General features: G+C 48.6%; 4 protein-coding genes and 1 pseudogene across 19 annotated transcripts; 4 read left to right on the forward strand and 1 right to left on the reverse strand.

Annotated features, from left to right (window-relative positions):
• Nucleotides 1-7,789: 7,789 nt before the first annotated feature.
• On the forward strand, nt 7,790-12,070 carry LOC136505136 (uncharacterized). 7 transcript variants are annotated; one of them, XR_010771105.1, is made up of 6 exons: nt 7,790-8,085; nt 9,101-9,263; nt 10,761-10,896; nt 10,969-11,150; nt 11,241-11,445; nt 11,531-12,070. XR_010771105.1 is itself a non-coding variant. In XM_066500240.1 (6 exons), the coding sequence occupies exons 3-6, from the start codon at nt 10,773-10,775 to the stop codon at nt 11,954-11,956; spliced, it is 816 nt and encodes a 271-aa protein (XP_066356337.1). In that variant the 5' UTR covers nt 7,790-8,096; nt 9,101-9,263; nt 10,761-10,772; the 3' UTR covers nt 11,957-12,070. The 7 variants fall into 7 exon arrangements, 6 of the variants coding, with proteins under 6 accessions (XP_066356337.1, XP_066356336.1, XP_066356334.1 ...); XM_066500240.1 differs by having other exon boundaries at nt 7,790-8,096; nt 11,090-11,150; XM_066500239.1 differs by having other exon boundaries at nt 7,790-8,096; nt 9,107-9,263; nt 11,090-11,150.
• Nucleotides 12,071-13,137: 1,067 nt separating this feature from the next.
• LOC136505871 (uncharacterized) lies at nt 13,138-14,592 on the forward strand (annotated as a pseudogene).
• Nucleotides 14,593-19,192: 4,600 nt separating this feature from the next.
• On the forward strand, nt 19,193-45,087 carry LOC136505378 (uncharacterized). Of its 10 annotated transcripts, none has more exons than XM_066500521.1 (9): nt 19,193-20,015; nt 21,094-22,210; nt 22,486-22,551; nt 22,681-22,786; nt 23,270-23,308; nt 23,379-23,461; nt 39,262-39,446; nt 44,066-44,581; nt 44,664-45,087. In XM_066500521.1, exons 7-9 carry the CDS (start codon nt 39,342-39,344, stop codon nt 44,790-44,792), a joined length of 750 nt encoding a protein of 249 aa, XP_066356618.1. In that variant the 5' UTR covers nt 19,193-20,015; nt 21,094-22,210; nt 22,486-22,551; nt 22,681-22,786; nt 23,270-23,308; nt 23,379-23,461; nt 39,262-39,341; the 3' UTR covers nt 44,793-45,087. The 10 variants fall into 10 exon arrangements, with proteins under 10 accessions (XP_066356618.1, XP_066356620.1, XP_066356621.1 ...); XM_066500519.1 differs by having other exon boundaries at nt 19,194-19,910; nt 22,475-22,551; XM_066500518.1 differs by having other exon boundaries at nt 19,194-19,910.
• On the forward strand, nt 34,064-34,962 carry LOC136502912 (uncharacterized). The gene is made up of 2 exons (XM_066498163.1): nt 34,064-34,777; nt 34,924-34,962. The coding sequence occupies exons 1-2, from the start codon at nt 34,064-34,066 to the stop codon at nt 34,960-34,962; spliced, it is 753 nt and encodes a 250-aa protein (XP_066354260.1).
• Nucleotides 35,014-35,763, reverse strand: LOC136502913 (3'-5' exonuclease-like). Its single transcript, XM_066498164.1, has one exon. It carries the CDS (start codon nt 35,761-35,763, stop codon nt 35,014-35,016), a length of 750 nt encoding a protein of 249 aa, XP_066354261.1.
• Nucleotides 45,088-70,381: the final 25,294 nt, after the last annotated feature.

The raw sequence follows: 70,381 nt of genomic DNA on the forward strand, positions 1-70,381 counted from the left end.
ATGCAATGCCACATGTTTTGATACTCCTTAAAATTTCAACATAGGGAAATTGCAGAAACGGTGGTCTGTTCGATAGAGATTCCCTATAAGTGATACTCTCTGAGAATCAGATTTACACCACACACTCACGTAATTAGTTTACACCACAGATCAGAGTAAAAAAACAGATTTCAAAGCATCATGTTTTATAGTTACCAGATTACTTTTTGTGAAACTGATTTTAAGGCCAGACATCAGCTTCATATATACAAGTACAACAGGATCTTCAAATTTTTTGCTAATTCAACATTCATCCTGAAGGCACAATACAGTGTCATCAGCATACTGTAGGCACACAATACCCTTATCAAAGTAATTAGGTACCAACCATTTGGGCCAGATTTAGCTAGGTGTCTCTGCTGCTAGAATGAACAGAGTGGGGATAAAGGGTAACCTTGTCTGACTCCTTTTCCACTCTAGAAATAAGGTCCAACCACACTAAGGGTGACATGTTTCACAATCATTTTAATCCAGTTACACCACTTAGGATAAAATCCCCTACCCTCAAGGCAGTTAAAGAGAAAATCCCAACTTATTTTATCATATGCCTTCTCAAAATCCAATTTCAGGATGATACCTTCAGCCTTCCCAATTTTAGTATCATGTACAATCTCATGCAGACATATAATGCCATCAACTACAAATCTTCCTTTTCTAAAGGCATTGTGGCATCTGTTTATGATTTTCCTCATTACAGCCTAAACTCTAAGGATTAAAGCCATAGTGAATATTTTATATAACACATTTTGAAGACAAATTGGCCTAGCTATACTGTTGAATTTTATTTGCTTTTTTAATCTTAGGAAGCAAAATAATTATGCTATACTTAATCCTCTTAATATCCAGAGTGTCATCATAAAACTCCTCAAACTATTATCTATTAAAGCAAGAACACTGCAACAGTACAGCAGATTTATTATTTGCTAGATCCCAATTCTCCTTGGTATTGTTTGCTTTTTACCATGCCACCTAAAGATTACGATGACATGATTTAAAACTTCATATACCCCCAAGTGATTGCACTCAGCTATCTGTTATGTCTTGTGCTAGATGGAGGGAGCCAACTCACTAGCCCTCACTTGAACACCACTTCAAAACAGGCTAGCAGGGGCCGTGACCCTCCCACATATGATATATATACGTGTCGCATGTCAATCGCTCCTGGAACCACACAAGGATCCTCCCTTGCTAGATTTGTCATTTTTTTCTAAGATCTGGTTTGAGAGCTCTGTGGCCTGGGGGCGGTTCTGTGGCGGGTAGATGTGTGTTGATTTACACAACAGGGCCACTGGTGTTGAGGACATTGTGGTTGTAGTTTTTCCACTCGAATATTGGCTTTGCAGGGTCTAACTATTAAGATTTAGTGGTTGTTTAATAAACTTTTATACTGAAAATTCATATAAGATATTATACATGAATTAGTAGCATATCATATGTTAGTCAATATTTGTTGGCATGAGAAATATGACATTGGGAGCATATAATACGATGTATAAATATACCAAACAAGAACCAATAATCGGTAAACCCACATGACCTGAAATATAGACGGCTACATGTGCCCAATTTTGAGCTTTTTGTTTGTTATAGACGATGATAAAAGAATCCTAGATTGTGATTCAGGATGAACTCTGTATCAAGTCTACCATTTAAACAGCCTGTAAATGCTCAGCAAGTCCTGTTTATAGCTTTTCCATACTCAGCACTCCTGGTGCCTAGCAGCCTGGCAATACGGTAGGCGTATTAATTTACCGACTCCTGAAGGATCGATAGAAGCAAAACACCAGAAATCAGCTGTAGGGCCTTGGTGCCACACACCATGATTAATATCTGACACATCAATACCAGAGCCGCACCTTGGATTTTGAGTCTGAGTATACAAATTTTTGAAGTGTTAAAGTTTTTATAGCCTAAATCATAGCCTTTATCATGTGTACTTGATATAGAGCATCACCTAGTCGTAAGACAAATTGTATAATATGCAAAAAGATAAAACACAAAAGTGATCCCAAATGTTCAACATATAGAGGTACTAATTGTTCAACATATTAAAGTGGCAATGCCTGAAACGCAGAGGATGTAAAACAGCAAAATGATAAGAAAGCTTACAAACTATAGGACAACTTTCTGATCCTTCGTGTTTCGGAAATGAGTAATGATGTCTTAGTCATTAACCTGTTGCAAAAAAGAATTGCCTTACAACAATTGTAAGCAAGCAATCTTTTCAAGTATTTCTTTTTCTGTATCTTGCTTCTTTGCTTGTTTTTCTATATAGTCCACTGAAGTTTGTAGGTGCGCAATAGAATGGTTTTTGGGCTGCAAGAGGGATAGGTATGGTGTTACTTGTGTCATTTTTTTTTATTTTTTTTAAATTTATGTACATGCCATATACTATATATAAATTTATTTTTTTAAAAAAGAATAGGTATTCAACTTAATACCTGAATTCAAGTTGACCCTACTCCCCTGATAAATACATAGACGATCATGTTTAATTTGCCGTAAAAATGGCATGTGTAATCTAGCCTGCAAATCTCTTGCCGCTTGTAATTTATCTAGCCACGTGAAATCTCGTTTGGACAAATAATCAATGAGACGTGTTCATTTCCGGATACAATTAACTACCAGTTTGAACCAGAGACGCACCATTTCTTGCTGCTAGTACACATGATTGTGTCCCTGAACAAGTTAGCTATTTCTGCACGTATCGGATCGATCAATCGACGTGTCAGTCGGCTGCCACAGAAACAAACAGTACGCACACAAGAGAGACGCAGCCGATCGAGAGAAACCCTGAATACAAACAGCGGAAATGCACTGTCAAGAGGGGCACAAGAGCAAGCACGCCAGGAGGAGGCAGGCCGGCGTTCGGGCACCCTCTCCCCTCGGTCACCTGTGCGAGTTTCCCAAGTGACCGGGCGTGGAAGGGACCCGGACCACAGCCGGCTCCCGAAGGAGATATATCCTCTGCCGCTCGCAAGCATTCTTCTAGCACAGCACCAGATGCTGGATGAATCAGCAACAAAACAATTGCCCTAACAACATCAATTTCATACTTAGCGTCATACCACAAGCTAATTTTTGTTCTTCATATCACAATACCATAATAAGAAATACAGTCTCTGCAACAGTACGTTCAACATTCCGATACAATACATATTGTCCTATTCCTAACAAGAACCAATTACAGAAATTACAATTCAACATACCGATACAATACAAATTTTTCATGACATGACGTAACCTCCATCAACGTCCAGGCCAAACAGCAGCAGATACCAACTCCCTCAGTGCTGAGACGGGCGTAGTACTATTGATCAACACCCACTCCGATGGATCGTACGTCGCACCCTCTCCATACCTACGCAGCCACAAATAATTATCCATTGCAAAGCATGATATGATAATCCACGCTTGCTTTTCCCTCTTGAAGAATGGAACCCCTTCCAATACATGCCACCGCTCTTTGAGGACCCCAAACCTCCTTTCAATGATATTGCACAGCTTGGAGTGAATGTAGTTAAATTTCTCCTGACGATCTAATGTGCGAACATCTACGCCGTCAAATTGTGACTGATGATACCTTGTCGACCGGAAAGGAGTCATGTATCCTGGCTGATCCATGTATCCCGAATCCGCAAGGTAATACCGACCTACATCAATTGAACCATTTCAAGTGTTACTACCAAAACAAATGTTGCAATAAACTAGGTACAAAACTGCAACGTCATAGGCTTCAAAAAATTCACAAACCTAGGGGTGGATGCGGGAACCTTGGATCCGCCTGACAATCTTGTAGATCCGCCATGTCATGACATGCACCCGCCTTCCCGGCTCCCACGTACGTGAAGCGGCCATGCATGTCTACTATGGCGCAAACATTAATCGAAACATCTCCTTTCCTATTAATGAAGTCAACTTTGGCTTCTCGGTTCACCTCAACTGGTATGTGAGTGCCATCTATAGCACCTATGCATCCATCAAACCATGGCGCATATTCTGCAAGTTCTGAGCTCACTTGTGTATAGTGACTACTGGATGCAACTAGTACAGTCTGTGCCCACCTAAACATAATATCTGCCACCATAGTTGTCTTGCTACTTATTGTATCCAAAGACCGTTCGAATCTATCGCTGCCTTCTCTAACACAAGCTCCGTGCGCACATATCCATACAAATAACCCTAAAGCTTCAATGGAACCGCACTCTTTTGTAGTTTTCAACCCATACGGAACTAAGCAGGCATGCAAGTTCAAGAAAGCATCAGGTGATATACGTAAATTATCCTTGCACTTTTTAGGGTTTTGAAGATTCCTTTGCATCCATTGAGCCCCTGTCAGCTTGGGTATGGGATTTACCATAGGTGGCTCCGGCGCCATTACTGCTTTAATCCTTCGAAGCACGATAGCCGCCTCGGCCAAGTTCGTCAAGTCCAGACCGTCGCTGCAACTATCACTTGTCGACGAGTCCTCGTTGCTGTCCATATTCAACTGACATATGCAAAGACGAATTGGCAACAATGTCAAATTAACTCAATGGACTTATGTGGCATTGTTGTCTAGTATTTGCATGATTAAGCAAGGCACGAGGAATGAATAAAAACGTGCAGACGGTCCTATAGAAAAGGACTACACTACAGATCAATGCAGTACAATTCAAATTGCCATACATCGGGAATACAGAACAAAAGAAATAAACCCATCTGTGACATATAGTAAATGGTGGACATGAGGTATGTATCTTTAACTTGTAACATCGACACCACAGAGAAGATACATTTATATCAGCTATCCGACAGAACCAGCTTAAAACATTTAATGAGATTCGTTAAACTGTATATACTGGGCCTAACCAGTTATGTGGATATGCCACATAAACAAAATCGGCATATCTAAGTTTGATATCACAGACCAAATAACTTGATGGTGACTCAATATCAGACCATGTATCTGGATTGGAAAACATCACATCAGGCCAAACATTACCTAAGCAAGACCAACCACACCAATCCAGTGGGAAACAGTTCAAGGATCAACTAGTGGCAAAGATCGTATTCCGCTCCAAAGAAACAAATCCCTTGTGCTGCATGATAATTCTCTCACTTCATAGTGGTTTCGCACTAGATGTCCCATTCTTTTCTATCGCATGTTCTCTTGCACGCTTCCGTTTACGCCATTCTTCAAGACCTGGAGAAGTTCACAAAACATCATCAGGTGAGACGAGTTCACAAGAAGAGCAAATGCGGGGAAAATCTGCCGAGCTGCTCCAGCTCTACTTACAAGCAGTAACAATTATTCAACTTGTTAGCAACTGGCAGCACAACATGAGGAAAGGCTGTCCTGTCAGCAGCAATATGTAGTTCATGTTCAAAGTATTTCCGTACTGAAAATTCAAAAGATACAAGATATCACTGCTGAACAATGATCTTAATCAAACATACAAGTTTATCGCTGCCTGTTTGTAAGCATCCATATAGGCATTGCTATAGTACCGCTGCAGTGTCCTAAAGAACTCTTGAGATTGAATAGCAAACTTCAAGTGGCCCCACCTTATCAGTATAATTGAATGGCCAACTCACAATAAAAAATGAACTTTTAGGATGATTGATCATCTTAATGTAGGTTACAGTTATCTTTAACTTCTGATTTGTGTCATAGCTAGTCCACTATATCAGTAGTAATGCACCATTCTTCACAACCCACTTTCTTCAGTTAAGTTGCAAAGCCTGAAATACTCACACTTTGTAGTTCTCAGTTGGGTACACAAGACCAAAAAATGTCTCATTCAATGTAGGCGCGCTCCTTTTAGGGTTGGTTACTGCCAACAGAATGAATGTGGATACAAGTAAGAGAACAAGTACTATGCATTTCACTAACACAAAATTATATCAGATTATCATAACAGCACTAAAAACTTGCTGGAAAATTGACCTTGACCTCCTCAAGCGCAAGATCTCTTTGATCAGCAAGAATGGCAAGGTCTGCACCAGTTGTCCTTGATCAGCAAGAATGGCAAGGTCTCCACCAGTCTGCAAATGTAAAAAATTAAATGTTGTGAAAAAGTATGAAGAGTTTAAACATCCTCAAATAATGGTGGTACCATGTCAAATAATAATTGGTGACAGGAATTAGCAAATGTTCAGCTGGCAATTACAGGATGCAATAACAGGATGCAATTTGTCCATATTTGATACACACAAATTGAACTGCAAACAATGTTCTCAAACGGTCTTTATTACAAAACAAAGTACTCAACACGCGAATTTAGGAAAAACTAAAGGAACTAAAGACCCGCAGGAGTTGATTTCGTTTCGATCACTTGGACTTTGAAGTCATAATGTCCCAGGAGACGTTCACGTAGTTCATCCGCCCTTGTTTGGTTTCCAAATCCAGGAAAGCCCGACGACGTGTCCTGTTCGTTACAACATTCAAGGCTTGGGCAAAAAACATGTCACTCTCGCTGTACCCATCCTCTTTCAAAATCTGATTGACTTTTGCCATTTCCTCGGCTTCAGTGGTTTGACGGGACTTCATCTCCCTCAATTCCTTAATGATTTGGCTGAGGTCGTCAAGGCAGTCATCAAGGGAGGGAGTCTGGGTACTCTTCTTTTTCATTGGGCTAGAAACGGAATATTCCCTGCTGGTTCTTTTGGAGGGCTGACCACAAGTACGGGGTTGTACGGGCTCGTCTGACATTTCATGAGGAGTCTGAGGGCTACCACCACTGCAGGTTTGTTGAGTGCCATGTCCACCGGCAGAGACCAGGATACTTTCCTGCACGTGTGGCATGGTTGGACATGCTAGTACTCAGGCCGTGTTTAGTTCCAGGAAGTTGGAATTTGGGACTACTGTAGCACGTTCATTTTTATTTGGCAATTAGTGTTCAAACATGGACTAATTAGACTCAAAACGTTCGTCTTGCAATTTCCCACCAAACTATGCAATTAGTTTTTTTTCGTCTACATTTAATGCTCCATGCACGGGCCGCAAACATTCGATGTGACAAGTACTGTAGCATTTTTTGGTATATTGAGGTGGAACTAAACACGCGCTCAGTTAGTGGGAACCTACCATGTCTATAGGAATGAAGTAGAACGTCGAAGTTAGTACCCCATGGACAGCGGCAAGCCAATCGGGGTCAGCAGCCACCTCATCGGTATCCGGGTCACGGCCTAGGCCAGTGTGCTAGCAACCGTCGCGCCAATCGAAGAACGCCCTTTTCAGGTCATTGAGGCCTGGTTTAGTTCCACCCCAAAATCCAAAAAGTTGCTACAGTACCTGTCACATCGAATGTTTGCGGCCCGTGCATGGAGCATTAAATGTAGACGAAAAGAAAAACTAATTGCACAGTTTGGTGGGAAATTGCGAGACGAACGTTTTAAGCCTAATTAGTCAATATTTGGACACTATTTGCCAAATAAAAACGAAGGTGCTACAGTAATCCCAAAATCCAAATTTCGCGAACTAAACAAGGCCTGAACTTGTTCTGGAGCACCCAAATTAGTGCACTCGTTGAAGGAACGATGGATGCCGATAGGGGTCGGACATCTGTCCGCCCAGTGACAAAGTTCTTTCTGTTTGGCCACTAGGTCAAGCAACAAAGATCACGGGCCGTTCGGTTCGCTGGGCTGGAGCGGCTGGGGCTGGCTTGGGTGATAAGCCCAGCCGTTCGGCAGCCCAGCCCAGCCCAGCCGAACGGCTGAAGCCAGCCACGGCAGAAAGGCCGCGGCCGCTCTCCCTCCCTCCCGCCCGCCGGATGCCAGTCGCCCAGGCCGCCTCTCGCCTCCCTCCCCCACTCCGCTCGTTAGGGTTCGGGCGACTGCATCGCCGCCATCCGGTCCGCCACCAGGTCCCGCCCCTCCCCTCGGCGGCCCCTCCGGCCACCGCACGCGTCGCCGGCCCGAGCCACCGCCCCTCCCTCGCGGCAACTAGCCGCCGAGCCAGTTCGTCGACGGGCCGAGCCACCGGCGCACACCCGTCGCCGGCCCCGAGCTACCGCCTGACCGAGTCGCCGCTCCTCCCTCCGTCCGAAGCGTGGCGTCCAGCAGGTGACATCCAGGTTCCGTCCCATCCCCTCCGGTCACCGCCTCCCTCCCTCGCTCCTTCGCGCCGCGCTCAGGTTTAGATCTCGCCCGTTTCACCTAGCCCCGAGGTGCCGCAGGTGTGAGAGCAGAATATCTCCACTTCGATTCGGTCCCTTCCCGTGGTCAGGTCCGAGCGCGCTTTGAATTCATCTCCTGCCCTCCCACGTTGTTGAATCGTTCCTCCATGAGCAGTTAGTGCTTTGATCGGATCACAGTATCCTATATGGTGGAAGGCACAGGTCAGGCATGCAGCTGTACATGATCTCATGCATGATAGTCCTCTCTAGCTAAAGATGATATGGTTTTACTGAACTTACAATTCAGTGTTTGAGGTTGTAGTGTATAAGTGTAGTATCAGCTAACCACAGGTTGCTCGTTAGCTACTCTATTGTTTTTTTTAAAAACGAATTTAGCTAGTCTATTGATGCTACTTTCTTAGAGTCAATAGAAAACTTGGACTGCCAATGGTCAATTGGTAGTCCAAGCAGAACTTTTATCACTTACATCATAAGCCTGACAAATGCCACCAAATTGTGCCACTTGCTGGTGAGCCTGTGGAGCAAAATAGATAGCTGCTTATTTTTCTTTGAACTTTCATGAGTTGTGCGCTCTTTTTCCTAACAGTATTGGAATCCAAGGTCCAGTGATCTTCATTTAGCTGTTAGATCCTTGAACAACTTTTCCAAATTCCCTCTTTTGCCTGAGCGTTATAATAGCTTTGTCGAAACCCAGCACACCCAGTTCTGAAGAAGTTGGACACATCCAATGGCTTCAAAAAACTGCTTTCCTATTACCCATTTTTAAAACTCAGAAACAATATTTGAAGTAAATTATCTCTGTTTAAGAAAGACAATACACACAGTTAAATATAATCGTTTAAGAAAGACAGAATGGGCTGCATTGGTAAATTATCTCTGTTCTTCCGATCGTATATGCCTCTTATGCATTTCAGCATGTAATGTTGCTTCTTTCGATAAAGCTGTAGGTTGCGTTGGGATACATTGGTTTCTGTGGTGAATTGGAGGAGGAGTATTATCCAACGGTGCCCACGCTGGCAGCGTCGTCAACATCTTCGTGCTCTCCACCTCAAGCCAGGCACTCCAACCCAGTTTCAAAACGCCGGCGGCGTTCTGCAAAGGCAGGTTCCCATTTCCTTACACAAATCCATTTTTCTCGTACCGGTTGGTAGCTGTTACACCATCTGCTTACGTTCATTTGCATTGGATACATGATACAGATGCCCCGTGATCGTGCATGGAGCATTAAATGTAGACGAAACAAAAAACTAATTGCACAGTTTGGTTGGAAATCGCGAGACGAACGTTTTGAGCCTAATTAGTCCATGATTGAACACTAATTGTCAAATAAAAACGAAAGTGCTACAGTAGCCAAATTCTAACTTTCCCCCTCTAAGCGCGTGTTTTGTTTGGGGGAAAGTTAGAATTAGGCTACTGTAGCACTTTCGTTTTTATTTGGCAATTAGTGTTCAATCATGGACTAATTAGGCTTAAAACGTTCGTCTCGCGATTTCCAACCAAACTGTGCAATTAGTTTTTTTTCATCTACATTTAATGCTCCATGCACGTATCGTAAGATTCGATGTGATGGCTATTGTAGCATTTTTTGGGAACTTGGGGTGGGAACTAAATGCGCGCTAAACACGAGCTTCACGGAGGAAACAGGAAGAGCCTCCCTCCCCTGTAGGTTGACAGAGCCCGTCGGCCAGGCCTCGGGGAGCAGGCCGCTGAGCTGCAGCAGCCCAACGTGACCCGTCGGGCAGACCTCGAAATACGTGGACTCGGGACGCGAAATGACCTGCCCCTGCCTGTGCCTGTGGTTATGGTCTCGACCGAAGTTCGTGCCTGTGAGCCCGCCCTTTTCGTCCTCTGTCGCGGGGCCCGTGAGAGAAGGAGCTGCGCCGCCTCCCCCCCCCCCCCCCCCCCCCGGCGCCGGAGCACCGTGCCCCCACCCCCGCCGCCGCAGCCGGAGCACCCTGCCGCCCCCCACTGTTCCTTAGGGTTTCGTCGGCTCGGCGTTGGAGGCGGAGGCGGAGGCGGCGAATGCCTGGGCTCCCGTGCCTCCTGGCGAACTAGAGCACCTCGCGGCGGCATCCCCTCCAGCGACTTGGTCAGTTCCCTGCCGCAATGCCCCCTGCGCTCTCTCACGAGGATACTGTCTTAAACCAAGTTTGGAACGGCTTGTTTGGATATTGTGTTCAATAGTTTTCTTGGATAATACTTGACATTGATGTTGCTCTCTCACCTCAAGGATAAAGATTAGACGCATCCTTCATTGTTTTCGCCTGGCATATGAAGAATTTTAAGCCAAGCCCAGAGCTGTTTTGTCTACTGAAATTCTAAATCTGGGAAGAGGTGAAGAATTTTTCAGGAACAAATGAGCTGAACTGAACTGCCATGTTTTCATTTTTATTCAAAACTCTCCAACAAACAGATTGAACAGCTCTTTCCATTTTGAATTTAGTTTACCAGTCCTTTAATCATTATTGAACAGCTATGTCATGATATTTTACTGAGATGGTTAATTTATTGTGAATCTATAGCCTGTTAAAATTATTTGCTGCCTGCAACACATGACTTTTGTGGACCAGATCTGATTTGGTTCAGCTACTTGATAGTGAGTCCAGCAATAAAATGAAGGACGAATCCTCTGGTTCGTCCCTGGATGACCCTGGCGATCCGCGGAGATCCAGCCGGCGCTGTGCCTCTTCGGTGAGGCTATCTCGCCGGAGTCGGTCTTTACCCGGTCGATTGCCAGGTACTTAGCATATCACGTCCTCCTCGTCTTCCTTCGCATCTGCTGACAGAGGCGGAGCTCCCCATATGGCAGGGAGGGGCAGCTGCCCCACCTACTGCCGGCATGGAGTTCTTGGTTCTTTCTGAATCAGGGTGAATAGTCTTCCTTAAATAACACACGGGGTTTCTAAAAAAGGGTTTGGCATCATTCTCAGTTTCAAAACCCAGTCGACGGACCAACTCGGAGCCGCGTGCAAGCGCAGTCATTCCTGCAAGGTTTAGTTATGCTTTAATTTATATAAGAAATTATATGCACATTTTCAAAAACTTCTGAAGAATTTGAGTTGCTTTTCATGCTTAGAATAGATTGATGGCTGGATCCGAGGATTTCGAAATCCTTAGGATCCTTGCAAACAATAGGATGTCGGCAACAGAATGGTCTTCATGGTATCCTGATGACGAGGTGCAGCGTGATGTTCTGCCTTTGGTGCAAACGAGTGTAAAAGACATTGATGCCACAAAACTAAAACAACAGATTGAGAGATTTGAGTTGATAGTCAAAAGATATGTGGTAAGCAGTGTAATCCATATCATAGTCCGAAACTTATTTTAATCCTAGGGCCCTTCCCAACTGACCATGTTTTTTGTTTATGCAGGAAGGTACTGAAGAAATTGTGGAACATAAGGAGCTTATGCTTACTGTGTTCTCCAGTGGCATGGCCCCAACTGTCATCCCTAGAGGTCAGAAAAGAAATTCCACTTCTGTGGATGAACAGGATGGCAGTGATGAACAGGATGGCAGTGCCATGAAACGTTGCTCTAAAAGTTCTTACCGTTCCGAGAGTGTTGATATGACTAGGTTTTTGGACCAAAATGAAGCTGCTCGAGAAATTTTTAAGGGTCCTACAAGTATGAAAGAATGTACTCGTAAACTTGAGAGATGTGGTTTTAAAGGCCAGCTACTTTGGAATGCTCTCGACAAATTGAAGGTTGATTTAGAATTGCGTGAGATATTCATCAATTTGGAAGATTGTGAGGCAACAGGGTATATGTTGCATTTCCTGGGTGACAAGCCTGTTTAGCTGTGTGATGTTGTGAACTTAAGACATTTGTACTGGGTGACAAGCCTGTTTAGCTGTGTGATGTTGTGAACTTAAGACATTTGTACTTGTGTTGAGTTAGGGCTATTTTTAAGACATGACTGCTCTCTCTGTTATCATGAATGCTCTTCCTGCTGCTGCTGCTACTCTCTCTTTTAATCTTTGTGTCTCCTGTGATGTGTTGGCATGCAGCAGCAGCAGGCTTGACGCCTTGAACTTTATGCTCTTGTTCTCTTGTCGTTGTGAACTGTGTGTCGTGGTGTACTGGTGTGCAGTGTGCACTTGCATCTGAATGTTGCATTGCATTTGCGCAAGACTAAGTAGTAGGTATCAGTTATCAATGTTTGAGCAGCACATGCTCCATTTTGCTGATGTGCTCCAGTTTAGTGAGCTGCTCCATTTGAGCAGCACATGCTCCAACCCCAAGCCCGAACGGGCTAAAAAAGGCAGAACGGGCTACGAAAAGAACAAGGCAAACAACGTGAGGAAGAAGAGCTTACCGTGGAAGCTATGGGCCACGCAAGCAGCAACGAGGAAGAAAGCGACGGGAAGAAGAGGAAGCTAACGCAGCCGACCCGTGAGGAAGACCGTGAGGCAGGCCGGCTGAGCCGCTGCCAGGAAGGTCCCAAACTCATATAGCTATATGTAGTATTTTAGAGTATTTTCTCTATTTTGGCAGGAATACATACCAAATGCATTAACCCTATGCTTGAATAACAAACAACCGGCCCATCGTTCTATGTACTGCTGCTGCCTTACCAACGGTCATGGCCTAAAATTAGTCCCTATTTCCACAAGTAGGAGAAAGACAAATTGGTTGCTCCCCATCTTGGTGTTCAATATGGCCACGGAATTCAAATGTGGGGTATAAAACTTTATAAACGGTATAAAACTTTATAAAACTTTATAAACTTTATAAACGGTATAAAACTTTATAAACTTTATAAAACTTTATAAACGGTATAAAACTTTATAAAACTTTATAATTGCACCCGGCAACCACTTCTCCGCTGCCGCTCTCCATCGATGCCTCTGCTCTCGTCAACAAAGCCGCCGCCGCCGCCGCCGCGGCGAACTCCTCGCCGGATCCAGAAAGACACTGACCCCGCCCTGTCGGCCGAAACGAGTCACTCCACCGCGCGTCACGCTGCCCACACCCGACACGGAAACAAAACGCGGCACCCACCGCGCGGCCGGCCACCGCCGCACGAACGAACCAGCCGGAATTGCCGCGGAACCAGCGGGAAAAACGGGCGGGATCCTCACCGCCCCGCGGGCCGCCGCGGCGCCGGCGGCAATGGAGGTCGCTTCCTCGTCCTCCTCCCCGTCGCCTTCCGCGCCGCCGGCGGCCTCCTCCAAGCCGGCGCTCCGGCTCAACCCCGCGGCCGTCCTCTTCCGCCGCCTCCCCACCACGACCCCGACCACCGCGAACCCCGTCACCGCCTCGGCGTCCCCCGCGCAGGCCAGTGGCGGGGCGCCGGGGCGGCCAACCCGCTCGCCGCCTTCCTCTCCTCCCTCATCCCCTGGCGCGAGCAGCGGCCGCCGAAGCAACAGCCGGACCACCCCGCCGCATCCGCCTCGGCCTCGGCCTCCGCGTCCGCCGCCGCGGTGTGGAGGGCGGCCAAGGCGGCGGCCGAGGAGGAGGCCGAGGCGCGGCAGCTGGTGGGGTGCGCGGTGCCGCTGTTCCGGCCGTACGTGGCGCAGCTGCCGTGGCACGCGCGGCGCGCGGGCGTGGCTGTCGAAGCTCTTCCCGCGCTACGGCCACTACTGCGGGCCCAACTGGTCCAGCGGCAAGGAGGCCGGCTCCGTGCTCTGGGACCGCCGCCCGGTCGACCAACTCGACTTCTGCTGCTACTGCCACGACATGGCCTACGACACCCACGACCAGGCCCAGCTCCTCCGCTGCCTCGAGGGCAGCCGCCAGACCCCCGCACGCGACGGCATCGCCGCCGCCGTCATCTACCGCGCCATGTGCATCTTCGGTAAGCTACGCCACCGCCCAAACCCAAATTTTCCACTTGCCTATTCTCGTGCTGAGCCTGGATTGGTGCGGTGATGCGTGTGCAGGACTGAAGACGATCCTGATCCCGTACCGGACGAACCTCGTGCGGTTGCAGACCGGGCTGAATTACGCCAATTTCTTAGCCGATTTCGTGAAGAGGGTGGCGTCGTCGTTGGGCAGGCCGACCGGCGGCGAGAAGCAGAGATTGTGAACGGATGAATTTTGCTCGCTTGATAGTAGATGGCGCCCAATTTAAGATGAAATGGGTATCGTTGGACAGCAGCTACAGCGACCACTGAACATGATAGCTGAATCATCAGCATTGCAGGCTTGCAGCTCAACGTCTTCATCTGGGAGTACAACACATGATGTCCTCGAAGTCACAAATTGACGCCATCTTAGGGCCAGTTTGGTTGCCGAAATTTTTGGCAAAACAATACTGTAGCGTTTTTGTTGTTATTTAGTAATCAGTGCCTAATCATAGTTTAATTAGGCTTAAAAGATTCGTCTCGTGAATTTCGTCTAAACTGTGTAATTAGTTTTATTTTTTATTTATATTTAATGCTTCATGCATGCATCCAAAGATTTGATGTGACGGGGAATCTTGAAAAATTTGGTATTTTGGGAGGGAACTAAACAGCGCCTTAAATCATCTTCCGAACAAACAAAGACAAGAAGTATCGCTTGATTCATTTCACATGACACAAACTTCCAGACAATAAAACATCGCTTAAATCATCTCACAGGACGGAAAGCGGCAAGCAAAAACCACACAAATGTGTAGGCAAAGAAAAACCACATGGAAATCCAGCAGGTGACGCCGCTAACTGAATACTCAGCAGATAAGCAAGCTCAATGCAGTTCAGCAGAGTCTTCCGTCAACGCGCAACGCATGTTTCTAGCACGATTATGGGCATGTTTTGTTTCAGCCACAGTTTGCCACGCCTAACCTTAAGTGTGCCACGGAAAATTTAGTAGGTGTTTGGTTCTTCATCCAGATATGGCACACCGCCGCCACGAGCTCATCTCGCCGCACATTTTCGCCGTGAGTCTGTGACGGGCATTTTTGCCGCCAGAGGCCCGTGGCGCCGCCCCGTCCGACCCCGCCGCCCCCTTGAGCCCGCCGCCCCTCCGACCCCGCCGCCCCCTTGAGCCCGCCGCACCCTCCGAGCCCACCGCCCCCTCGACCCTGCCTCCCCTCCAACCCCGCCGCCCCTCCGGCCGTCGCCCCCTCGACCCCGCCACCCCTCCGGTCGTCGCGCCCTCGACCCCGCCGCCCCCTCGACCCCGCCGCCCCTCAGGCCGCCGCACCCTCCGACCCCACCGCCCCCCCGCCGCTGCCCCTCCGCCCCGCGACTAGGGGACTACTCCGCAGCGTCACGACACGAGGAGAGGCTCGATTTGGCGATTCTGGGAGGCAATCGCGTGAGGCGGCTACGTGGGGAAACTCGAGGAGCGTGACCGGAGGCGACTCCGACGGTGGCGGCCCGCGGCGAAGCTGTTCCTCAAGGGAGAGGACGGGCGGGCGAAGGTACACGGCGGCGGACACGCTGTCGTTCGTGGCGGCAAGCCTCGCGAAGGGCGGGTGGGGCGGGTGTCGGCGGGCGGCGCATCAGTAGGTGGACGGTGTTGTTCCGGTGCGGGGAGGGGTCGTCGCCCCTGCGGCGGGTGTTCGGGGACGCCACGCTCAGGGACACCGTCATGCCGCCAAACTTACCAAACAACAGCCGAACTTTTTTGCCAAATCTTAGTTACTAATCAAATAGTCTGTTTTTTGCCACAGATTGTGGCAATGCCACAGGTATGGCAACTACCCAACCTTAGGCGTGGCAAGCTGTGGCCGGCAACCAAACATGCTCATGTCTCAATCCCTCCTAATGTACGTGGAATGAAGTGAAAAACAGATTATTTTCCACTCCAATAATCATCCTCAATCCATACGGATTAAATGTGATTTGACTCTATCCACACAAGGCTCAATGATAATCCAGGCACGACCATGCCTCGGAATGAAAGTTTACGGAACTCAAACATACCGACGGATCGAGCTGGGCTAGTACTGGAACGGAACGGGGCTTGGGGCACCGGGCAGGGAGCCGGGGAGACGCACGTCAGCCGACCGCGCGACGTCCGCCGTCGCATCAGCGCCGTTTGACCCTCTCGGCCCCACCCGTGTCCGTACGGTCTCCGTCCGGCCGCGAGACCGTCCACGCACGCACGCAGCGCAACGCAAGGCGCTACTACATCCCTGCTCCTGCGTCGTCGTGGGCGCGGAATAAAAAACGGTTGCCTCCGTGCGTGTCGTCGCCGTCCCCAGCATGGTGAAAACGGATCGGATACGGACGGTTTATTTTTATATTTCTATCCGGATTCAGATTCGAATATGGATAGTAACTATGTCGGATAGGATACGATTGATATCGACATCATAAATATGCGATTTGAGTATTCGGATACGGATACGGTATCAGATGTTGATATCCGGACTCAGATACGGACAGATCTCAACTCATCTAAACGGATTCGGTTTCGAATACGGTCGAAAAATATCCCGAACGTTTTCATCCCTCACTCAACGGACGCCCGGCCCGACCGAGGCATGCAAGAATGCAAGATACGATGGATAATGCATACTATGCAGGCGTCCGCAGCGGTCAAAGAAAGATCACGCCTGCCTCCCGCACTACTCCTCCCTTCTCTCATCGCGCCTCTGCACGCGTCGTTGGGTACAGTAATCCGGTACGGTCTCAATTTCATGCGCATGCACGTATAGAGATGACCAAAAGAATACTACTGTCTCCCTCCTACGCTTTGTTATTCTGTAACCGAATTATACGCTTTCTCCTGGCCAAAGTATGTGATGATGAGAGCAGCTTAACTTCTGTGTTGGCCCATATATAATGACTATGTCCATTGATTGATTTTTAGCTTAACCATCGCTTACAGTTTTCCAACCCTTCAGTCATTATCAAACAGCCCACAATAAGAAGAAGAAACAGACTAGTAACAAAACATTAGGATTATCTCACAGCTGGCATGCTGGAATCTGCCCAATGTCCAGCTTGATTTGCAAGTCCAGCCCTTGCAGATCCTACACCGTCTCATAATGCAACTAAATGTCCCATTGAGTATGGAGATCATCATAATTACGTGTTGGAGAATCTGGCATGTCAGAAATGAGCAGATCTTCAATCAAGTGCATCCTACTTTGCAAGAATGCAGAGGGAAGTTTAAATCTGAATTTGCCATGGTTATCCATCGAGCAAAGAGCTGAGGGCACACTTCACGCAAATTGAAAACTGACTACAATCTTTCTGTAACTCTTGATTGTTTTCTCTCTCTCTCTTCTGTTCTCTGTACTATGTTTAGTTTCCCTTTTTTTTATTAATATATAATTTGTAGGGAGCCTTTAATTTCCCCTCTGGTTTCATAAAAAAAAACATTAGGAATTTTTTATAGGATTTCTAGAACATTGGATTTATCTACATAAACCATTTAATTTATTTACGTGAAATCATTTTTCTTCAGCCGGAACGTAAAAAAATTTGACTGATGCTTAAATAAATAATCAGTCAACTCTCAAAAAGGACAAAATCATCAAAACTACAACTATTTCCGGAACATTTGATTTGTGTATGTAGAACAGTTAATTGCTTTGCTCAGAACAATCTTCTCATCACTAATTTGACTGCTGCTTAAGCAGAAAATCAGGCGGTTAATGAGGAGCAAATCTGATATTCTTTTCCAGCTATACAAGGATGTACTAGAACCTTTTTTTTTTTACTACAACCTGAAAGCTAGTACTCTCAACTCTAGGTGCATGTTGAGTTGACCAGACATGCAGCACTGCACCAGATGTACAGTACGCACGCACTACGCTTTATTAATACACAGAAAGGGTAGTAGAAAGGACGCGGCTTCTCTGCACGACCCAGACAACGCGCGCCCGCTCCGTGCGCCCCTGGCCTGACACTGGCCGCATGTCGAGAAGTAAACATCAAAGCATCACTAAGGCTCCATCGATCAATATTCAGTAAAGGTGAAGCGGAGCCGGACGTAAAGATGCCGACCCACACGACACGTAGAGTACCGCATCATGCAGAGGCGTTACCAGCCACAAGTTTAGTTGCGTGTGGGCCCAAGAAAATATCAAAACAACTTGTGAAAAAAAAAGAAAAGAAAAACGTGGGAGGCTCCAGAAGCTCCCGTCCACTCGTTTCCCTCGCACGTTCCGCACCGATGCTCACTTTGGTTATGCGTCGTCGTCGCCGGCTCGCCGCACCTGCGACCGCAAATCCAATCCGAATCACCACCCCATACAGAGCTCCTCTCCCGCAGCTCCTCCCCAGTCCCCATCTAGCCCTCCTCCTTCGCGCGTGGTTGGCAGCGCAACCCCGGCCCACGCGTGGAGGCACAGGATGCGGCGGCGTCGCGTGGAGACGCCACCGCCACGGGTGGGCTCTGCTACGCTGTCGCGCAGAGGCTGGGCCACGCCACGCAGGAGTTTCGTGCCGCCATCGCGCAGGAGCCGCAGCTGGACCTCGCCAGGCCGCCACTGTGCATGGGTTCCGCGCAGCCGTCGTGCGGTGGCTGGACCTCGCAACGCCGCCACACGGGCTCAGCTCCGGTCGATGGAGCCCCGTCCCGGCTGCCACGGCAACGCGACTGGCACATGCAAGACGCGACTGCCGCTCGACGCAGGGGCTCGGCTCCGGCCGGCGGGAGCCACGGCAACGCGGGTGCGCGCGGGCGGAAAGAGCTCGTCCTCGTCGGCATGGAAGACGGAGGTGAGGCCCGACGTCGATGGTGGCAGGCGGCCTCGACGCCCCATGGTCGTCAGGGGGCCGGAGCCGACGCGCCGCCGGCGGCCAGAGAAAAAAGAAAGCTGTGCGAGAGCGCGAGGGAGTAGCGTGACCGTGTGGTGGGACGGGTCACGGGAGGAAGGGGCTGATATTTACAGGGGCATTTTTGTAATTTTGCATACACTTTGGTTAGCGTGCCCGGTTCTAGACGTGCAAATAATGTGGGACGGAGGGAGCAGGGGTTATTTAGTTCACCCTAATTCTAAACTTTGGCACTATGCAAAAATCTTTGGACATATGTATGGAGTATTAAATGTAGATAAAAAAATTAACTAATTACACAGTTTGATTGTAAATTATGAGACAAATCTTTTGAGTCTAGTTAGACCATAATTAAACAATAATTATCAAATACAAATAAAAGTACTACAACCAATACTGATCGCTAACCTCAATCTAAACCGGGCCTCGTCCGGAATGTTTGCACCGCTAGTGGTTACCCAACGGTAGGCTGACTTCCTCCCCAGCTGACGTGGGCCCATCCCAAAAGAGAGGAGGAGAGGCGCTCCCCCACTCACACTGCCAGTGGCGGACTGAAGAGCAACTGAAGGAGCTGCCCGCCGCCGCCCATTGCGCCGCCGCTGGGTTAAGGAGGGACAGAGACAGAGGGAGAGAGAGGGTGGCGGTGGCGGTGAGAGCGGCGGGGCCAACCCACCGGCTGCCCCGCTAGGGGAGAGGCGCGGACGGACGGGCGGCCCGCAGGGGTCCTTCCCGCTGCTCGCACCCCGGCGTCGCGGCGGAGGATGGGGGGCGCGGCGGAGGAGCGTACTCCTGCGCGCCGTCGTCACCACCGAGGCCCCGCCTCCTCGCGGCGCGCGGGTGTGGGTCCTGGCCGGCGGCAGCAGATCCCGCCGGGACCGGGCGGGTGCAGCCAGCGGCGGATCCCGCGGGGGCCGCGCGGGTGGAGCCAGCGTCCGCGGATCCGGCGGCGGGGGGGATCGCGACGAGGTGGAGCGGCGGCGCCACCAGGGCGGCAGCACGGGGAGAGCCCGAGCCGCGCGAAGACCGCTGCTGCCACCACGGCAGCGCGAGTCGAGGTCGTCGGCGACGGTGTCCATGGCGGATGAACGAGGTACTTCCCGATCTACTGTGCTTCTTGACTCCACGACGGCGCGGCGGACCAGAATGCTTTGAAAAAGAAAATGATGTTCCAAATGACTATGATCCAGAAGCTTTGGTATAAATCTTTTACATCATCTATTAGAATCGCTTCGGAATAACAATTCTGACTAGTCACTTTTAGTATTCACTGCAGATTCCTGATCTGTGTGATCAAGTCTCTGATTTGATGCACCCTGATGAATTGTGGCTTTCAAGTCGAGTAATAAAACTTGTGTAGGAGATATAGACTTGCCTTTAGAAGCAATGCTGCCATTTTAGGGTCAAACTCTTTTGGCAAGAATTATGAACGCGCCCTTTATTTAGCATGCCATGTGTGTTGTGTAATTGAAGGGTGGGCCTGGTGTAAGCGGTAGAGTCTTACCACCCCGGGTTCGAGTCACGGTCTCCTCGCATTGCACAGGCGAGGGTAAGGCTTGCCACTGACACCCTTCCCCAGACCCCACACAGAGCGGGAGCTCTCTGCACTGGGTACGCCCTTTTTTATGTGTGTTGTGTAATTGTATAATGTTTCCTGCACATCTTTGATTCATATGAATGAAACCTATTGTATGAGGGCATATCATTGTGAGCCTGACTTATGAAATATAAACACTTTACAGCTATGGGCTTAGTAATCCTAGAATGTTGGGTTATATGTATCAACAACAACAACAAAGCTATGTTATAGCTTTTAGGGATGTGATTTTATTATTATTCTCGATAACCACAGGATTCATAGGAGCTACTTTGGATTGAGATTAAATATGAGTAAAACAAAAGATTGACCACAAATAACATAGTATTATGTTGCCACGTAACAAACACAGGAGCTACTCTGGGGGGTTCTCCTCTGTGGTCGTAAACATGGAGGATTGTAACAAGCTTTATCTCTGGGGTATTCAGCTTCTACACGGTTACTGAACTAATTTGAAAATTTTGATAAAGAAAAGGCATTTTCTCTTCCAGGTTACTTGAACTAATCCTAAAATTTCAGTCTGATATCTTCCAAATCTGCACAGTGGAGCTATAAGAGAATTCTATTTATGTTTTCTTTTTCTTCCACTCTACTGAATCTGAATGCAATAATTTAGGGAATCTTTTGCCTTTCCGTGTTACCGTGCTGCTACCATTAATTCTTACACTCATATGTGCAGGAGACGGTCACTACCCAGTCCCATTATGGGAAAGGGAATTCTGCCGCCACGTTGGCGACATTAGTTGGGAGAGGTTCTGTGGAAACAAGCAATATGTTGGACCATTCCATAAACATGAGCCCTGGGATGATTCAGAGGCACTTGATTGTTTCCAGAACGCAAGGGCAAGGTTCTGGGCGAACTATCATGGCAAGCCTTGTGACATTCCTTTGATGGACGACCCTGATTTGTACATCGACAAGGTCGACCACCAATGCAAACTCGACCCAGAGTTGGTTGCTGAGCTGGATAGTGTAGGGCTACCATTTGAGGATGATAATTCCGCCCCGGCCACAGGATGGGCCAACGCCGGGGCAGACAACAAGTGCACCTAGAACGGATCTGGAAACTGGGATGTCTTCATAGAAAAGCCGGCTGAAGTCAATAAGTGGGACTATGAGGCCAATCTTGCACCCAACATGACTTGGGGAGGCCAGGCCAATGTAGTAACACCTGAGACTGTTTGGGGAGGCCAATCTACCTAGACAAGGGTGGCCTGCTCCTCGAGCGGAACCACCGTCCACGTCACCCGGAATTTCCTCGTCCGTTAGATCTCGCGATACACGGACATGATTTGCTAGATCTGCTTCCAATAGAATCAGCTTCTCGTGCGTTTTAGTACCTTCTGCTCCTCCTCCCCTATAAAACACAGCTCTTCGTATAATCTGGCTTCAGCTTCTCATTTTCCTTCCCAAATATCTACCTCGGCTTCTCCACAATCAGTGGTTCCCTCTTACCGCATCGGGAACTTTCTCTTCCCCTCTCTTTTTCTCTCGTGACTCCCTCCCCTCCCGACGTGAGCGGCGGCGGCTGGGGCGATGGCGCCGGGACAAGCGGCCTAGCGGATGCTGCAGCCGCCCCCTCCTCCTCGACGCCCCCTCCTCCACGGCCCTCCCTTCTCGCGCCGCAGGGATGCGGCGATGAACGGATGACCACCCTGTCCGCCGTTACTGACCACGGCGCACTGGAGCGGGCCCTACTGGATGTCGCCGGCGCGGCTGCCCACCATGTGGCCTCATTCGTCTGGTAGTTTTCTCTCGTGCTCATGGAACACTAACCCTAGGTGCCACCCCCTCAGGTTCGTTCTTCCTCCATCTGCATATGTTGTTCCATCTTAGTTTTCTCTTCTATCAGGTTGACGCAGTAGATGATGCCTACGAATTATATTTGTTCTATTATTTCGTCGGCGCTCCAATCTATGCCAAAGATTTCATATTTACTGTATTGTTTACTACCTCGACGTTTAATCTCTATTCGACATATTTATGAGACCGATTCATGTTTATGTCCACATGACTCATTATTTATTTCTGACAAAGTCTCATTTTTATACATGCTCAAGTTTATTTACAGTTCCCTTTATTTTAATTGAGGATGATGATCTGAAGGGCGATTTGAGAACCAATTTTTGGGCTATAGGTAAAAGGATAGTGCTCTTCTAGCAAATCATATACAATATACTAATGCTATACATGTAATTTCATTTATTTATGTCTTTTTTGGGCAATCAGTTATCTACTTTGGTTGATTTTTTGGGTAACATTGCAGAGCCTACCAACCTTTACAAGTCCGGTTGAGTCAGTAAGCTTTGACGTTATTGCGCTAGGTGCTGGTGTGGTAACTTGAACAATACAAATATGAAATTTTGAGGAGGGTAGGTTATAAAACTATCTGTTTCTTCCTCACAAGGATACTACAGTCATAGGTGTACAGTTGTGTGATGTTGTGTGATGATGGTGGAAGATGGGTTTGTGCCCAGAGCAGTGTGGTCGTGGACCAACGAAGCACTCTACCAGCTTCATCTTTGTTCTTGATGCCTCTTGATTCATGTAGAAGCAGTGTGGTCGTGGACCAACGAAGCACTCTACCAGCTTCATCTTTGTTCTTGATGCCTCTTGATTCATGTAGACCCTTATATATAGTGTATTTTTATAGTGGTAGCTAGAGGTCCAAATATCAGGAGCAATTAACTTTCACACTATGTCTTTCAAATGTACGTGTCGGATATTCTGTTCTCTTTGTCTATAGTGTTTCCATTTTTATAGTGATAGCTAGAGGTCCAAAATATCTAAGGAGCAATTAAATTTCACACTATGTTATTTGCTTATGTGCTTGACATAGTGTGTTTGCTGCACAGGGAGCACCAAAATAACTGAAACTAAAAGGCGTCATGAAGGTATAACTTCTCAGTTAGTGATGCTACAAGTAAATGTGCCTGTTGATCCTGGTATTCTTGGTTATTGCAGCTTTGGTGTTCTGCTATAGTTTATCTAGATAGTACTGCTGGTGAGGCGATCCATCGTTGTCATTGACCACGGCACAAGGACAGGTTAGCCCATGCTCAAACAATAATATTTAATTGTTTCAGTCCAGCACCAACTAGGTCTCACAAAATGATTCAAGTTGATGATGATGACCTTAATTTTTTTACCTGCCTAGAGCAAAATATGTGCTGATTGCTGAACTAATGAAGCTTCAGATTTGGCTCTATGCTAGCTTCAGATTTGGCTCTATGCTTCAGTTGCATACCTCATTAGGACATAAGTAAACCAAATTGGTACACATATAGTGACGAGCAACATTATGATCCATTATTGTTCTCATGGTCCAAAAATAATTTTGAATTCTTTAATTCCAGCACCAGCTAGCTACCTGCAATGAAATGGTATTGTCAATTAATGAGGCTCAATTTTTGGTCTGTGCTTTAGTAGTATACTTCAGTCAGACATAGATAAAGCATTTTTTATGTGTATCATGGCTGCCATTTTTCACTTTGCTTCTGATCTCATTAGCTAGGAAAAGATAATGCCTGCACTTCACTTCAGTCAAACATGTTTAAGTTTTGGCTTTGGCTCTTGGCATCTTGAAAGGTCCTAATATGGCTGGAGAGGGGTGAATAGCCTATTTAAAAATCTACAAATCAACTAGAGTAATTTGATTAGTATGACAAATAGCGTAATGCAAATTTGCTCTAGCTCTACAAGGGTTGCAAGCCACCTATCCAACAATTCTAGTTGCAATGATTACTTAGGCACCCAAACTTGCTATGTAACTACTCACTAAGAGCTCTCAATCTTGCTACTCTAAAGAGCTCAACTAGATGAATGACAATAATAAAGCAAGCTCTCAATTCTAATTACACTAAAGAGCTTGTATCAACTAGTTTGCAAGAATGTAAATAGGTGAGTAGGGTGATTATACCGCCGTCTTTGGCATTCTCCCGGTGATTGGCTATATATTCATCTTGTGATTGGTTCATCCCCTACACGGCGGTATAATCACCCTACTCACCTATTTACATTATGCTTCAGTTGCATACCTCATTAGGACATAAGTAAACCAAATTGGTACACATATAGTGACGAGCAACATTATGATCCATTATTGTTCTCATGGTCCAAAAATAATTTTGAATTCTTTAATTCCTGCTTTAGTAGTATACTTCAGTCAGACATAGATAAAGCATTTTTTATGTGTATCATGGCTGCCATTTTTCACTTTGCTTCTGATCTCATTAGCTAGGAAAAGATAATGCCTGCACTTCACTTCAGTCAAACATGTTTAAGTTTTGGCTTTGGCTCTTGGCATCTTGAAAGGTCCTAATATGGCTGGAGAGGGGTGAATAGCCTATTTAAAAATCTACAAATCAACTAGAGCAATTTGATTAGTATGACAAATAGCGTAATGCAAATTTGCTCTAGCTCTACAAGGGTTGCAAGCCACCTATCCAACAATTCTAGTTGCAATGATTACTTAGGCACCCAAACTTGCTATGTAACTACTCACTAAGAGCTCTCAATCTTGCTACTCTAAAGAGTTCAACTAGATGAATGACAATAATAAAGCAAGCTCTCAATTCTAATTACACTAAAGAGCTTGTATCAACTAGTTTGCAAGAATGTAAATAGGTGAGTAGGGTGATTATACCGCCGTCTTTGGCATTCTCCCGGTGATTGGCTATATATTCATTTTGTGATTGGTTCATCCCCTACACGGCGGTATAATCACCCTACTCACCTATTTACATTCTTACAAACTAGTTGATACAAGCTCTGTGATTGGTTCATCCCCTACACGGCGGTATAATCACCCTACTCACCTATTTACATTCTTGCAAACTAGTTGATACAAGCTCTTTAGTGTAATTAGAATTGAGAGCTTGCTTTATTATTGTCATTCATCTAGTTGAGCTCTTTAGAGTAGCAAGATTGAGAGCTCTCAATCTTGCTACTCTAAAGAGCTCAATTAGATGAATGACAATAATAAAGCAAGCTCTCAATTCTAATTACACTAAAGAGCTTGTATCAACTAGTTTGCAAGAATGTAAATAGGTGAGTAGGGTGATTATACCGCCGTGTAGGGGATGAACCAATCACAAGATGAATATATAGCCAATCACCGGGAGAATGCCAAAGACAAGAGACAATCGATTTTCTCCCGAGGTTCACGTGCTTGCCAATACGCTACGTCCCCGTTGTGTCAACCAACACTTGGTGGTTCGGCGGCTAAGAGGTGTTTCACAAACCTCGTCCACACGATAGGACACCGCAAGAACCGACCCACAAGTGAGGTGGCACTCCGCTGCGGAAGGTACAACTCCCCTCACAATCACCGGAGACGGCCACGAACAATCACCAACTCGTGCCGATCCTCCACCGCTGCACTGAGCCGTCTAGGTGGTGGTAACCACCAAGAGTAACAAGCGAAATCCGCAGCGCAACACGAACACCAAGTGCCTCTAGATGCAATTACTCAAGCAATGCACTTGGATTCTCTCCCAATCTCACAAAGATGATTGATCAATGATGGAGATGAGTGGGAGGGCTTTGGCTAAGCTCACAAGGTTGCTATGTCAATGAAAATGTGCAAGAGAGTGAGCTTGAGCCGGCCATGGGGCTTAAATAGAAGCCCCCACGAAATAGAGCCGTTGTACCCCTTCACTGGGCACACTGTGGGCTGACCGGACGCTCCGATCAGACTTGACTGGACGCTGGCCCTTAGCGTCCGGTCGCCCGATGGACGCCACGCGTCACTAGCTTCAAACGCTGTTCGTCAGATTTCACCGGCTACGAAGCTGACCGGACGCACCGGCAAAACTGACCGGACGCTGAAGCCCCAGTGTCCGGTCGTTTCCAGTAAGCTCCCCGAGGCGTATTTCTTCGACCGGACACGTCCGGTCCACCTTGACCGGACACAGACCAGCGTCCGGTGCAATACCCTAGATACTGTGCAGACCCGTCAGTTTGATCGGACGCAGCCTATCAGCGTCCGGTCGCTGAGTGACCTAGCGTCCGGTCAATAGACCGACGCACGCACCCTCTGCTGCCACTGACCGGACGCACCGGTCCAGCCGAGGCCAGCGTCCGGTCACTTGCAGTGACCTCCAACTTTTTTGTCTAGGGCGCCGGTGGCACCATCGGACTGTCCGTACTCTACGGGCGGACACTCCGCCGGTGGAGTTTCTTACCCTTGCACCTAAACTTCATCACCCTTGCCGCATTAAGCATTTGATCATCATCATGCCATCACCATCGTCATGATCTTTGCCATTGCTTCATCACTTGGAGTAGTGCTATCTATCAGATGATTTCATCTTAATGTTGGAAGAAGCTTGTACAGTTTTGGGAAGGGGGTTTTTTGATAAAAAAGAAGAATCTACTTCAACCGATATGCCCTTAGGCACGGCCATACATAACATAGAAATCACACGTGGAAGGGGTGGGCAATTAGCTAGAGCAGCAGGTGCTGTAGCGAAACTGATTGCAAAAGAGGTATGTACAATAATATTTTTAGGAAGTGTTGAATGACGTCATGATTTCTTTACTTGGTGCAGGACATTTTAATTTGCTACCGATTCTGCGGTCGCTATCGCATCGTATCTTTCATCTGGTCTTGCCATCGGTGTGTGTGAGTTCGCATGGCTAGGAAGTCGCTATCGCATCGTATCTTTCATCTGGTCTTGCCATCGGTGTGTGTGAGTTCGCATGGCTAGGAAGCAGCCGGTGTGTGTGAGTTCGCATGGCTAGGAAGCAGCAGTATCAAATCATAGTGTAGGCAGACAATAATTTGGGGGAAGAAGAAAACCAAAGCAACAATCAAGGAGAAGATAACACATCAGGCTACAATGACTTGAGTAGGGCCCTTACCAGCACCGTAGGCTAGGGGCGTTGCTAGGAGTACAATGACTTGAGTAGGGCCCTTACCAGCACCGCAGGCGAAGAAGGGCATCTTCATCTGTAGAACCTTGTAGAGTTGTAAATTCAGACTCGCATCAAGATTGTATGGAAGAAGGGCATCTTCATCTGTAGAACCTTGTAGAGTTGTAAATTCAGACTCTACACCTCTGTAGAACCTTGTAGAGTTGTAAATTCAGACTCTACACCTGCTTGTATTTGAAATCTCTGAATCAACATCACTGTGTTTGCCCTGCACAGGCTGCTCCTCAGGATCTGAGTCACTATGTGCCTGCCTTGGAACATCATCCACTACGTGATCTGTAAAGCCTCGTGATCTGTAAAAGGGAACACATTAAAGAACACATTAAAGACCAATCATTGTACTGCTTGACTGATTTAGTCCAACATCCTCGATGAGGAACCACAAATTTGTATATGACTTCCATCCAAGCTGGACTGTGTTAGGCAAAGAACTAGCACAGTCCAGTTCAAACATGTACCTTGACCATCCTTTGGAGTGAACTGTGACCACCATCATTGGCTCCATTAAAATCCTCTTCAAATTTCTTACTTGACGGCACAACAACCACCTCCTGAACCACACTCTTGATCTTACTCAATTCAGTAAATGCATTTTCAAATTCACGTACTTCATGATTCAACCCTATCTGTGCTTGTTTCAGGCTCTGAGGATTAGTGAGCGAAAAATTGTTTTACTTAACCAATTCTAGCTGTTGGTGTGCATGCATTCAATTAGCTTTATCTGATTTTCCTTTCCAAGATAGGAATGGGTGATATGGCATGCATTCAATTAGCTTTATCTTGATATGGCATGCATTCAATTAGCTTTATCTTGATTTTTCTTTCCAAGATAGGAATGGCAGCAGCCCACGATTTCTTGTCATTTTCATATTTTTGAGAAACATTTCTCAGTTGATCACTCTCTCTACAAAGGGCTTGCTATACTTTTGGCAGAGCTTAGTTCCGAATTCAAAAAACAAAATAAGAAAAAGAAAAAATACTGGAATTCTGGATTTTTCCAATTGGTGGGCAAGGGAAGTTTTGCATGCTAGCAGATACAAAGGAACACAACAACGACGACGACAACAAAGCCTTCAATCCCAAACAAGTTGGGGTAGACTAGCAGACACAAAAGAACATAAACACAACAACGACGACGACAACAAAGCCTTCAATCCCAAACAAGTTGGGTCAATCCCAAACAAGTTGGGGTAGACTAGCAGTGTTCAGTTCAAACATGTACCTTGACCATCGTGAACTGTGACCAGCACAGTCCAGTTCAAACATGTACCTTGACCAATCCCAAACAAGTTGGGGTAGACTAGCAGTGTTCAGTTCAAACATGTACCTTGACCATCGTGAACTGTGACCAGCACAGTCCAGGTAGACTAGCAGTGTTCAGTTCAAACATGTACCTTGACCATCGTGAACTGTGACCAGCACAGTCCAGTTCAAACATGTACCTTGACCATCGGATTAGTGAGCGAAAAGCTTTATCTTGATTTTCCTTTCCAAGATAGGAATGGTTTGATCACTCTCTCTACAAAGGGCTTGATCACTCTCTCTAAAGGGCTTGCTCTGCAGTTTGATCACTCTCTCTACAAAGGGCTTGATCACTCTCTCTAAAGGGCTTGCTCTGCAGCAAATAGATAAAAATGGTGAGTATATACTTCCATCTAACATAGTCTGATCTAACATACTAACCATAAAAAGGTGCACGACAGTTCCACTGGGCGTTTCACCCCCTTCCAAGCAACAAAGAAACCCTAAAAAGGTAGCCATTAGAACTCCACGTCTAGACCTGAGGATTGGTGAACGGGCGGCTGGCGCAAGGAGCCCCCTTCTCTCCGCAGGATCAGACTTCAGACTTCTACCAACATAGCTCCTTTAAGTGGATTGGTAAAAGTTACCATTTCCCTGATTATGCTCCATTTCCCTGACGACAGTTCCACTGGGCGTTTCACCCCCTTCCAAGCAACAAAGAAACCCTAAAAAGGTAGCCATTAGAACTCCACGTCTAGACCTGAGGATTGGTGAACGGGCCGGGGCTGGCGCAAGGAGCCCCCTTCTCTCCGCAGGATCAGACTTCAGACTTCTACCAACATAGCTCCTTTAAGTGGATTGGTAAAAGTTACCATTTCCCTGATTATGCTCCATTTCCCTGACTCCCTGATTATGCTTCATTTCCTTCACATTATAATTGATCTGTCCCTGATTATGCTTCATTTCCTTCACATTATAATTGATCTGATACCATAGATCTGATACCATAGAAGGATATGGAAATAGATGCCAGGGCATCTTTGTATATACTCACCATTTTTATCCAGCAAGCCCTTCGTAGAGAGATCGTATGGAGAAAGGCTGCAAAGTTCCCTGATTATGCTCCATTTCCCTGATGTTGCAGCACTAATTGTTTGTATATACTCACCATTTTTATCCATTTGCTGCAGAGCAAGCCCTTCGTAGAGAGAGCAAGCCCTTCGTAGAGAGATCGTAGAGAGAGCAAGCCCTCCTTCGTAGAGAGATCGTAGAGAGAGCAAGCCCTTCGTAGAGAGAGTGATCAACTATGACAAGAAATCGTGGGCTGCTGCCATTCCTATCTTGGAAATATCCATTTGCTGCAGAGCAAGCCCTTCGTAGAGAGAGCAAGCCCTTCGTAGAGAGATCGTAGAGAGAGCAAGCCCTTCGTAGAGAGAGTGATCAACTATGACAAGAAATCGTGGGCTGCTGCCATTCCTATGATTATGCTCCATTTCCCTGACTCCTTGATTATGCTTATGCTCCATTTCCCTGATGTTGCATTTTCAATATCTGTGGAGAAAGGCTGCAAAAGAAGTCCCCTGCAGCTGGGGCAGCTAGGGCAGCACTACAGTAGCAAGTTTCTCCTTGCTCCCATGCTTACATATGGTCGCTTTTAGATTTGCGCTCCACGTCTGGTTGTGCGGCGAGCAGGCCAGCAGGAGCACCGGAGGAAGTGGCCGCCGGCTCGACATGCAGCATCGTTACAACGGCAGCCGGCGGCGGCAACGCAATGTGCAGCACCGTGGCCGTGACCACTTCCAGTGCGTGCTCCAGCAGCCTGGCCACGGCCGCGGCCGCCGGCGCGACATGCAGCACTGTGGTAGAGACGACGGAGACGGGCGGAGGAGGCGGTGGAGACGACGATGGTGACGCGTGGCGGCGACGTTGGGCGACGGCGCGGTGGTGATGGAGCATAATCAGGGAAATGCAGCATCATGATGGAAATGGAGCATAATCAGGGAAATGGAGCAAAATCATGGAAATGAAGCAGGTCATGGAAATGGAGCATAATCAGGAAAATGAAGCAGAATCAGGGAAATGAAGCAGGTCATGGAAATGGAGCATAATCAGGGAAATGCAGCAGGTCCTTAAAATGGAGCAGAATCAGGGAAATGAAGCAGGTCAGGGAAATAGAGCATAATCATTGAAATGGAGCATAATCAGGGAAATGGAGCAGCACCATGAAAATAGAGCATAATCAGGGAAATGAAGCACAATCAGGGAAATGAATCAGGTCAGGGAAATGGAGCAGAATCAGGGAAACGAAGCAGGTCATGGAAATGGAGCAGCCTCATGGAAATGCAGCAGGTCAGGGAAATGGAGCATAATCAGGAAAATGCAGCAGGTCCCTGAGGCATTTCCCTGAGGCTGGGAAATGCAGCAGCATGATGGAAATGGAGCATAATCAGGGAAATGGAGCAAAATCATGGAAATGAAGCATGTCATGGAAATGGAGCATAATCAGGAAAATGAAGCAGAATCAGGGAAATGAAGCAGGTCATGGAAATGGAGCATAATCAGGGAAATGCAGCAGGTCCTTAAAATGGAGCAGAATCAGGGAAATGAAGCAGGTCAGGGAAATAGAGCATAATCATTGAAATGGAGCATAATCAGGGAAATGGAGCAGCATCATGGAAATAGAGCATAATCAGGGAAATGAAGCACAATCAGGGAAATGAATTAGGTCAGGGAAATGGAGCAGAATCAGGGAAACGAAGCAGGTCATGGAAATGGAGCAGCCTCATGGAAATGCAGCAGGTCAGGGAAATGGAGCATAATCAGGAAAATGCAGCAGGTCCCTGAGGCATTTCCCTGAGGCTGCTCCATTTCCCTGCCACAATCAGGAAAATGAATCAGGTCAGGGAAATGGAGCAGAATCAGGGAAACGAAGCAGGTCATGGAAATGGAGCAGCCTTAGGGAAATGCAGCAGGTCAGGGAAATGGAGCATAATCAGGGAAATGCAGCAGGTCCCTGAGGCATTTCCCTGAGGCTGCTCCATTTCCCTGCCATGCTTCATTTTCCTGAGCCTGCTCCATTTCCCTGACCTGCTTCATTTCCCTGAGGCTGCTCCATTTCCCTGACCTGCTGCATTAGCCTGAGCCTGCGCCATTTCCCTGACCTGCTTCATTTCCATGAGTCTGCGCCATTTCCCTGACCGGCTTCATTTTCCTCAGTCTGCTCTATTTCCCTGCCCTGCTGCATTTCCCTAATTCTGCTCTTCCTTGATTCTGCTCCATTTTAAGGACCTGCTGCATTTCCCTGATTATGCTCCATTTCAATGATGCTGCTCCATTTCCCTGATTACCAGAGATCTAGCTGTTCCTTGCACCTGAGATTAATATAGTTAATATTACAAGCCTTGAATCTTATATCTATCCAGCTCCTTCCTGCAGAGATCTAACTAAAGCCCCGGTAGGTCGAAACCACATCGGCAGCTGTCTTCTAATTTTCGATGTAGGATAGGAGATATCTTCCTTGGCGTTATGTCCGCCATGTACACAGTTGCGATGAATATGTTTCGTTGTGTGTCTACAGCGACGAACGTCCAGGTAGAAAGGATCGTTGGCTCCGACGAACAACGAGCAACCCAAGCCGAGGTCCTTCAATTTCACAACTCGCCATCCATTTGCGTCCCGCTCGTAGATGATGCAGCGACGTCCAATGAAATTGAACCACGGTTGAACAACTCTATGCCACCGTGCTTCCTCACGTTCGGTTTCTTTTTCGCCATACATACAAACCAGTTGAAGATTGGCGCCGTCGATGGACTTGGCCAGGTAAAATGCACATTTATCCTCTTCGCGGTTGATCTGAATGTCCGGTTTCCCTAAATGTTCGGGGCCGGAATCAGCTGCGCCGCCGTCTTGCAAGTTCCAGGACCAGAGATCCCCATGATTGTCCACCGCGATCACCTTCCCATCGTGTACACAGACGTCATCGTAAGGGACAACACCTATGTCATCCGGAACCTTCAATTGAGTCCACTCCAAACGAGAAGCCTCTGCGACAGCAATCATCTGCAACGGGAACCAGGCCGAGAATAGAGCGACGGCCAGGTAGTCGTGCGGATGGTTTGGCGTTTGACACAACGCTACCTTCCGCAGATGGAGACGCTGGTTGACATGATGAGGACCATCCCCAAGGCCTACACCGAGATATTGAGAATCGGCAGCCACCACGGCGACTCCTGGAATCGTTGCGAACGACGGCAACGGAATGCGACGGCCAGTTATGAGATTGAGAACTTCGAGACTGCACCTTAAGTCCGTGGTGACCAACCAGTCGTCCTTGCCGCCGACCCAGGCCCTATTCTTCAACCCGTCGCAAACACCGTAGTAAGATTTGTCGATTCCGATGTCGTGGAGGCCGAAACCTCCAGGCTCGTCTTCGTTGTCGACGCGTTCAGGGACCAGCCCCGACGTGAGCAACGCCGGAGTCCCCGACGGAAGGCGAGTTCGGCCATTCTCCTTGGCACCTTTTGCCTAGTCCTTGCAAACCGTAGGGAAGCGAATGACGCTAATGGCATCAGCGTGGTCCAAGATCACACCACACATCTCCGACGGCAGTGCTCGCCACAGAACGCTGTCCTCCGGTTGTTTGTCGTCGACGCCGTCCTTGCGCAACGACTCCGCCTAGAACTGGACGAATCCGTCGTCCGCCGCCGCATCATCGCCCGGCCGGGAATCCTCGTGCTTGGCGTCTGTGACCAGACCGGAGATAGGAGTGGCGCGCACGCCGCCACCGACGTCGTTCCTTGAACGCTTCGCCGGCCTGGAATGCTCTCCGGCGGAAGCACTCATGGTGGAATGGTAGGTCAATGATGGTGGCGCGCTGGGGTTTTCTCGAAGAGGATGAGGACGACCGGCGCGCGTGGTGGCTGGTGGCTGGGGTGAAGAGATGAGGACGATCGGCGCCGATGGTGTGTGGCTGGTGGCTATAGGGTGGAGATGAGGACGGACGAACCGGCGCCGTGTGGAAGAAAGGAGCGAGGCCGGGGGGCGCCGGGACGACGACGAACCGTCTGGTTCTTTGCAATGGCCGCGGCGCCGTTCCCACTTCGGACTGCCTTTAACAACTCGAGTTCCCACGACTGCTCATTGACTCTGTTACTCTGCGCGTGTGCGCTCGTAATCACGATAACCTCCTTTCACTCCGCGGCGCCGGGATGACTGGAAGGTCATCAGCCCGCTCCATCTCCTATAACCTCCTCCCGCACCGCTTCGTCGTCCAGGCCCCGCACCCACATGAACCAGTTCATCTCGATCTCGCTCCCGGCCGCTCCGGCTCCCGCTCCATGGCCACACCATCGCACTCCCGTTCTCGATCCCCCACCCATTTTGACAGTTCGTCTCGCTCTCGCTCTCGCTCCCGCTCCATGGACAGACCATCGCACTCTCATTCTCGATCCCCCACCCATTTTGGATCGTCCATGCACGACGGCGGCTCCTCCGGCTCCCGTTCCCGCTCCACGGACCAAGAAATGAAGGTCATGGTCGGCAAGGATGAGGTCCGGGCTACGGTCACGTCCTCAGCCCTGACGGTGGAGCAATTTCTCAAAGAGGTCCGCGTCGAGGGAAGAAGGGCCCTCATCGTCGGTTTAGACTGCGAGTTCTATGGGGATATCGATAAGGCGTTGAAGACGGCCCTTGTACAAATAAGCGTCGGCAAGCGGTGCCTTCTCTTCCAGGCCGCCATCGCCTGCACCATCCCCGACGATCTCAAGAACTTTTTTGAGCTCGAGGGCCACGTTTTCGTCGATGCCGCAATCGTCAACGACATGAATCGGCTACGGAGTGACTACCAAGTCGAACTTTCGAAGACAGTAGAACTCCAGGCCATGGCGCCTTTTGTGTTCCCAGGCAAGTGGCGCAAGGTGGAAAGCCTCGCAACGCTCGGGCAAGACTTGCTGGGCGTGAAGGCGGAAGGCAAAGGTACACATCTACGTTATGAAAACTGGCACCGCCCCAGGCTGACGAAGGACCAAATCAAGTACGCAACCACCGACGCCTTCATGTCGTACAAGATAGGGTACATGCTGCATAGTGCGGATGGCTTTGATCTCCACCGCTCCCAGTCTCCAATTCACGCCGGAGGAGCCGGGGGAGGAGACTTACTCCACTTTGTCGAGGACGAGCAAAAGTTGGTCCATAGATGCCCAGCCTGCCCAGGTGGGATGATCAATAATTAGGAAGCATTGCTATAATGGTTATGCATGTATTAATTCATTGCTGTTTATTTATACCCACTATTGTGTTTGCAAAATTCATTGCTGTGGATCTGCCCCTGCAGGTAAGGCAAGCAGGAACTGGAAGTGGAATGAAGCTCTAGCAATGAATTAATACATGCATAACCATTATAGCAATGCTTCCTAATTATTGATCATCCCACCTGGACAGGCTGGGCATCTATGGACCAACTTTTGCTCGTCCTCGACAAAGTGGAGTAAGTCTCCTCCCCCGGCTCCTCCTCCGGCGTGAATTGGAGACTGGAGCGGTGGAGATCAAAGCCATCCGCACTATGCAGCATGTACCCTATCTTGTACGACATGAAGGCATCGGTGGTTGCGTACTTGATTTGGTCCTTCGTCAGCCTGGGGCGGTGCCAGTTTTCGTAACGTAGATGGGTACCTTTGCCTTTCGCCTTCACGCCCAGCAAGTCTTGCTCGAGCGTTGCGAGGCTTTCCACCTTGCGCCACTTGCCTGGGAACACAAAAGGCGCCATGGCCTGGAGTTCTACTGTCTTCGAAAGTTCGACTTGGTAGTCACTCCATAGCCGATTCATGTCGTTGACGATTGCGGCACCGACGAAAACGTGGCCCTCGAGCTCAAGAAAGTTCTTGAGATCGTCGAGGATGGTGCAGGCGATGGCGGCCTGGAAGAGAAGGCACCGCTTGCCGACACTTATTTGTACAAGGGCCGTCTTCAACGCCTTATCGATATCCCCATAGAACTCGCAGTCTAAACCGACGATGAGGGCCCTTCTTCCCTCGACGCGGACCTCTTTGAGAAATTGCTCCACCATCAGGGCTGAGGACGTGACCGTAGCCCAGACCTCGTCCTTGCCGACCATGACCTTCATTTCCTGGTCCGTGGAGCGGGAACGGGAGCCGGAGGAGCCGCCGTCGTGCATGGACGATCCAAAATGGGTGGGGGATCGAGAATGAGAGTGCGATGGTCTGTCCATGGAGCGAGAGCGAGAGCGAGACGAACTGTCAAAATGGGTGGGGGGTCGAGAACGGGAGTGCGATGGTGTGGCCATGGAGCGGGAGCCGGAGCGGTCGGGAGCGAGATCGAGATGAACTGGTTCGTGTGGGTGCGGGGCCTGGACGACGAAGCGGTGCGGGAGGAGGTTATAGGAGATGGAGCGGGCTGATGACCTTCCAGTCATCCCGACGCCGCGGAGTGAAAGGAGGTTATCGTGATTACGAGCGCACACGCGCAGAGTAACAGAGTCAATGAGCAGTCGTGGGAACTCGAACTGTTAAAGGCAGTCCGAAGTGGGAACGGCGCCGCGGCCATTGCAAAGAACCAGACGGTTCGTCGTCGTCCCGGCGCCCCCCGGCCTCGCTCCTTTCTTCCACACGGCGCCAGTTCGTCTGTCCTCATCTCCACCCTATAGCCACCAGCCACACACCATCGGCGCCGGTCGTCCTCATCTCTTCACCCCAGCCACCACGCGCGCCGGTCGTCCTCATCCTCTTCGAGAAAACCCCAGCGCGCCACCGTCATTGACCTACCATTCCACCATGAGTGCTTCTGCCGGAGAGCATTCCAGGCCGGCGAAGCGTTCAAGGAACGACGTCGGTGGCGGCGCGCGCGCCACTCCTATCTTCGGTCTGGTCACAGACGCCAAGCACGAGGATTCCCGGCCGGGCGATGATGCGGCGGTGGATGGCGGATTCGTCCGATTCTAGGCGGAGTCGTTGCGCAAGGACGGCGCCGACGACAAACAACCGGAGGACAGCGTTCTGTGGCGAGCACTGCCGTCGGAGATGTGTGGTGTGATCTTGGACCACGCTGATGCCATTAGCGTCATTCGCTTCCCTGCGGTTTGCAAGGACTGGGCGAAAGGTGCCAAGGAGAATGGCCGAACTCGCCTTCCGTCGGGGACTCCGGCGTTGCTCACGTCGGGGCTGGTCCCTGACCGCGTCGACAATGAAGACGAGCCTGGAGGTTTCGGCCTCCACGACATCGGAATCGACAAATCTTACTACGGTGTTTGCGACGGGTTGAAGAATAGGGCCTGGGTCGGCGGCAAGGACGACTGGTTGGTCACCACGGACTTAAGGTGCAGTCTCGAAGTTCTCAATCTCATAACTGGCCGTCGCATTCCGTTGCCGTCGTTCGCAACGATTTCCAGGAGTCGCCGTGGTGGCTGCCGATTCTCAATATCCCGGTGTAGGCCTTGGGGATGGTCCTCATCATGTCAACCAGCGTCTCCATCTGCGGAAGGTAGCGTTGTGTCGGACGCCAAACCATCCGCACGGCTACCTGGCCGTCGCTCTATTCTCGGTCTGGTTCCCGTTGCAGATGATTGCTGTCGCAGAGGCTTCTCGTTTGGAGTGGACTCAATTGAAGGTTCCGGATGACATAGGTGTTGTCCCTTACGATGATGTCTGTGTACACGATGGGAAGGTGATCGCGGTGGACAATCATGGGGATCTCTGGTCCTGGAACTTGCAAGACGGCGGCGCAGCTGATTCCGGCCCCGAACATTTAGGGAAACCGGACATTCAGATCAACCGCGAAGAGGATAAATGTGCATTTTACCTGGCCAAGTCCATCGACGGCGCCAATCTTCAACTGGTTTGTATGTATGGCGAAAAAGAAACCGAACGTGAGGAAGCACGGTGGCATAGTGTTGTTCAACCGCGGTTCAATTTCATTGGACGTCGCTGCATCATCTACGAGCGGGACACAAATGGATGGCGAGTTGTGAAATTGAAGGACCTCGGCTTGGGTTGCTCGTTGTTCGTCGGAGCCAACGATCCTTTCTACCTGGACGTTCGTCGCTGTAGACACACAACGAAACATATTCATCGCAACTGTGTGTACATGGCGGACATGCTCGATGCCGACGCGGTCTTCTTCGTCAATGTGGAGCCCAAGAAAGGTAAAGACTACAACGCCAAGGAAGATATCTCCTATCCTACATCGAAAATTAGAAGACAGCTGCCGATGTGGTTTCGACCTACCGGGGCTTTAGTTAGATCTCTGCAGGAAGGAGCTGGATAGATATAAGATTCAAGGCTTGTAATATTAACTATATTAATCTCAGGTGCAAGGAACAGCTAGCTGTATATATATATATGTATATGTATTGATCCGTGTGGTAGTTGAACGCTATAAAGACATTGGATGCATGAACTATCATATATATTGTACTATGGATGCATGAACTATATATATCAGTATAACTAGCTGGTATTCTAATGTTGTGCTTAATTAATTAATGAAAAGTTTTGTGTTCTCTTTGCAAAATGTTTTTCCTTTTCTTTTTTGGGATTATTGTTTGCTTTTAAATGGCTGAACTTTGAAAATGCATAGTAAATCATAGAAAAGTCGTAAAATAGTAAATGTAGACTTTTTGGAAACCTTAGGATGAGTAATTTACAGTGGAGTAATAATATGTTGCTTGTTAGTTGATATTTGCTGAAGTTTGAAATTACTTTTGTGAAGCACATTATTTAATTATGTGATTTTGGTAATCAGGGAAATGGAGCAGCATCATTGAAATGGAGCATAATCAGGGAAATGCAGCAGGTCCTTAAAATGGAGCAGAATCAAGGAAATGAAGCAGGTCAGGGAAATGGAGCAGAATCAGGGAAATGCAGCAGGGCAGGGAAATGGAGCAGACTGAGGGAAATGAAGCCGGTCAGGGAAATGGCGCAGACTCATGGAAATGAAGCAGGTCAGGGAAATGGCGCAGGCTCAGGCTAATGCAGCAGGTCAGGGAAATGGAGCAGCCTCAGGGAAATGAAGCAGGTCAGGGAAATAGAGCAGGCTCAGGAAAATGAAGTAGGGCAGGGAAATGGAGCAGCCTCAGGGAAATGCCTCAGGGACCTGCTGCATTTCCCTGATTATGCTCCATTTCCCTGACCTGCTGCATTTCCCTGAGGCTGCTCCATTTCCATGACCTGCTTCATTTCCCTGATTCTGCTCCATTTCCCTGACCTGATTCATTTCCCTGATTCTGCTTCATTTCCCTGATTATGCTCCATTTCCATGATGCTGCTCCATTTCCCTGATTATGCTCCATTTCAATGATTATGCTCCATTTCCCTGACCTGCTTCATTTCCCTGATTCTGCTCCATTTTAAGGACCTGCTGCATTTCCCTGATTATGCTCCATTTTCATGACCTGCTTCATTTCCCTGATTCTGCTTCATTTCCCTGATTATGCTCCATTTCCATGACCTGCTTCATTTCCATGATTCTGCTCCATTTCCCTGATTATGCTCTATTTCCCTGATTATGCTCCATTTCCATGATGCTGCTGCATTTCCCTGATTGTGCTCCATCACCACCGCGCCGTCGCCCAACGTCGCCGTCGCGCATCACCATCGTCGTCTCCACCGCCTCCTCCGCCCGTCTCCGCCGTCTCTACCTCACCGTCGACGCCGCGCAGCCGCCGGAATACGTCCGGGCTGTGACAGTGGCATTCAGAGACCAGCCCTATCCACCCACCACCACCGCCGTCGAGATCCAATGGCCACTCCGCTGCCGTCCTACCCGGAGATGATCATGGTGGCCATCTACGCGCTCGGATCCGAGAACGCCGCCAACAAAGCTGCGATCTCCAACCACATCAAGGTGAAGTACGACTCCGTCCTTCCATCCTAGCACAGCGCCATTACTCGCAGGCAACCTCGCCCGCATGAAGGCCGTCGGAGACCTCGACAACCTACTCTCGAACGCCCCTGCCGGGGGCGCCACCGTCGTCGCCATCGTCATCTCCGTCCTCGCTGCCGTTCTCATCCTCGTCGCCACGATCCTCGCCGCCGTCTCCATCACCACCGCGCCGTCGCCCAACGTCGTCGCCGCGCGTCACCATCGTCGTCTCCACCGCCTCCTCCGCCCGTCTCCGTCGTCTCTACCTTACCGTCGACGCCACGCAGCCGCCGGAATACGTCCGGGCTGTGACAGAATGTAACACACTAATTGAATTCTACAAATTTAGATAATTTTAGAAATTCAAAATTAGGGTGTTACACAATGACCTCGCTAGTGCGATTGCGCTCGCTGCTGCATAGCTGGCCGCGGCCTGGCTGCCGGCGTCCTCAGGCAGGGCGGGTTCTGCAAGACGTTGTCCGTGAATGCTTGAGGACGTCGCTAGGGTGGAGGATGCACCGATGGCAGTCGCGGCCACAATACTGGATGTCGCGCCGGCGGCCGCGGCCGTGGCCAGGCTGCTGGAGCACGCACTGGAAGTGGTCGCGGCCACGGTGCTGCACATTGCGTTGCCGCCGTCGGCTACCGTTGTAACGATGCTGCATGTCGCGCCAGCGGCCACTTCCTCCGGTGCTCCTGCTGGCCTGCTCGCCGCACAACCAGACGTGGAGCGCAAATCTAAAAGCGACCAGATGTAAGCATGGGAGCAAGGAGAAACTTGCTACTGTAGTGCTGCCCCTGCTGCAGGGGACTTCTTTTGCAGCCTTTCTCCACAGATTTTTTCCACAGATATTGAAAATGCAACATCAGGGAAATGGAGCATAATCAGGGAACTAGAGCAAGTCAGGGAAATGAAGCATAATCAGGGAAATGGAGCATAATCAGGGAAATACAGCAGGTCAGGGAAATGGAGCATAATCAGAGAAATGGAGCAGCATCATTAAAATGGAGCATAATCAGGGAAATGCAGCAGGTCCTTAAAATGGAGCAGAATCAAGGAAATGAAGCAGGTCAGGGAAATGGAGCAGAATCAGGAAAATGCAGCAGGGCAGGGAAATGGAGCAGACTGAGGGAAATAAAAGCCGGTCAGGGAAATGGCGCAGACTCATGGAAATGAAGCAGGTCAGGGAAATGGCGCAGGCTCAGGCTAATGCAGCAGGTTAGGGAAATTAAGCAGCCTCAGGAAAATGAAGCAGGTCAGGGAAATGGAGCTGGCTCAGGAAAATGAAGCAGGACAGGGAAATGGAGCAGCCTCAGGGAAATGCCTTAGGGACATGCTGCATTTCCCTGATTATGCTCTATTTCCCTGACCTGCTGCATTTCCCTGAGGCTGCTCCATTTCCATGACCTGCTTCATTTCCCTGATTCTGCTCCATTTCCCTGACCTGATTCATTTCCCTGATTCTGCTTCATTTCCCTGATTATGCTCCATTTCCATGATGCTGCTCCATTTCCTTGATTATGCTCCATTTCCCTGACCTGCTTCATTTCCCTGATTCTGCTCCATTTTAAGGACATGCTGCATTTCCCTGATTATGCTCCATTTCCATGACCTGCTTCATTTCCCTGATTATGCTCCATTTCCATGACCTGCTTCATTTATATGATTCTGCTCTATTTCCCTAATTATGCTCCATTTCCCTGATTATGCTTCATTTCCATGATGCTGCTGCATGTCCTGGGTAAAATCCAGGGAAGCCTACATGCGTTTCCGCCCGATTTTGGCCTGTTATCGGCCTGCCGTGAGCCGTTTCCGCCTAGCGCCTTGGTGGTTCAGAGTCAACCATCCATGCTAGGCATCTGAGTCTCGTTTTCTACCCTAACATTGCCTCAGCTCTTTTTGTTTTGCATCATAGGCAGAAAGAAGAAATTTTGGCCTCAGACTCATCGTCATGTCTTATTGCTTGGTTTCACAGTCGTTTGCCCAAGGTCTCAGCCAGCAAACACGCACTCCCTACTATACCCGAGGAGCATCCCCCCTCCTAGGAGCTCTTGTAGTTTTCCATATGGTTCTCTACTACATTTTCCAGGACCTCAGGAAATCCACGTGATATGTAGTTTTCCCACGTTTTTGCCCAGCGCTGGTTTTCGCTCAGGTGCCACACGGGAGTCGTGTTTTTTCACGTATCGACCGAACCTTGGACTCCTCATGTGGGAGCCCAGGGGTGGGTCCCCCAGGTCCCGTGGGCCGCCCTAGTGGGACCGGGGCCTACGCCCGTTCGTGGCCTGTTTTGGCCCGTTCATGACCCGTTTTTGCTCGTTTTCACATGTTTTCGCTTTGTTTTTTCGTGTCCTCGACTTCACCCGTTTTCACATGTTTCCGTCTTGTTTTTTCATGCCCTCGATTTAGACCGACTTGGTCATTTTCAGATTTTAAGGGCTGGGGGGCGGATAAGTTTGGCCATATTAGAAAGAAGAGGGGATATTTGCAGAAATAGCTGGAATGTTTAGAAAATCTTGAGGAAAACTCAGAGTTATATGAACAATGGTTGAGAAAAAGTAATATTCAAGTTTGTTTGCTTGAATATTTGCCGATGAAGAGTTATATTGGCATCAACACTAAACCCTAACCCTAACCAAAGCATCCCCTCAAAATCAAACAGAAAACCGCAGGGAGGGAGAGGAAGACTGGAAGGGAAACAAACCTTGCTCCTTGGTCACTTGATCTGTTCTGATTTCACCACGGATCTTGCTCCATTTCTTTGGCGAGCCTTCCGCTCTGGCTGCTTCCGAAGCTTCATCTGTTAGCTGGTAAGATTGGATGATATAGCAAGCCTTCTACGCATTGGAGCAATGACGATTTGACGGACTTGACAGCCTTCTGCGCATCGGCACGAAAGGAGAGAAGAGGGTAGATAGAGCTTCATTACTACCCTGCGAGCCCTAACGAAGGCGACTTCAGCACTCCACCCCTGAGGAAGACGAGCACGTTCAGCTAACCAAGGGTGAGGATCAACTCCTGAAGGATCAAACGGATGCCAGTCTCTGTGTTAAGTTAAGTTGTCTTTCAGTTTCTCCCAAAAAGTATTTCGGTTTCCTAAAATGTATTTTTGTTCCTTGGACTCTTCATGTGGGGGCCCAGGGGTGGGTCCCCCAGGTCTCGCGGGCCGCCCTAGTGGGACCGGGGCCCGTGACCTGTTCGTGGCCCGTTTTGGCCCGTTCACGACCCGTTTTCGCCCGTTTTCACATGTTTTCGCCTCGTTTTTTCGTGCCCTCAACATAGACTGACTTGTCATTTTCACCGACGTCTTGGGGCCCAGCATGGCTCGTTTTGACGGCCCGTTGGCCGTTTCCGCCCGATTTTGGCCTCCCGTGGCCCGTTATCGGCCTGCCGTGAGCCGTTTCCGCCTAGCGCCTTGGTGGTTCAAAGTCAACCATCCATGCTAGGCATCTGAGTCTCGTTTTCTACCCTAACATTGCCTCAGCTCTTTTTGTTTTGCATCATAGGCAGAAAGAAGAAATTTTGGCCTCAGACTCATCGTCATGTCTTATTGCTTGGTTTCATAGTCGTTTGCCCAAGGTCTCAGCCAGCAAACACGCACTCCCTACTATACCCGAGGAGCATCCCCCCTCCTAGGAGCTCTTGTAGTTTTCCATATGGTTCTCTACTACATTTTCCAGGACCTCAGGAAATCCACGTGATATGTAGTTTTCCCACGTTTTTGCCCAGCGCTGGTTTTCGCTCAGGTGCCACACGGGAGTCGTGTTTTTTCACGTATCGACCGAACCTTGGACTCCTCATGTGGGAGCCCAGGGGTGGGTCCCCCAGGTCCCGTGGGCCGCCCTACTTTGTGTTAGCATCACTAGATCACATGCATGGCTCAATAACGCATGTAGGCTACCTAATTCAATAATAATAGCTCTGTTTATCTATGACCGAAAACAGACCAGCTCCTCACCAGCCAAAACGGACCAGCTCTGTGCCGCCAAAATGGACCAGCTCCTCACCAGCCAAAACGGACCAGCTCCTCACCAGCCAAAACGGACCAGCTCCTCACCAGCCAAAACGGACCAGCTCTGTGCCAGCCAAAACGGACCAGCTCTATGACCGCCGCCATTGTTTCGCCTTGCCGTCCCCCATTGCCGCAGCTTCCACCGCGCCGGTAATCTGCAACCACTACGGTGCCGGCCACCTCCGCTTTGTCGCCCCACGTTGCCGCAGCTCCACCGCGCCGTCCATACCGCCGCCACCGCCGCCATTCTTCCGCCTTGCCGTCCCCCGTTGCCGCAGCTTCCACCGCGTCGGTAATCTACAGCCTCTACGGCACCGGCCACCTCCGCTTTGCCGCCCCCCGTTGCCGCAGCTCCACCACGCCGGCCACCTTGCACAGGGCCCAGTTTGTACCGGATGGCCCTGCTCGCTGGCAAAATGCTGCACAAACCCAAACAGTATCTCGCAGAAGAAGTGCTATCATGGTCAGTTCACGATATCTTGATCCAGAAACCACCCCCTTTTATGGTAATGAGGCTCTCCCAGCAGGCAAGATTCCTATTTTGTACCTGATTGATGACTGATTGTAAATATTGCTATGTTCTTATAGGTGGAGACGATCCCCACGGAATTCAAAACAGGAGTCGACTACTCAAAAGCATTCCATAACTTAATTCTATTGGAGATTTGGCATAACATCTGCTCAGCCATGGATGACATCTCCGGTGGCATGGATGTGGAGGTTAGTGAGAATAGGAGTGGGTTCATAATCAAGCTCCATGTGGCAAAGGGTAAGGATTGTCCAAATAAAGGCGATATCATGTTACTTTCATCCAGGGAGTCAAAATCTAGAGACCAAATTCTCAAGGATGACGGCTTATGCACCATCGTAGTGGTTAAGAATACTACTCTGTGGTATGAGCGGAGTGATAACTCTAAGAGAGGGTGGATGACTGTCTCTCTTTCAAAGTTGCCACATGGTGGAAATCCTAGTCAGGAAGGCTTATATCAGGTTATGCACTTGGAAAATCTGAGTACTTATGAATGTTGTTGGAAAGTCATGACGAATGGCTTCAAATGCAGTTCTAAATTAATCAATCTCATATTGAGTAAAAATAATATTGGTGTAAGTACCAGCCTCTCTCTCTATAATTAGAGTATCTTTTTGCATTCTTTTATTCTGCACTAAAGTGGAGTTTATGCTGCAGGCTGATGGGAAATGTGGACAATGCCTAGATAATGGATTGACTTGCATGAGTAGAACTTCCTCCACATGCTATCTTTTTGTTGGGACGTGGCCTCTCTCAACCCTAAACCATTGCACCTCGGGCAAGTGATTAGAGGAAGCCTAGGCAACGCACGGTTGGAGCCAGAGAGCATGGATGACGACGAAGAAGACATCTCCAAAGCCTGACAGACCATAGCAATGAACACAGGATAGTGTTAGTTAAGTTCAGATGTGAGGAAAATATTGCATTCAGTACCAGACCAGTCTACCTGTATTAGACCCACCCAAACCATGAAAAGAAATTAGGAATGAACAAGCCACTTCAAACACGTATTCAATGTTCGACTCCCCATTTCACAATTTCAGCAAACAGGAACTAGACAACATAATTTGAACTAAAAACAGCATGAATTTCAGGTCTGAATGTATCAGAAATGCACTCGACCATTGTTCTGAAACACCAGCATTATTCGATTTCGATCCGTCGGCTTTAGTAGGGCTATCTTTCATCCAGCTCTGTTTACCCTTTTACCCTTACCCAGTACAACTCAGCAGGGTTCCAAGTAAAAGTCAGACAAAGAGATGATCACTATTGTGGAGTTCTTCACTAGTATAGTTTCAGACAAAGAGATGTTCGCAGGTTTCTTCTACAATGCAGGTGTTTGTCATTACAACAAAATTTTCTAAGACATCTTGTTGCAATATCATATATAAAAAGAATTAACAAGTGCATATAAATGCACGATTCAAAGCCTCAAAGTAGCAATAGCTTCAGGGACAAAATTTCTAAGACATCTTCAGCTATCAGGAGACTAACATTTAGTCGGCACAAATCCCCAGAAAGCAAGCACGAAAAAGGAAGGAAATCATACGGGAGGGGATCCAGGCGCAGACTAGTAGAGTGCCCTTGTCCTGCCGCCGCGTTGCTCCGTCAATTGGGTCCACCGCCTGTCGGATGTCCTGCTCTCGGCTAGGGGACGAGAACGACCCGCCCGGTCCACCGCACTGTAGCCACAGTGCCCGCCGTCGCCTAGCACAAGAGGAAAGAAAAAGCAAACGATATGCTACCCTCTTGTTCTGTAAACTGCGGATTGCTGAATGGTGCACGACACAGAAAATTTTTTACATCAAAATTAGTGAAGCTGAGATTGCCAATGACTATCCTATTTCTGCATATTATAAAACCGGCTAACCAAGAAATGGATAAATCTACCGATGTCTCCCGTGACCCCTTGTCGCTCCTAGAGCTGCTTCGGCGGTCGCTAGACGCGAGCAAGCAAGAAATGGATAAATCTCCCGATGTCTCCCGTGACCCCTTGTCGCTCCTAGAGCTGCTTCGGCGGTCGCTAGACGCGAGCAAGCAACAGCCTCCCACTTGAAAAGTGGAGCGAGGCGTTGGGGTTGAGGAGGAGGAGAGGGCCACGGGGACGACGCCGGTGAAGGTACGTCGCGGGGCTGAGGAGGATGAGAGGGGCACCACGGTGCGATCTCGTTTGCACGGTGGATCTTTCTCCCTCTTGTTCTGTAAACTGCGGATTGCTGAACAGTGCATGACACAGAAAAATGTCTACATCAAAATTAGTGAAGCTGAGATTGCAAATGACTATCCTATTTCTGCATATTATGAACCGGCTAACCAAGAAATGGATGAATCTACCGATCTCTCCCATCACCCCTCGCCGCTCCTAGAGTTGCTTCGGCGGTCGCAAGACGCGAGCAAGCAACAGCCCCCACTTGAAAAGTGGAGCGAGGCGTTGGGGTTGAGTAGGAGGAGAGGGCCACGGGACGATGCCGGTGAAGGTACGTCGCGGGGCTGAGGAGGATGAGAGGGGCACCACGGTGCGATCTTGTTTGCATGGTGGATCTTTCTCCCCTCTTGTTCGGTAAACTGTGGATTGCTGCACGGTGCAATGCGAGGCCGCCATATTGGAGGAGTGGAGGATTAGGACGACAGGACCTCGACCTTTTCTTAGCTTCGATGACTCTAGACGAAGCTGTTGGCAGGCAAGTTACTAGCCGAAGCCGCTCTGTGATCCGTGGCCGCCGACGTCGAACCACATCGTCGTCTTCTTCAACACGAAGATCAAGACAACGATCACATGTGATCCGGTGGTGGTAGAGCAGTTCATCCAAGATATCCGAGGTGACCCACCTCCACGTCGCTTGATAGTCGGATTGGACACCGAGTGGCGCATCATCGGTGGTTCCGACCGCTACCAGGTGGCCCTGTTGCAACTGTGCGTCGGGCAGCGCTGCCTTGTGTTCCAGGTATACCGCGCCGGCGGCAAACTTCCTGATGTCCTGAAGAGGTTTCTCACAAACGAGGACCACATTTTTACGGGAGCACACGTCACTAATGATGTTGAACGCCCGACACAAAAAAAGACGATCTACGCTGTAAAAATTATGACCACAAGGAAAAATCTGTTTTATATCCTAGGGAAGAAGGGGGACCGACGGAGAACGAGATCGTATGGCCAGGCGGAGTCGAGTCACTGCATTGTCAACGTACGACCAACGTTGACTGTTGATCGTGGAGATGTGTAACTCTGCAGTCTGGGTTTCTAGGTTTTTCCCTTATTTATAGGGGTGACGATAGAGACAGGCTAGGGCCACGGGGACAACGCCGGTGAAGGTACGTCGCTGGGGCTGAGGAGGATGAGAGGGGCACCACGGTGCGATCTCGTTTGCACGGTGGATCTTTCTCCCCTCTTGTTCTGTAAACTGCGGATTGCTGAATGGTGCACGACACAGAAAAAAATTTACATCAAAATTAGTGAAGCTGAGATTGCCAATGACTATCCTATTTCTGCATATTATAAACCGGCTAACCAAGAAATGGATAAATCTACCAATATCTCCCGTGACCCCTTGTCGCTCCAAGAGCTGCTTCGGCGGTCGCTAGAGGCGAGCAAGCAACAGCCTCCCACTTGAAAAGTGGAGCGAGGCGTTGGGGTTGAGGAGGAGGAGAGGGCCACGGGGACGACGCCGGTGAAGGTACGTCGCGGGGCTGAGGAGGATGAGAGGGGCACCACGGTGCGATCTCGTTTGCACTGTGGATCTTTCTCCCTCTTGTTCTGTAAATTGCGGATTGCTGAACGGTGCACGACACAGAAAAATGTCTACATCAAAATTAGTGAAGCTGAGATTGCAAATGACTATCCTATTTCTGCATATTATGATCTCGTTTGCACTGTGGATCTTTCTCCCTCTTGTTCTGTAAATTGCGGATTGCTGAACGGTGCACGACACAGAAAAATGTCTACATCAAAAATAGTGAAGCTGAGATTGCAAATGGAGCGACAAGGGGTCACGGGAGGATGAGCAGGATGAGACATTTTTCTGTGTCATGCACTGTTCAGCAATCCGCAGTTTACAGAACAAGAGGGAGAAAGATCCACCGTGCAAACGAGATCGCACCGTGGTGCCCCTCTCATCCTCCTCAGCCCCGCGACGTACCTTCACCGGCGTCGTCCCCGTGGCCCTCTCCTCCTCCTCAACCCCAACGCCTCGCTCCACTTTTCAAGTGGGAGGCTGTTGCTTGCTCGCGTCTAGCGACCGCCGAAGCAGCTCTAGGAGCGACAAGGGGTCACGGGAGACATCGGTAGATTTATCCATTTCTTGCTTGCTCGCGTCTAGCGACCGCCGAAGCAGCTCTCAAATTCGAAGATGGTAAAATCTCAAGTTCAAAGATGGTAAAATCTCAAATTCCATGCTGGTAAAATCTCAAGTTCGAGGCTGGTAAAATCTAGGGTTCGAGGCTGGTAACATCTGAGGTTACAGGCTGGTAAAATCTAGGGTCGAGGCTGGTAAAATCGTAGGTTACAGGCTGGTAAAATCGTAGGTTACAGGCTGGTAAAATCCCAAGTTCGAGGGTGGTAAAATCCCAAGTTCGAGCGTGGTAAAATCTCAAGTTCGACGCTGGTAAATCTCAAATTCCATGCTGGTAAAATCTAGGGTTCGAGGCTGGTAAAATCTAAGGTTCGGGGCTGGTAAAATTGTAGGTTAGATGCTGGTAAAATCTCAACTTGCAGGCTGGTAAAATCGTAGGTTCGATCCTGGTAAAATGGTAGGTTAGATGCTGGTAAAATCAATGGGTCGAGGCTGGTAAAATCAATGGGTCGAGGCTGGTAAAATATGAGGTTCCAGGCTGGTAAAATCCAGGTTCGGGGGTGGTAAAATCTCAACTTCCATGCTGGTAAAATCGTAGGTTTGATGCTGGTAACATCTCAAATTCCATGCTGGTAAAATCGTAGGTTCGATCCTGGTAAAATCAATGGGTCGAGGCTGGTAAAATCGTAGGTTCGATGCTGGTAAAATCTCAACTTTCAGGCTGGTAAAATCGTAGGTTCGACGCTGGTAAAATCGGAGGTTCGACGCTGGTAAAATCTCAAATTCCATGCTGGTAAAATCGTAGGTTCGATCCTGGTAAAATCAATGGGTCGAGGCTGGTAAAATCTAAGGTTCCAGGCTGGTAAAATCCAGGGTTCCAGGCTGGTAAAATCTCAAGTTGCAGGCTGGTAAAATCGTAGGTTCGATCCTGGTAAAATCCCACGTTCGGGGCTGGTAAAATCTCAGGTTCCATGCTGGTAAAATCGTAGGTTCGATCCTGGTAAAATCAATGGGTCGAGGCTGGTAAAATCTGAGGTTAATCAGGCTGGTAAAATCTCAGGTTCCAGGCTGGTAAAATCTAGGGTTCCAGGCTGGTAAAATCTCATGTTGCAGGCTGGTAAAATCGTAGGTTCGATGCTGGTAAAATCAATGGGTTGAGGCTGGTAAAATCCAGGGTTCCAGGCTGGTAAAATCTCAACTTCCATGCTGGTAAAATCGTAGGTTCGATCCTGGTAAAATCAATGGGTCGAGGCTGGTAAAATCTGAGGTTACAGGCTGGTAAAATCTCAGGTTCCAGGCTGGTAAAATCCAGGGTTCGGGAGTGGTAAAATCTCAACTTCCATGCTGGTAAAATCTAAGGTTGGAGGCTGGTAAAATCGTAGGTTCGATGCTGGTAAAATCAGTGGGTCGAGGCTGGTAAAATCGTAGGTTCGATGCTGGTAAAATCCTAACTTTCAGGCTGGTAAAATCGTAGGTTCGACGCTGGTAAAATCAAGGGGTCGAGGCTGGTAAAATCGAAGGTTCCAGGCTGGTAAAATCCAGGGTTCCAGGCTAGTAAAATCTCACGTTGCAGGCTGGTAAAATCGTAGGTTCGATACTGGTAAAATCAGTGGGTCGAGGCCGGTAAAATCTGAGGTTACAGGCTGGTAAAATCCAGGGTTCCAGGCTGGTAAAATCGTAGGTTCGACCCATCACCACTTTGCTGGAACCAACGGACTACCCACACTAGGTGGTAAAATCGTCAGGCTGGTAAAATCGTAGGTTCGTTGCTGGTAAAATTCCAAGTTCGGGGCTGGTAAAATCTCAGGTTCCAGGCTGGTAAAATCCAGGGTTCGGGGGTGGTAAAATCTCAACTTCCATGCTGGTAAAATCTAAGGTTAGAGGCTGGTAAAATCGGAGGTTCGATGATGGTAAAATCTCAACTTTCAGGCTGGTAAAATCGTAGGTTCGATCCTGGTAAAATCAATGGGTCGTGGCTGGTAAAATCTGAGGTTACAGGCTGGTAAAATCTCATTTTCCAGGCTGGTAAAATCCAGGGTTCGGGGTTGGTAAAATCTCAACTTCCATGCTGGTAAAATCTAAGGTTGGAGGCTGGTAAAATCGTAGGTTCGATCGTGGTAAAATCCAGGCTGGTAAAATCCAGGGTTCGGGGCTGGTAAAATCTCAGGTTCCAGGCTGGTAAAATCCAGGGTTCGGGGGTGGTAAAATCTCAACTTCCATGCTGGTAAAATCTAAGGTTAGAGGCTGGTAAAATCGTAGGTTCGATGCTAGTAAAATCCTAACTTTCAGGCTGGTAAAATAGTAGGTTCGACGCTGGTAAAATCAAGGGGTCGAGGCTGGTAAAATCGGAGGTTCCAGGCTGGTAAAATCCAGGGTTCCAGGCTGGTAAAATCTCACGTTGCAGGCTGGTAAAATCGTAGGTTCGATCCTGGTAAAATCAGTGGGTCGAGGCTGGTAAAATCAGAGGTTACAGGCTGGTAAAATCCAGGGTTCCAGGCTGGTAAAATCGTAGGTTCGATGCTGGTAAAATCAGTGGGTCGAGGCTGGTAAAATCTCAAGTTGCAGGGTTCGATGCTGGTAAAATCTCAAGTTGCAGGCTGGTAAAATCGTAAGTTCGATGCTGGAAAAATCTCAAGTTGCAAGCTGGTAAAATCGTAGGTTCGTTGCTGGTAAAATCCCAAGTTCGGGGCTGGTAAAATCTCAGGTTCCAGGCTGGTAAAATCCAGGGTTCGGGGGTGGTAAAATCTCAACTTCCATGCTGGTAAAATCTAAGGTTAGAGGCTGGTAAAATCGGAGGTTCGATGATGGTAAAATCTCAACTTTCAGGCTGGTAAAATCGTAGGTTCGATCCTGGTAAAATCAATGGGTCGAGGCTGGTAAAATCTGAGGTTATAGGCTGGTAAAATCTCATTTTCCAGGCTGGTAAAATCCAGGGTTCGGGGTTGGTAAAATCTCAACTTCCATGCTGGTAAAATCTAAGGTTGGAGGCTGGTAAAATCGTAGGTTCGATCCTGGTAAAATCCAGGCAGGTAAAATCCAGGGTTCGGGGGTGGTAAAATCTCAACTTCCATGCTGGTAAAATCTAAGGTTAGAGGCTGGTAAAATCGGAGGTTCGATGATGGTAAAATCTCAACTTTCAGGCTGGTAAAATCGTAGGTTCGATCCTGGTAAAATCAATGGGTCGACGTTGGTAAAATCTCAGGTTCCAGGCTGGTAAAATCCAGGGTTCCAGGCTGGTAAAATCTCAGGTTGCAGGCTGGTAAAATCGTAGGTTCGATGCTGGTAAAATCTCAGCTATCAGGAGACTAACATTTAGTCGGCACAAATCCCCAGAAAGCAAGCACGAAAAAGGAAGGAAATCATACGGGAGGGGATCCAGGCGCAGACTAGTAGAGTGCCCTTGTCCTGCCGCCGCGTTGCTCCGTCAATTGGGTCCACCGCCTGTCGGATGTCCTGCTCTCGGCTAGGGGACGAGAACGACCCGCCCGGTCCACCGCACTGTAGCCACAGTGCCCGCCGTCGCCTAGCACAAGAGGAAAGAAAAAGCAAACGATATGCTACCCTCTTGTTCTGTAAACTGCGGATTGCTGAATGGTGCACGACACAGAAAATTTTTTACATCAAAATTAGTGAAGCTGAGATTGCCAATGACTATCCTATTTCTGCATATTATAAAACCGGCTAACCAAGAAATGGATAAATCTACCGATGTCTCCCGTGACCCCTTGTCGCTCCTAGAGCTGCTTCGGCGGTCGCTAGACGCGAGCAAGCAAGAAATGGATAAATCTCCCGATGTCTCCCGTGACCCCTTGTCGCTCCTAGAGCTGCTTCGGCGGTCGCTAGACGCGAGCAAGCAACAGCCTCCCACTTGAAAAGTGGAGCGAGGCGTTGGGGTTGAGGAGGAGGAGAGGGCCACGGGGACAACGCCGGTGAAGGTATGTCGCGGGGCTGAGGAGGATGAGAGGGGCACCACGGTGCGATCTCGTTTGCACGGTGGATCTTTCTCCCTCTTGTTCTGTAAACTGCGGATTGCTGAACAGTGCATGACACAGAAAAATGTCTACATCAAAATTAGTGAAGCTGAGATTGCAAATGACTATCCTATTTCTGCATATTATGAACCGGCTAACCAAGAAATGGATGAATCTACCAATCTCTCCCATCACCCCTCGCCGCTCCTAGAGTTGCTTCGGCGGTCGCAAGACGCGAGCAAGCAACAGCCCCCACTTGAAAAGTGGAGCGAGGCGTTGGGGTTGAGTAGGAGGAGAGGGCCAAGGGACGATGCCGGTGAAGGTACGTCGCGGGGCTGAGGAGGATGAGAGGGGCACCACGGTGCGATCTTGTTTGCATGGTGGATCTTTCTCCCCTCTTGTTCGGTAAACTGTGGATTGCTTGCACGGTGCAATGCGAGGCCGCCATATTGGAGGAGTGGAGGATTAGGACGACAGGACCTCGACCTTTTCTTAGCTTCGATGACTCCATGTGGATGAGTTGAGGGCTGATCTTGAGGCATTCAAAAAGAAGGAACAAGATATTCAGTATTTGGTAGATGCGGCGAAGAACATCGGTTTGGCGTGAAGGACCTGTGTTGTTCTCAGTGTATGTCTTCTTTATTGTGATGGATGATCATGCTCTAAGCAATGACTTTTGTAATAGGGTGGCCAGGACTGATATAATAATAGTAGTACTTTGTAGTATTTTTAGTTTGTTGTAGTGGATGTTTAATGAACTTGTATGATTAAGGTTTCATGTATTGCCTGTACGACGATTCACAGCTTATGGCAAATACAATTCTCCCATGCCCCCCCCCCCCCCCCCCCCTATGTTTGAATTCTGGCTCTGCCGCTGCCTATAACAATCGGCAACCCAGCGGGCTGGCTGTGCGGCTGTGACCAGGCATCCTGCATGTGCCTAGAATAGAAGTTTGACGCCAAAATGGAAGTTTGTACTCTTAGGTGGAATTTAGTGCATAATGGAAGTTTGTACTCTTAGGTGGAATTTAGTGCATATATGACGCCTAAATTGAAGTTTTAGTGCATAAAGTACAAAATGGGACCTAACTTCCACTTAACCATGCACTAACATAAAAAACACAATTCATTTCGATGGTGATTATTTGACGAGGCCGTGAAGCTGCTAGAAGACTTAGCGTCGCACTTCAAGCCCACGTGTTTCTAGAACAGGTTCGGCTACATGCTTTTGGCCACTTTGAGCCTACTTGTTGCTAGAATAGGTTCATTCGTGCGGGTATATTTTGCCTGTTAGGTTGACAAGTGCTTGCGTGCTGCTACCCGTTCCACAGGAAATTGCATTGTTAAATGTTGCCAAAGCGGAAGCGCACCCTATGGGTGTGGCTCGTCGGCTCCAAAGCACTTTTGGCGTTGCCAATTATTTTGGCTATGATTATCAAAGGAGAGAAAGGCGCACGCAGTGAAACATGACAGAGGAAGGAGCCAAAACGGAAGCGGAAGTGCGGCGACGGATGTGTGGCGAGACGGGGTGGTGCACACTTTTGGTTCACCTGGATGGCGAGCCAATCGCCGACTCAAATCAGCATCATCGATGTATTGTCATTCTCCACCTCATGCCACGCGGTACATTCACCCCACAACCGGTTACATCACTGATATCATCACTCAAATCAGCATCATCGATGTATTGTCATTCTCCACCTCATACCGAATGTTGCCACGCGGTACATTCACCCCACAACCGGTTACATCACTGATATCATCACTCAAATCAGCATCATCGATGTATTGACATTCTCCACCTCATACCAAATGTTGCCACGCGGTACATTCACCCCACAACCGGTTACATCACTGATATCATCACTCAAATCAGCATCATCGATGTATTGTCATTCTCCACCTCATAGAGTCCTATGTGACTCTTTGAGGTGGAGAATGACAATACATCAACGGTAATTCTTTGCCTCGTACGTCCAGCTGTTCCGGATGTGGGCGCCTGCCACTGGCTTCCTTCGCAACAGAGGTGGGCTTCCTTTGTAACGGACGTGCGGCGTCCTTCTTAGCACGCCGGCGTCCGGACGCTCCCACGCGCCGGACGTCCGGGCGCCAGGTAAACCGATACATCAACGATCGATGGTGATTATTTGACGAGGCTGTGAAGCTGCTAGAAGACTTAGCGTCGCACTTCAAGCCCACATGTTGCTAGAACAGGTTCGGCTACATGCTTTTGGCCACTTTGAGCCTACTTGTTGCTAGAATAAGTTCATTCGTGCGGGTACATTTTGCCTGTTAGGTTGACAAGTGCTGAATCGGGCTGGCACGATCAGCCCAAACAACTTTGGCCCAGTCCAAGCGTGACCCAGGACGCAAAATGCTCAGCTCAGGCGGGTTGCTTCAGGTCGTCCTTAGTTCTGGCCCAAGCTCCCCCGCCTAGATCTAGCCCACCGGATGTCTTACGGCTGCCGGCGTCCCCGCAACCTGCCGCCGCCCTCGCAACCCGCCGCCGCCGCCGGGCTTCCCTGCCTCCCCCAGCCTCCTTTCTAAGTCAGGCAGTCCTCCACCAGCACGCAAGGCAGCGGCCTGGAGGAGGAAGACGAACATGAAGGTAAGGCCCACCTGGCAGCGGCCTGGAGGACCTTCTGCGACCTGACGACTGCCAGTCGCGCTTCCAGCCTTCCACGAGCACGCAAGGCAGAAGGCCATGAGCAGAGCACCGCACGGGAGCAGCGAGGCGAGCGGCTGCTACGGCGTTGGTGCGCGGCTGCCAGCTAGGCACCTGCGGCGCGGGCTGGCCAGACACGCGGCTGCGGCGGCGCAGCAGGCCGATGGCCACCGGCGAGCACGCGGCATTTCGAGTAAGAGCAATCGAATTCAACTCCCTGAAAACGAAACCACTTCCAGGCTGGTAAAATCCAGGGTTCGGGGTTGGTAAAATCTCAACTTCCATGCTGGTAAAATCTAAGGTTAGAGGCCGGTAAAATCGTAGGTTCGATGCTGGTAAAATCTCAACTTTCAGGCTGGTAAAATCGTAGGTTCGATACCGGTAAAATCAAGGGGTCGAGGCTGGTAAAATCTGAGGTTACAGGCTGGTAAAATCTCCAGTTCCAGGCTGGTAAAATCTAGGGTTCCAGGCTGGTAAAATCTCAAGTTGCAGGTTGGTAAAATTGTAGGTTGGGGATGGTAAGTAAAATCTAGGGTTCTAGGCTGGTAGAATCTAGGTTCTAGGCTGGTAAAATCGTGAGGTGGTAAAATTTTGGGTTCGAGGCTGGTAAAATCGTCGGTTCGAGGCTGGTAAAAGCTAGGGCTCGAGGTGGTAGAACAGTGTAGTATGAAAGACGGTACTTTTCTAATCGCCCCGTACTTTTGCATAGTTTAGAAATTCTAGAAATTAGTTCAGAGATTCTAGAAATTAGTTGAGAAATTCTAGAAAATAGTTTATAAATTTTATATTAATCTTAGGTTAGAGGCTGGTAAAATCTCAAGTTGCGGACCGGTAAAATCTCAAGTTGCGGGCCGGTAAAATCGTAGGTTCCGGCTAGTAAATTCTTAGGTTGGAAGCGGGTAAAATCTCAAGTTCCATGCCGGTAAAATCGTAGGTTCAGGCTGGTAAAATCTCAAGCTCTCTAGAATAACTTTTTTGAAGACTACATTCTAGAATAGATGTTAGGGTGCACAAATGACACTTATCCCATGGCGTCGCCGTCGCCTCATGATCCACATATGGATGGAAAACTAATTTGATAAGGAAACCAATACAAGTGGTTTCACATCAAAAGCTGTTCGAAATCAACGGGAATCGTCGAAACAAGTCAGCATCCAGAATCTGCCAGGGTGCTGCGACACCGTCTTTTGGTCCGTTCGACCATGTATCGAGTTTGGGCCCATTAGGGGCGCATCCAGGGGTCTTGCACGACCCTAGAGTCTTCATAAACAGCCGTCACCCCTCCATTAGGGTTCGGATTTTGCTTAGATTAATCTGTCAAGAACAGTTTCGCCGTTCATCGGTTTGTGAGACCCCAACTTCGTGAGTTTAATCATTCATCTGTAATTTGGTTGCGTTCTTTCTTGTTCTTGCTTGTGTTCTTCGTTGCGTAGGTAGGGATTAGCCTTCTTGGCGAGGTCAACCTGATCCGTGACTCGGTTGATAACCAGAGGAGCTGTGGTGCTAAGATTGCAGGGTTCGATCTTTCGATCTGAAGCCGGATCGGTGTGTCATTCTCCGCCACAACGATAGTTACCATCACCTGACGAAAGATCGGGATCCCCGTCTCCATTAAGTGGTAATCAGACCTAAGGTATACCGTCAGGTTCACTTTTATTCCCTAGTTTCAATGTTTCGCATTCGTCCCGTAGTCCAGTGCCATACTCGTTTTTCCTGTCCTAGAACCTTCCGCGTCATAACCTTTGCATATTTCAGTTTCAGAGTCCGTCGTGTTGAGTTTGTGTCCTGATCGAGGTCTTGTTGCTGGTTAGGTCATGTTAGAGTCCAGTTCGTGTGTTTTCCCCATCGTTTCCATCAAATCTTGGCTGCTGTGACCAATTTTGCACACATTGTTCTCATTTTGTCCTCTAATTTGGAGTCAATTCTTAAAACTAATCTAGTTTTCGCATACGAACTCCGTTTTCGACGTTCCATATATGCAAATCGATCAGAAAATTTTTTGGATCCGTCCATCCCTGCTTTGTCGGGGTTGAAAATTTTTAGATTGGTCAAAAAGTGGTCACAAGATCCTCTTTTCGTGGTCAACAAGGCTTTTGTCGATTTTGATCCAGTTTTCTAAAAATTCCACAGGCCACGTCTTTCACTTGTTTGAGCTCATATTTTCTGTGGTTACTTCTTTTGTGCTCCTAAGGAAAAAAAAATATCAAAAAATAAAATAAAAAGTCGAAATTTCTCAAAAAACAACGATAGCCCAAAAAATAGAAAAAAAGAGAGGGGCAAAAGAGGAACAATATTTAGAGGAGCACATAGAGAAGATCAAAGTGAGCTGTGTTAGCATGTGCTGTCTAGTTTCTTATTTGTGTTGCTGTTTCCATCCATCATATTTGTTTTTCATACACCTGTCACCTTGCTATCCACCATACTTTTGTCATACGCCTGGTACTTGGAACATTTTAGACCAGCAACGAGAACAAGTACTTTGTACTATAATTCAGCATTACTTTCTGTTACTGACTTGTGTGCCAGATATACATATTACTCTTTGTGTGCCTTCCAAGCTCCACAAACTCTTTAGATCAGTACAGACAAAGGACCTTGCAATCTCGGTACCACTGCCTCATAGGTATAACGAACCAGCCGCCGGTTGTACCGCCCACTGCTTGTGTTGGTAAGAACTTTGTAAGAGCTTGGTAAGACGCTTCCACTTGCTATGAAAAGTGACACCACTGCAACCACGTAGTCATTTGGTAGGGATAACTTTCACCGTTTGTTCCTGTTTTTGTGTTTTCAATAGCAGAAGATGAACAGACTGGAGATAACAACCCTAAGGGTTTCAACGAGTGTGTCAGTCAAGAGCAACTACAAGCTATTGTAGAGGATGCCCAAAAAAGGATGAATGAGACCGTTAGGAAGGCCGTCACTGACGCACTCATTGAACTCAACATTGGCAACAGCATGAAGAGGTTGGACAAACGAATTTCCACACTAACCGACAAGGTTACTGAGTTAGAAACATTGGTGGCGGTCAACAACAATGACGTCTCCGATAGCAACACCAATGGTCTCTTGCAAGAAGACACGGTGCATGATGCCGCTGGAAACATGGATCGAGCAGCTTTCCGACAAGAGAGATTATGACAACGTCTTCGCCGCAACACGACAGGTATGGGTGGTGTCCACTACCACCGTCAAGGTAATAATCACCGTGTGCCCGATGATCCTTATGCTAAGATTAAGTTCAGAATACCATCTTTTTCAGGTCATTATGATGCTGAGGGATATCTTGATTGGGAGATGACGGTAGAACAAAAGTTTAGTGCCCACCTTGTACCTGAGCAGCATAGAGTTAGACAAGCTACTAGTGAGTTTAAGGATTTTGCTATTATTTGGTGAAATGGGCTAGCTGCACAGGATGCTTTACCTGGTACATGGGAAGAACTTAAGGTAGCTATGCGTGATCGTTTTGTTCCTCCTTATCATAGAGACTTGCGTAAGAAATTGATGTGTTTAGAACAAGGAGATAAATCTGTATAGGATTACCATGGTGAGCTCCAAAAGGGATTGATGCGCTGTAGTGTTGTGGAGGGAAACGAAGATGCCATTTGTCATTTTTATTCGGGTTTGAGGCGTGAGATTCAGGACATTGTTGATTATAAAGAATTTAACACTGTCAACCAGTTGTTTCAGTTTGCTATGCTTGCAGAAAAGGAATTGCAGGGGCGTGAACAGCAGGGCAAGAGCAAGGTCAGCATCACATACACGCCACGCTCGGCACCATCATCGGGGCTGACCAAGCCAACCACCTTTCGGCCGCCTCCTCTAGCGAGCAAGCAACCAACAACCTCTGGAGTTTCCGCTACACCTAAGGCACCTCCCACACGATCTTTAGATTTAGGTAAAAATTCTTTGCAGGTGCCTACCAAGAGTTTCTCATCCGTTGCATCGATGGGACGCACTTCGGGCATTCAGTGCCACCGCTGCCATGGCATTGGCCATGTGCAAAAGGACTGCCCAAGTCAGCGGGCATATATTGCTACAGAAGATGGTTACATCAGCACCTCTGACATTGAGGATGAAGAAGACCAAGATGCAGATGAGGAGGACGGCGAAGTCCTTGGTGATGAGGCCACGGCGGCTTATAGGAGCATTATTGTACAACGGGTGCTCAGCTCACAAGTCCAGCAACCTGAGAAGCTACAATGCCATAACTTGTTCTAGATTTTCTTCGTCATCAGCGATTGTCGCGCACATGTCATTATTGATGGAGGTAGCTGCAACAATTTGGTGAGTTCTGATTTAGTCAAGAAGCTTGGCTTGACCACACGGCCACATCCACGTCCATACCATATTCAGTGACTAAATGATTCTGGTAAAGCAAAGGTAACACAAACTTGCAGAGTTTTATTTTTCATTGGTTCTTATGTTGATTCTGTTGATTGTGATGTGGTACCTATGCAAGCCTGTTCACTTTTATTGGGTCATCCTTGGGAACATGATAATGATGCTACACACCATGGTAGAAGTAATAAATACACTTTTGTGCATAAAGGAAAGAAAATTACTTTGGTACCTTTGACCCCTGCTCAAATTGTACAAGCTGATAGAGAACACGCTGCTAGTTTGAATGATGTTCAATATGAAAATCAGCAAGTTGCTAATTCTATTTTCCCACCTAAAAAGGATAAGTCTACATCTATTTCTAAGGTTGAGGGGATTAAATTGAAGGGTGGTGTTATGCTTGTAACAAAATGTGACTTTGCTGAAATTTCTGATGATGATATTTGCTATGCTTTGGTATGCAAACGAGCTATGTTTTCGCTTGATGATATTGTTAGCTCGGTACCTCCTGTTGTCACTAACCTTTTGCAGGAGTATGAGGATATTTTTCTAGCTGAGATACCCCCGGGGCTGCCACCTATGTGAGGGATAGAGCATCAAATCGATTTGATTCCGGGAGCAACCTTGCCCAACCGTGCTACTTATCGAACCAATCCTGAGAAGACTAAGAAAATTCAGCGACAAGTCCAAGACCTTTTGGACTGTGGGTATGTACGTGAAAGCCTTAGTCCTTGTGCCGTTCCTATACTTTTGGTTCCTAAGAAAGATAAAAGTTGGCGTATGTGTGTTGATTGTAGAGCCATCAATAATGTTACTATTCAGTATCGTCATCCTATTCCTAGGCTAGATGACATGCTTGATGAGTTGTGTGGTTCTATAATTTTCACTAAGATTGACTTGCGAAGTGGCTACCACCAAATTAGAATGAAACTTGGAGATGAATGGAAAACCGCGTTTAAAACCAAATTCGGGTTGTATGAGTGGTTAGTAATGCCTTTTGGTTTGACAAATGCACCTAGCACTTTCATGCGCTTAATGAATGAGGTTTTAAGAGCTTTTATTGGACATTTTGTGGTAATTTACTTTGATGATATATTGATTTACAGCAAGTCTTTTAATGAACATATGGATCACTTACGTGCTGTTTTTAATGCTTTACGTGATGCACGTCTATTTGGCAACCTTGAGAAGTGCATCTTTTGTACGGATCGAGTTTCTTTTCTTGGCTATGTTGTAACTCCATAGGGAATTGAGGTGGACGAGATGAAAATTAAAGCCATAAAGAGCTGGCCGGTTCCCCAAACCGTCACACAGGTGAGGAGTTTTCTTGGTCTTACAGGATTCTACTGCCGTTTCGTCAAAGATTTCAGCACCATTGCTGTCCCGTTGCATGAGTTGACGAAGAAAGGAGTGGTGTTCCATTGGAGAAAGGCACATGAAGAGTCCTTTGACACTTTGAAGGACAAACTTACACACGCACCATTGCTGCAACTTCCAAACTTTGGTAAGACTTTTGAGCTAGAATGTGATGCTAGTGGAGTTGGCATTGGTGGTGTTTTGATGCAAGATGGTAAACCAGTTGCTTACTTTAGTAAAAAATTGCATTGTCCTGTTCTTAATTATTCCACGTATGATAAAGAATTATATGCACTTGTTCATTCTTTAGAGACGTGGCGTCATTATTTGTGGCCTAAAGAATTTGTTATTCATTCTGATTATGAATCGCTTAAGTACCTTCGTTCTCAAAATAATCTGAATCATAGGCATGCTAAATGGGTTGAATTTATTAAATCTTTTCCTTATATTATCAAACACAAGAAAGGGAAGGATAATGTGATTGCTGATGCTTTGTCTAGAAGATATACATTGCTGTCCCAACTTGATTGCTGGATTTTTGGTCTTCAATCCATTAAAGAACAATATGCGCTTGATCTTGATTTTAAGGATGTGTTGCTTAATTGTAGAGAGGGACGCACATGGAATAAGTTTATGATCAGCGATGGGTTTTTGTTTAGAGCTAACCGCCTATGCATTCTAGTTGGTTCCGTTCGTCTTTTGTTGTTGCAGGAGGCACATGGAGGCGGATTGATGGGACATTTTGGTGCCAAGAAGACGGAGGAGGTGCTGTCCACACACTTCTTTTGGCCAAGGATGAGGCGAGATGTAGAGCGGTACGTGGCTCGGTGTGCCATATGTCAAAAAGCTAAGTCGCGGTTGAACCCACATGGTTTGTATATGTCTCTTCCTGTTCCTTCTACTCCTTGGGCAGATATATCTATGGATTTTGTGTTGGGATTGCCAAGGACTAAGAGGGGGAGAGATAGTATTTTTGTGGTGGTTGATCGTTTTTCTAAGATGGCACATTTTATTCCTTGTCATAAGAGCGACGATGATATTTATATTGCTGACCTTTTCTTTCAAGAAATCGTTCGCTTGCATGATATGCCTTCTACTATTGTTTCAGATCGTGATGCAAAATTCTTGAGTCATTTTTGGCGCACATTGTGGAATAAATTGGGGACCAAGCTGCTGTTTTCTACAACATGTCATCCCCAAACTGATGGGCAAACTGAGGTTGTGAATAGAACATTATCTACTATGTTGAGAGCAATTTTGAAGCACAATTTGAAGATGTGGGAAGAGTGTTTGCCGCATGTGGAGTTTGCATATAACAGGGCGGAATATTCAACCACCAAGGTAAGTCCTTTTTAGGTAGTGTATAGTTTTAACCCCCGCGCTCCTATTGATCTTTTGCCTTTACCTACCACTGAGAGAATACATAGTGATGCTAGAGAGCGTGCTGATTTTATTCGTAAGTTGCATGAAACAACTAAAGTAAATATTGAAAGAATGAATGAAAAGTATAGACTAGCTGATAGTAAAGGTAGAAAAGAGATTAAACTTGAACCGGGTGATTTGGTTTGGTTACATTTGAGAAAAGATAGATTTCCTGAGCTGCGTAAGTCTAAATTAATGCCAAGAGCAACTGGTCCTTATAAGATTATTGAGAAAATAAATGATAATGCATACAAACTTGAGTTGCCACCCGAGTTCGGGGTTAGTCCCACATTTAACAATGCAGATTTGAAACCTTATTTGGGAGAAGAAGATGAGCTTGAGTCGAGGACGACTCCAATTCAAGAGGGGGAGGATGATGAGGACATCACTCCTTCAGATGTACCAGCTGATCCTTCAACCGTCATGCAAGGACCAATGACCCAGGCTCGAATACGTGAACTCAATTTAGAGGTGAGCTCGTTCTTAAGCGATCCTTTTCATACTTTTGAGAATAGACTACTACCTAATGATGTTATCTTGCTTAGAAACATTGGAGAGGGTCAAGAGGGACTAAGAGGACGTGGAGAAGGTGATGATGACCAGCAAGGACGTCCAACACAAGCCGCAGGCCCAGTCCAACAAGAATTCGAGTCTGCCTCGGCCTCCAGGACCAGTCTGCCTTAAACTGGTCACCCAGGACGTATCCGGACTCCGTTTTCGATGATACACATATGGATGGAAAGCTAATTTGATAAGGAAGCCAATCCAAGTGGTTTCACGTCAAAAGCTGTTCGGAATCAACGGCAATTGTCGAAACAAGTCAGCGTCCAGAATCTATTAGGGTGCTGCGACACCGTCTTTTGGTCCGTTCGATCATGTATCGAGTTTGGGCCCATTAGGGGCGTGTCCAGGGGTCTTGCACGACCCTAGAGTATTCATAAACAGCCGCCACCCCTCCAATAGGGTTCGGGTTTTGCTTAGATTAATCTGTTAAGAACAGTTTCGCCGTTCATCGGTTTGTGAGACCCCAACTTCGTGAGTTTAATCATTCATCTGCAATTTGGTTGCGTTCTTTCTTGTTCTTGCTTGTGTTCTTCGTTATGTAGGCAGATTAGCCTTCTTGGCGAGGTCAACCTGGTCCATGACTCGGTTGATAACCAGAGGAGCTGTGGTGCTAAGATTGCAGGGTTCAATCTTTCGATCTGAAGCCGGATCGGTGTGTCATTCTCTGCCACAACGATAGTTACCATCACCTAATGGAAGATCGGGATCCCCGTCTCCATTACATCGGCTGGTTAGGCGCCACCCACGGTGGTGTTCGTGCCCTCGGCAGGACAAGCAGACCTGGGGGCTGAAGCAATGCCCTCGAAGGTTGTTGAACAGCCGGCGATGGAGGTGATTCCACTACCGACATCGGGGCAGACGGATCTACCTCTTGCGCTTGTAGCACCAACCGCTATAGGCATGCCACCGCCAGTCGAGGCCCCGCCAACATAGGCAGAGGCGGTGGTAGCTATGTTGGGCAAGACACAGTTGGGTGCTGCTGTGGCAGCGGCGTGATCCGTGCCTTTAGCGGTACAAGTGACAACGCCCGACGTGGGCCGGGCAGAGGGGGACATGGCTGAGGGGTCCCCGAGCGTTGCGGTGATGGCGGAGTGGACCAGTAGGGAATCATCTCTAGCCTTGACATCGGGGGGTAGCCATTCGCCCGCACGGAGCGAGCCTCTGCTCTAGTGGATGAACCCACAAGACCCGACGTCGACACTCTTTTCTCGATGCTGCTACTGAGAGCATGGAGCAGGAAAGTCTTGACGAGGGGATTACGGCCGCGCTAAAAGCCTTGGACCATGCCTGGGGTGCCCTGCATGAGGTCATTATTCCCACTGGCTGGGTACTCACTCGATCTTGCCTCTCACCCTCCTTTTTCTTCATGTATTTTTGTGTTCTAACCGTCATCTTTTTTCAATCCCTTATCGCTCGCAGCCGGTAGAAATCTCGATTCCTTCATGAGCAGGAGGAGAGTTGGGACCGCCTCATCGAAGAGGCCCGACTGCGTGGGGATGTGGCCGCCTAGCTTGCTGCGGCCCAATAGAGGGTGGCCGAGCTAACTCCCCTGGTCGAGGAGGCGGCCAGTCTCCGGCTGTGGGAGGCCGAGGCCCGTTGGCATGAGGACAAAACTATGAAGGTGTTCGAGGCCCTATCGGGGAGGATGCGACAAGATGAGGAAGAGGCTGCCAGAGTTAGGAGGGTGCAGGACCAGCTGCTCCAGAGGGATGCTGAGACCCGCCTACGAGTCCTCGACCTCCTGGCCAAGGCTGAGAAGGAGGGGACCTGAAGCTAGTTGCCAAGGAGAAGCTCACCGCCCTAGAGCGGAGGGCGAGTCAGGATGCTGAGGCGGTCACCCGGCTACGCATGGAGCGAGACGAGCTGCTCTAGACTGTGGGGAGGCTCCACTCTAAGCGTAGCATGACCCACGAGGAGCGTGACCCGGCCATTCGAGAGCACGATGAGGCACAGTAGGGGATCGGCTCCCTCTAGGCCGAGCTCGAAACCGCGATGACCCAGAGGCTAGAGGCTGAGAGCGTCTCTACCGGGCTAGCCATGAAGCTCGCCGAGGCATGGAGGAACCTTCAACCGGAGAGCGATGAGCATGATCTCCTGAGCGTCACCCTTGGAGTGGTTTGCGATGACCTAGAGGTGGTGCGGTCAGAGAGGACCAGCTCACTTGCGGCCCGTGCCAAAGATATCACAGCGAGGGTGCACTAGCTCGAGAGGGAAGCTCTTCGCGCCGGGATCACCCAAGCCTTCGTGATTGCTCATTCGCATTACGCGGATAGCATCGACTTGGAGACGATGGGCCTTGGTTTCGCACCTAGCTACGAAGCCTCTGAGTTGGACGAGATAGAGACGATGGTGGCTCCTCTTGTGTGGGACCTAGCAGATAGAGTTGAAGACATAGTTCTTCCCCCGAGGGGCTAGTTAGTCAAATAGGTTGGATGGACATTATTGTAATCTATGAACAAGCACCGACCCTAAAGTATTGCAAAAACAATTTTGTCATTTCATTTCATTTGATTGAACTTGTTTTCTTCCCCTTTTGTATGCGAAAAAGGGGTTCACATATTCTGACCCTTCCGTTCGTTAAGACCGTAGGGCTCGAGGTGTACGAGGAGAACTTCGATCATGCTGGTGAGCAAAGACATCATAGACACCGAGGCATAGGCTTTTTGCAGTCCGACTAGGGATGCTCAGTTGTTTGTTTCCACAAACCTTGCCACTAGGCTTAGCGTGAGGAAGAGGTCTAATGCGTCGACTGTTTTAGAAAAGGTGTACTTATACCTTTATCAGCCCCCGAGTGAGATCTGACCCTTTGTCGTTGCTGGGGTCAAATGTCACTGAAAATCGAGGAGAGGATAGAGAAACTTTAGTAGGAGAAAACATCTCTTGTATTCACTCGTACCCCCTCCCTAGGATCTTAGCTATCGTTCTGCGACCGTGCGTTCGGTCTCCTCGCAAGTCCAACTTTCATCGAGCCCCCACGCGTAGCATGGATTTGGTCGAGGGTTGGCTCATTTTTGTGACTATCGCCCCGTCTACAGTTTTCGCAACTAGAGGGGTTGAGTTAACGTCACTTGCCTCGATGGCTCAAGTAACGCGCTCGGTGAGCTCACTAACGGGCATGTTCGAACAGAATCTAGTTCCGTCGCTTACGACGGGGTCGGCAAAGCCCTCGTGTGGTATTCCGTTGCTCCTTAACCCGCCTTCCAACAGATTCCCCCTCAATGGTTGGAGGTTTGGATCGAACGAGAAGGTTGAGATGACCTTGTCCGCTTCTAGGTGGGACGGGCAAAGGTCGCTGGGGCTCATCTACATTTTCCCCCCTAGCTTTTGTTTGACGTGAGGCGGCCTTAGGCTCTTCGTGAGCCGGCCTTCGAACCTCAGTCTCTTGATCTAGGATTGGGCGGCTCGAGCCCCCGAGCCCCATGGGGTTCGGTAGGGGTCGGCCGTGTTTCATGTGTCACCCCATCCTCGATTTCCACAATTGGAGGGGTTGAGCTAACGACACTTGCCTCTACGGCTCAAGTGTCACGCTCGGCGAGCTCGCTAATGGGCATGTTCGAGTGGAATCCGGGTTTGTCATCCACTGACGGGGTCGGTAGAGCCCTCATGTGTCATTCCACTACTTCTTAACCCTTCTCTCGGTAGATGCCCGAGCCATTTGATAGGTTCGGGTGGCCCATTGGCATCTCCTCGATGGAGATTCTGTGGGCTTGGCTCGAGGTTAGAATCAAATGAGAAAGGTCGAGATGTCCCTGTCCGCTTCTGAGCAGGGTCAGACCAGGCCGCTGGGGCTCATCTTGGTTTTTCTCCCCTGGCTTTGTTTGACATGAGGCGGCCTCGCGCCCTTCGCGGGCTAGCCTTTTAACCTCGGTCGGTTGCCTCTCATATCGAATGAGACGACTACCGCTTCGTGACATGACACGAAGCGTTGTGATGTAGCAATCGCATATTCGATGCTTGGATGTATGAAATGTATATATGATTGAATGTATGATCATATAAAGAAATAGCGGGGGTCGGTAATGTTACCTCGATGGCATGAGTGATGGGTTCTAGGAGTTCTTACCGGATATGTCTATGCGGGGTTTGGGTCTGACATTCATGATAGGGCCAGTGTAACCTGCATGAGCCTCCCATTCTTTCGTATCTGTCATTCGGTAGTGGCCCAAGCCGTTCGACTGACTTGGGCGACCTGACAATCTCTCCTTGATAGATATTCCTTAGGTAGGCCCCTCCAAACCCTTCCCGAGAAGGTGGAGGTTAAGGTTTGGAGTGCAGAGAGAAAGACTCTGATCGCTTTGGTGGACAAAAATGCCGCAGCCGCTGGGGCATAGGGTCCTCGCGGTCCGACAAGGCTTACTCAAAGTTTGTGCTCGCACACCATGCCTTCAGTTTTTAAATGTAAGGAGGGGTCAAGCAAAGAGAATGTCTAGCGAATAGACACTCCCATCAGCCCCCGAGCGATGTCCGACCCCCTATCATTGCTGGGGTCAGAGGCTCGGTATCAAAATTAATGCGTAAATTAAGTAAGGGTGCTTGTCTCTCGGCGGCGGTTTGGAGCCATTTGATCAACCTAGGCACCAATTTTATCTCGATAGTAAGAGTGATGGGTTTGGAGAACCTCCACCGGATATGGGCGTGATCCTGTCTGCTCCTTACCCGCTTCTCGTTAGTGGCCAAGCCGTCCGATCGACTCGTGTTACCTGTTGAGACAAGTTTTTCCTATGGAAAATAGAGGACGAGGACATCATGCGCAAGAATTTAGTTAGGCAGATAAGCCAAGTGGAGAAAACTATTGTAAATGGACAAGTTCTTAAATTTTGGTGTAGCAAACGGTCTCTTAGCTCTTCTCCCCTTTTTGCATAAAGAGTTAGTGCATTCCGATCCTTTTCGTTTGTTAAGGTCATAAAAGCTCAGAGTGCGGGAGAACCAATTCTGATTATGTTGGTGAGCAAAGACACCGTAGCCGCTAGGGCATAGGTATCCTATAGTCCGACCAGTTATACTCAGAGCTTGTTCCTATAAATCTAGCTCCTAGGTCCTAACATAAAAAGGGGGCAGGCATAGAAAATGTTTGCTGGGTAGAAATGCTCATATCAGCCCCTGAGTGTGATTCGACCCCTTGTCGTTGTTGGGGTAGGATGTCACTGAAAAATTGGGGAGTTTGGATAACAAAACTGATAAGAGAAAGTGTGCATATATTAAGGGTAAAAGCGACGTAGCTGCTTGATGTTCCAGGCATTGGTGAAGATTTTGTCATCGATGGTCTTGAGCTTGTAGGCACCTGGCCAGAGCACCTCCGCGATGACGTACAGTCCCTCCCACGGCGGGGAGAGCTTGTGGGGGTCCTTGTTCCTCTAGACGAGGTGGAGAACCAGGTCTTCGACGTTGAAGGCTCGACCCCTCACTCGACGACTATGGTATCGTCGTAACGCCTGCTAGTACTTGGCTGAGTGGAGGAGGGCAACATCACGTGCTTCATCCAGCTGGTCCATGGCATCCTTGAGGGATGCCTCGGCTCCTTGTTTGTCGTATGCCCTAACCCTTGGCGCTCCGTAGTCGAGGTTGGTTGGGAGGACGACTTTGGAACCGTAGACCATGAAGAATGGTGTGTAGCTAGTGGCCCGCCTGGGGGTCGTCCTCAGACTCCAGAGCATCGAGGGAAGCTCGGTGACCCATCTCGCACCAAACTTATTCAATTAGTTGAAGATTCTAGGCTTGAGGCCCTGTAGGACCATGCCATTTGCGTGTTCTACGTGCCCGTTCATTCGGTGGTGCGCTACAGAGGCCTAGTCAACACGGATGTGATGTGTCGGTGCAGAAAGTGACCAACAAGTAAATATGTGTAGTTTTGCCATACGTTGTGAAAGGAGGTGGCCTAACACTCAATGACACAGGGTTTATACTGGTTCAGGCAACGTGCCCTACGTCTAGTTTGAGTCGGTCGGTGACTTTATTCCTGAGCCCAGGTGCTTGAAGTTTTAGTGGGGTTACAAACGAGAAGAAGAAAGATGAGGGGCTATAAGAGGTCTGGTCGGACTCCGGTCAAAAGGGCCAAGAGTGACGGGACCCCTGCTATGAGCTAAGTGTTCAAGCGTGTGCTTGTAGTTCAAGCCTGGCGGTTATGTGGTTGTGTACTAGTGGACTTGATCGATCTCGTGAATCTAGATCAACTTGAATGACCCTTCATGTTGGGAGAGAGTGCATCCCCTTTTATGGATGAAGGGGATGGCCTTACAACTAAGAGGGAGAGAGTATGTATGCTTCTAAGCTTTGTTGCCCACGTCGGCGGGTATAGGATGATGGTAGGCGCCCACAACACTATTGGATGTTAGATGCACGTGGGAGGTTGCGTCGTTTTGTTTGGGTATGGTAGATGTCGATACCTGCTATACTATTGATGCCCAGAGGCATGTGAGGAGTTTCACCATGTTCACTCGGTATGGTAAATGCCGGTGCCCACAACACTGTCGATGCCCAAAGGCATATGGGGGGAGCCTTAACTTATGGGAGTTAACGGCGCCCACAATATTGTAGGGAAAATATTGGCGCCTACAATACTATTTGGGCTCTATTGTGCCAGGGAGGCTGTAGAGTATTGTTTCTATAGGTGTATAGGGTACGGTCCCAGGTATCGTGGATTCATGGTTTGACTTGTGCGCCCTGCCTTGCTTTCTCTGTTCGTTCCCTGGTCCTTTCTGAGTAGGCGTCCCTGGTCGGTTGGTCCCAGTCGGCTCTAATCGTGCTAGTCGGAGAAGAGCCATGAGTAGGGGTTTGGCACATCCCCGGTCGGAGACACGGATTAGAGTCAGAAGTAGTGCCTTGGACAGGCCTTCTAGTCAAAGAGGCCGTCCGGAGGTGGTCTGGAGACCGAAGTGAGCGCTCCGGTCTGAGAGGTGGGCCAGAGTCAGAAAATGAGCGCCGCTCCTCCTCGGACAGACCTTCTGGTCGGTGATTGGATCACCCTTTTGGCCTATTGTTTAGATACTTGGGCCGGCCCATGAGTTGCGTGTTGTCTGCTTGGGCCGAGCCTTTGTTGGAAAGCTGGTCCACGAGGGACCCTGGGTTTATGAACCCTATTGGAGCCCCCGAGCCCTTGGGTAATTTGGGCAGAATCGTCTAGGAGATTTTTGTCTTGACGGCGGGTGCGCGCAAGCGCACCCGTGGGTGTAGCCCCCGAGCCCTTGGGCAATTCGGGTAGAATCGTCTGGGGGTTTTTCGTGTTGCCAGCATGGGAGGTTTTTGTTTTGTCAATGGATGCGCGTGAGCGCACCCGTGGGTGTAGCCCCCGAGCCCTCGGGTGATTCGGGCAGAATCGTCTGGGGGTGTTGGTTAGCGGGCATGTGTGTGTGCTTTTTAGTCGAGATGGAGTCATCAACCAAGGCGTCGTTGCACAGATGAGGCGGTTTAGCTTTAGGGATCAAGTGAGATGGAGCTCGTGGGTCCTGGCATCGGTGCGTGTCGTGGGATCAGGCGAGGCAGTTAGTTTTTAGGGATCTAACGAGACGGAGCTCGTGGGTCCTAGCATCGGTGCGTGCCGTGGGATCGGGCGAGTTAGAGTTGTGGATCCTGTCCTTGGTGCAGCTTGCGCCACCAAGGCAGTTAGTCAGTTAGTTTAGGGATAGGGCAAGCCAGAGCTCGTGGATCCTGATGGGGCGAGTTTGGGGTCGTAGACCCAGGCGTTTGGTGTGTAGTTGAAGCGTAGCCGAGGGATGGGGTGAGTTTGGGGTCACAGACCTAGGCGTTTGGTGTGTAGTTGAAGCGTAGCCGAGT

The sequence above is a fragment of the Miscanthus floridulus genome, chromosome 14 (genome assembly GCF_019320115.1).
Source record: "Miscanthus floridulus cultivar M001 chromosome 14, ASM1932011v1, whole genome shotgun sequence".
In the NCBI taxonomy this organism is placed as follows: domain Eukaryota; kingdom Viridiplantae; phylum Streptophyta; class Magnoliopsida; order Poales; family Poaceae; genus Miscanthus; species Miscanthus floridulus.

Excerpts from the sequence above, each read along its gene's own strand:
- LOC136505378 (XM_066500521.1), top strand. The coding sequence starts at position 39,342 with ATGGCCACTCCGCTGCCGTCCTACCCGGAGATGATCATGGTGGCCATC. Across the intron at positions 39,447-44,065 it reads CGATCTCCAACCACATCAAG|GTGGAGACGATCCCCACGGA; the intron begins GTGAAGTACGAC and ends ATGTTCTTATAG. Across the intron at positions 44,582-44,663 it reads TGAGTAAAAATAATATTGGT|GCTGATGGGAAATGTGGACA; the intron begins GTAAGTACCAGC and ends TTTATGCTGCAG.
- LOC136502913 (XM_066498164.1), bottom strand. The coding sequence starts at position 35,763 with ATGCACGACGGCGGCTCCTCCGGCTCCCGTTCCCGCTCCACGGACCAG.
- LOC136502912 (XM_066498163.1), top strand. The coding sequence starts at position 34,064 with ATGCACGACGGCGGCTCCTCCGGCTCCCGTTCCCGCTCCACGGACCAA. Across the intron at positions 34,778-34,923 it reads TCGAGGACGAGCAAAAGTTG|GTAAGGCAAGCAGGAACTGG; the intron begins GTCCATAGATGC and ends CTGCCCCTGCAG.
- LOC136505136 (XM_066500240.1), top strand. The coding sequence starts at position 10,773 with ATGAAGGACGAATCCTCTGGTTCGTCCCTGGATGACCCTGGCGATCCG. Across the intron at positions 11,151-11,240 it reads AGCGCAGTCATTCCTGCAAG|ATTGATGGCTGGATCCGAGG; the intron begins GTTTAGTTATGC and ends TGCTTAGAATAG. Across the intron at positions 11,446-11,530 it reads TGATAGTCAAAAGATATGTG|GAAGGTACTGAAGAAATTGT; the intron begins GTAAGCAGTGTA and ends TTGTTTATGCAG.